We start from the raw sequence: 72089 nt of genomic DNA, 5'->3' as shown, positions 1-72089 counted from the left end.
CCACCACTCCACAATCACATGCCCCCCATGTTATGTTTAACTACTATTTAACTCCCACCCCACTCTGTGAAAAATCATGTTTAGAAGTATTTTTCTCTAATTCAACAACAGTGGATAAAATGGCATTTAGAGGAGGGAATTTACAATTATTAGGCTGTTTTATGGTTAATGTTATGTGTTGCCAAATTTATTCAGGATCCCAGCCTAATCTGTTATCTGTTAACGTTCCAATCTAAATTAGTGAGGGATAATCCACGAACATGCTGTAATGTACAGGCTAATTTGATTCAGATGTGCTGATTTTTATACAATCTGATTCTTTAAATCTCTTACTTTTTAAAAGTTCATCACAAATGGTCTGTTCTGCTGCAGCTCTGCTGGGCAGTTAGTATTTGCTGCTAACTTCCAGGAGCTATTGAGAGATTCCACGATCTGCCACTGCTGTAAAAAAAAAAAGTCCATTGAAGGGAACAGAGATGATGCAACTCTCTCTCTGCATGGCTTTGGTTCAGTCTAATACTCCAGCAGTCACACTTTACTGCCTAGGTTAATCTGCTGAAATCTGATTTGTGCACCAGTGTTTAAGATATCATATAGACCCTGGATTAATATATTAATCCCCCCAGAGTCCAGACCTGAACATCATTAAATGTGTTTGGGATGACTGACTGGGAAATGGAAAATGCAACCAACTTCTAAGACTGAACTTTGGAGGTGTAGATTTCTTTGAAAAATTGAAAGCAAGTCTCCTGAAAAGAATGGAAGTACTCAAAAGATGGACTCACTAAATAGTGTAAAACATACATATTTAGCTGTTAAAGCTTTTGAGTATTTTTCTGTTGAGCATATTGTATCATAACTTATTTACTGACACTGAAAAATGAATAACTTAATGGCTGTTTAGACTGGAACCTAAATGAAAATAGTGTTTTACATTTGCACAGTATATATTTTTACACTGCCAACTGCAGTAATGTATGATGTATACGTTTGCTTGAACAATATGGAAGAATTGTAAATAATTTTGAATATAATCAGGAGAAAACTACACGTGTGAAGATCGCAGATACTCAAAGGTTCCTCTAAGACTTCCTGCCATCACCTGCATCACCACACACCACCACACATCAGAGGCATTTATAGAGTTCACAGCATCATAAAGACTTATTCAATACTCAAACTACAATCAGAGCAGAATGGACACGGAGGAAATATATGTAAACACAGGATATGTTGCAGATGGCTATGAGAATTCATGTGTTAATATTGATAGGGGCAACATAGCTCCTCAAAGGCCCAGACGCTACCAAACAAACTCTGCTGCAGTGAATTCTTCGCATAATGTACAAGTTCAAAATGCAGCTGTTCATCACAGAAATGCTGAGAAAGTGGACAAAACTTGTCATTCACATACGGCAGATCCTCAGTACACAGGTAAGTAGGCTACACCTGTATTGCAGTAGCATAACTTTAACAACAATAACTTCAAAGGGAAACTGCACAGATTTTTCAAAATTTCAAAACATTATGTACACAAAGTCATTCAGTGTGGTTTTATGTGAAATGCTCTGTCTCTAGAGAAACTTACCGAGTTTGAATTGTTCACAGTGGTGGTGATAGGAACCAGACCATGAAGTGCCTGAGACATTGTTTTATGATAGTTTTGTGATAAGCTTTTGACACTATTATACTATTTACTACTGTTTTACCATCTTCAATGTTACATATAAAAACTCAGACACATGTAAGTTCATTGATTGTTTTAGATAGTAAGGAATATGGCTATATTTGTGTTGTAGACATGGGAACGTTGCTATCACCACTATTGTAAGGAAATCCGAAATCCCCTTTGACAGAGGTAGCTTTAACATTACATTGTAAAAATGGTTGTTAAAGGTTTTTCATCAAAAGTTGTGTTATGTGGGAACAAAAATATCTTCTGCATTGCGATTAGAAAAATGAATTTTAAAGTTTTATCATTCTCCTCGTCTTTCTGTTTTGTTTTTTTGTTTTTAATCATGGATGCCCTCATATGCTTTATGGAGGTTTTCTCCATCTCCCTTTAGCTAACCTTCACAGTTTAATTTTCTTGGTTATTATTATATTGTTTTGATGTGGGGGCAACGGCATGTGCATGATTGGACAATGGCCACACACTGAGGTTGCAGTGGGGCACTAACATGTCTAGATATGTGCACTCCTCCCAATCAAGTAAAAATGGTATGGTAAAAGTGGTCAAAGTACTATTTAAGTACCTTAGCTTCGCCTGTGTTGAGAGTCAATGTGTTAAAGACGTCTATACCCTTTTCTCCCATCCACACGAGTAGATTGCTGCATTGTTATTCACTAGTTTTCTTCAGGCCACCAGCAAACATGATCTCAGCATGTTGCTTAAACTTGATGCATCAGGCCAGTTATAGGCATCCCAATCAATACAAGGTGGTGGCACTCCTACAATGTCCATTGTTGTCAGTAATCCCTTTATTCTGACACTATGTCCAGTTCTTTTACACAAGATATGCATAAGGATGACCGCAGAGGCATGCAAAGTAGGTTTTCTAGTGTTTACTGGTGAGCTTAAAGATGAACGTCACATACTGTACTGCAGCTATCGGAAAACTCCACTGCCCCCATTGTGAAGCATAGGTATGTTACCATAGAGATTAACATCCAGTCATTATGCAGCATGAGCATCTAAGCAACCATAGAAGCATTGCTCATTACTGAGATATAGCAGTGCTACACATGCAAACATTAGTTTAGTTTTAAGTAGCACAACAACAAAGTTTAATACAGCTGCAGACAATGTGCAGACTGAAGTGGCTGTGCATATAATGCAGGTAAAAAAATGGGTGGCTGCAGAAAATAGTGCTACAGATGAAAGTGTAGTAGTTGTAAGGCTGAGATAGCAGTTCAATAAGAATGTTGAACATCTTAAGGTAAGAATAATGTTATAACAAAATGACTCGTGTGAAATGAACTGTAGGTGAAAAAAAAACTTGTCAGAAAATAACAAAATAGCAAGGAAAACTGGAAAGCACTGTTTAACATATGAACAATTACTCAGTTTGCTGAAATATGTTTCTATCTATTTTCAGGAACGAGCACTGCAGGAAGCAAAAGCCACAAACACATTGCAGCGTTTCTGGGGCTGCTGTGTGTTCTCCTGCTGGCTGGTATCACCCTGCTGTGGTTCAAGCTCACTGCAGAGAGAGACCAGTCACAGAGGAAACTCTCTTCTATAGGTAAGTAGACACGTCTAAAACTAAAATGAATTAGTTAAAGACTAAGGATTCGTTCAGTTAGACTACTGTAATGCATTTGCTTCGGAGTGAGAGAGACTGTCTTTGGAAATTCTCTGAGGTTTTTTAGTTTTCCCCCCGCTGATGAGTGGAGTTTCTGTACACTTTAATGAATTACTAAGCGGTCCAGCCCAGAAGAGACATTTTCTCTCATTCACTGACAGAATTACTGACTGACTGACTGAGTGATCACTTTGCGGAAATGCATGCGTGAACAGTGTGACCAGACACATTTAAGGTTAATTAGAACTGTGTATTGGGGATGGTTTCACAGAGACTAAGTGCTAATTTACTGACTATGACTGTGACTGACTACTAGATGTAGATGCTTGTACTGTTTGTATAATAGGTGCCATTTGAATGAATGTTATTCAACCTATCTGCTGATCAGAGCACAGAAATGAAGCAATTAAACCAAGTACCAAGTAAAAGAACCTGCATTCTTGCCAATTCTCATACATGTAACTTATCACTTATATTGCCTTTTGAGATGTCTCTGCTGTCTTGGAATATTTTCCTTTCAAAAAAACCATTTGCAAAATGTTTAAATTTAGAAAATGTTGTTGAAAAATGAGCGATCTCTATAAAACAGAAAAACTCTCTCTTTAAGTAAAACTATATCTAAGAAGCATCTCAGAGAACTAACTCACATGCTCACTCACTGATGGTTAAAAGGCTAACAATTGTAACCACAAGGGGGAGCTTGTACCACTCAAGTGGCTTTGGTGTGCATCACTGAAACAGAAGAAAAATTATAGCAGCTGTGTTCGATAGCCTACTACATACTGCTTGTGTACTGAGTCTAACCAAAAGTAATAAATAGTATGCAGCGAATGACCAACAGTTTCTCCAGCATGCCCAAGATTCCCGGATGATGTACTGTTCCGACCAAAAATTCCAGTACATGGGCAGAGCTATTTTCATCCCAAAATGCAACACAGTCAATTCAAGAGGACATAATCACTGATGTAACTGCCTATTTTTAGTCGCCCTGGATTCAGCCTTTCAATACAGTAATAATGGCAAAATGAAAGAAATTTGTTCAAATTGGTTTGCTTACTACATCTATGTAATAGAGTTAACTTGTTACATAGATAATGTGGTTAAAACAGCACCTTACTGAAGTTCCTGTTTTAATCACACTATTGCTGAACAATTCGCTCAATGAGTGCATTTACATGCACTAAATAACCCGATAACTGCGGAAAATCAGATTTTGTCAGTATTCTGTTCAACACATTTACATGCACTTGAGTAATCAGGTAATGTGAAACTCCAGGTCTACACGGGTCAGGCGGTAATCCGATTTATGCTTTGCAACCAGCCAATAAACTCACAGAAGAAGTGACACAAACATTATGTAAAATACATACATCATCTAGAAGATGAAAAATATTTAAATCCTTCATTTCAGCAAGCATTTAGATGGTTTCAGTATTGCTCCAAAAGTGTTTTGCTGCCATTTCGAGGCAACGCTGCTTGCTTATTTCCAGGGCTGTGGTCTGTTTCCACACATGTGCAGACTGAGAAATCCGGAAGGAATACTTCAGTAAATGAGTGTGAGTAAATAAAGCTCACGTTAGTGACCACAGGAAACCACTCTGGAATTACTCTGCTAAGAACAGACAACATGGTTCACATCCATATTGTACAGTTTATTGTTTCATGCCTGTCATGCATTCCTCCAATAACATCTATTGCTATCCACCAGTCCAGCCTTCTCATTAGTGTCAGAGGCAAATTAACCTGCTTGGGGGCCCTGGAGCTACTCAGTATAATGCAATAAAATCCTCCTGACAGATGTGGATAAATTACACAGGTAATCACAAAGCTAACAGTGCCCAAAAACTGAAAGCTGTTGTTTCAAATTATACAGATGTAGATAAGACTATATATCTATAAGATCTATAAGCAACTTCCAGCACTGCTCACTGTCTCTGAGTGCCACTCATCAGCTCTCTATTACTGCATTCTAGGCCTGGGCAACATTTTAAAATAATTTGTATGGTAATTTTAAAAAATGAAATAACAAAACAAAAAAATGGGTTAAGTGATTTAAAATGGCCTATTTAAAATAAATCATATAATATTTAGTAAGTCACCATCTTTTCAGTTCCCTATCAGCTGTTTCCCAACATGGCAGTTAGCACCTTTTGAAGCATCATCCTTGGTTTGCTTTTCAGTCTTCACAAGCATCTGATTTAAATCACCCTATCGCCCATGTCTACTGCATTCAGTTAGACCTGGAAACAATAACACATCATTCCTTTAAAGAACTGAAATATGAAGAGCGAAGAAAATAAAATGGGTAATTTTGCAGTTTAGCATTTTTCTGAAAAGATGTCATCAGGTGAGTAAAGACTATCAAACACTCTTGGGCTGTCATATCAGAGAGGCTTGGTGACTCTGAAGTCTGCAGCAATAGAGCTAAAGCACATGTATTTACAGACACATTAGTCGTCCTTTAAAGCCAAAGCAACAACTAATGGACTCCCTGAATATTTCTTACTGTTTTTCACTATTGAAAGATTTGAAAGAATGAAGCTGAAAATGTGTGTTTGGCTTTAAAATAGACACATTTTTTACTTTAAGGTGGATCATTGACAATGCGCCATGTGATGGCACTGGTGGACAACAGTGGAGATACATTTTGATATAACTTGTTGGAGGTTTGTGTAGACATTTATTTCGCATTTTAATGAAATGTCACTGCAAAAAAGGCTCACTCACCTCAAAACGGATGGGAAGAGATCACTGTGTATATAATTTAACCTCATCAGAGGAGAGACCTGGTTGATGAATTGAGGTAGGACAGTTTTAAAACTTATTAACATGACATTCATATTTATACTTGGATTATCTGTTATACATGACATTCATTATGTTATACATAGCACATGAGTGCTGACTCTCAGTGCAGTGAAAGTTGCCTCAATGCCTATATTAGCCTGTTGGACATTCCATTCCAAAACCATGGACATTAATATGGAGTTCTATCACTGACTCACTTCATAATAGTAGCCATAGGAGCTTTAGTAAAAGTATATCTTTTTATTAGCAGTAAAACAGTATGGTTTAGACTGAATAATGTATTGGTCAGTTTTTTTTGAGGAATAACCTTAATAGGAAAGAGTGTAGCTCCTATAACCTTCCTGATCACTGACCTATATCAGTAATGACATCTTTCTCTGTTACCAACTGTCATGAGTTTACAATGGTTACAAAAGGTTCTTCCATGTGATCTTGTCCCTGTTCCTACTTCACACCTTAAGATTGTATTTGATTGTGTTAACTACTGCTCTCTGTCAACAGGTGCTTTTTTAGATGCTTTTAAACTAGCCTTGGTGAAGCGTCTATTAAAAAAGTAGCATGGATCCTTTCATAATTAATTATATTTAGACACAATCATAATTATATTCAAACATTCCTTTTTATGTAGTTTTAGAAAAACTTGTTTTCAAACAATTAAATCCACATTTAATATCAAACTAATTGTATGAGAAATTTCAATCAGGTTGTTTTCTTAATCACAGTACTAAGATAGCATTGATCCATGTTTTGAATGACCTAAGAGTCTTTCTGCTTTGCTTTTATTAGATCTTTGTGCTGCATTCAACACCACTGATCACAAGATTGTAATTCACATCTTGAAAACTGAGTAGGCCTCTTAGACCTGGTTTTAGAATGTTTTAAATGTAAGGGTCCAGCCCGTGTTGCCGGCCACCCAGCAGAGGGCGACGGCGGTAAGGCGCCACCAGTTCAGGGAACTCCCTCGGGCTGATTTAGGCCCAACCTGGCACACTTGTGGACTCCTCTACTTAAGGCGTGGCAAACAGCAGCCCTTTGTCACACCTTTGTAGAGGGGTGACTGGTACGGTACTTAGCTCAGGTGGCTATTTAGACAAAAAAAAGAAAAGAGGACTGAAAAAAGAGAAATTGCCCCGAAACAACAGAAAGAAGAAAAAGAGAGCTAAAAAAGAATAAATTGCCCCAAAACTACTTAAAAGACAAAAAGAAGGCTTAAACAAAAAAAAACATTTATCAGCTTATTTTAACATCTGTTCTGGAGTTCCACAAGGTTCAGTTTTAGGGCTTTTGCTTTTCTCTTTGCACACGTTACTTCTAGGTGATGTCATTATGAAAACACAATTTCAATTTTCATAGCTGTACTGATGACACACAAGTATAAATTTCCATTCCTCCTGATGATCAAGACCCTGTTGACAGGCTGATCAGCTGAGCATCAGATATTTCTCACAAAACTTTCTACAACTAAATCAAGAAAAAAACATAATACTGATCCTGCTTTATGAGAAGCTAGGCTTTTTTGCTTCGTATATCAAACCTGAAGTACAAAACGTGGGTGTAAACTTGGACTCTGAGCTCTGCTCTGCATGCAAACACAGTCACAAAAGTAGCTTTTTATCATTTGAGAAATATTGATTACTGTAATGTTCTTCTTACTGGGCATCCTAAGAAAACAATACACCCTCTGCAACTTGTACAAACTTCAGCAGCATGAATCCTAACAAAAAAGACAAAAGAACTTGTATAACCCCCATTTAAAACTGCACTGACTGCTTGTATACTGTAGGACAAATGTTAAAGTAAAGACTCAAAAATGACCTTAAAGGACCCACATATCTCAGAATATCTGTCAGTTTATGTTTCAACATGTGATCTGCAGATATCGGCCTTCTGCAAATACTTTCCATAAAATACAGAAAACCTGAGGAACTGTTATAATACCTCTGAACTGTGGAACTCAGTTCCACCTTTTATTTGACAGTCAAGGTCAGTGTGCACTTTAAATAAAAAAAACTTAAACCTTTACTTAATTTAGCATTTAATTAAAATTCTGCATCTCTATTTGGTATTTATCTTTTTTTTTTATATGATCTGTCATTGCTTTATAAGTATATTACTGTTAAGCTATCATTTGTCTGTAAAACACCTTTGAGCTGCCACCAGTATAAAAGTAATTTTATTACTATTTCTGTACTGAACTATACCAACAATGCATGACTTTCTCTTTGAAAAGACCAAAGCACTGCACAAGGATGGAAGTATTTCAGCTCCAGTCTTTACTTCATCTCTACTGAGAAGAAGAGCTGGACTGAGAGCAGACAGGACTGCATAGAGAGAGGAGCAGACCTGCTGATCATAAACAGCAGAGAAGAACAGGTGAGTTTTCCTCACCTGCATCCCTTCACATTATCTTTCATGATAAAAACACCATTAAGAGTCATAATCACTTATACATACAGTGCCAGAGAGACATTGTTACATTGCCAGCACAAACTGTTAGTAACTGAATGAGCACTTGGGTTTGAACCCTGATGTCTCACATGAGAGACAAGTAACTTAGCCATTAGGCCATGGTGTGTCATGTTAGTATGTGTTGTGCTGGTACGAGTAGCTGGGGTCTTTAAACACTGTCCACTCTATTAGACACACCTAACTTGTTGGTCCACCTTACAGATGTGAAGTCAGAGACAGTAGCTCATCTGCTGCTGCACAGTTTGTGTTGGTCATCCTCTAGTCCTTCATCAGTGGTCACAGGACACTGTAGGATTGATATTTTTGGTTGGTGGACTATTCTCAGTCCAGTAGTGACACTGAGGTCTTTAAAAACTCCAGCAGCACTGCTGTGTCTGATCCACTCAGACCAGCACAACACACACTAACACACCACCACCACGTCAGTGTCACTGCAATAATCCATCACGCAAATAATGCCTGCTCTGTGGTGGTCCTGTGGGGGTCCTGACCATTGAAGAACAGATTAGAAACAGATGCACTACAGTCTGTAATTGTAGAACTACAAAGTGCACCTTAACGGTAGATGGAGCTGAAAAAATGGAGATACAAGGAAGTGTACTTAATGAAGTAGCCGGTTAGTGTATATTTATTTGTTTTTGTAACCATTATAAGAAAAGTTGTTGAGGTAATGCTGAGTTTCTCAGCCTTGAAGTGCACAAAAAGGCACTGTACTTACAGTAGCTGTTAGTTTTTAATTTCTTTTTATTTTGAACAATAGTAAATGTCATTATCACTTCTCACATCATTGTGATATGTGACAGCTTTATTAAACATTGCATTTCATGCCAATATTGTACAGCCCTTATTATGCCATATTGTACCATATCAGGAGTTCATCAGTAAAGAATTTGGCAGCAGTGAAGCTTGGATTGGTCTGACGAACAGCTACACAACAGGTATCTGGAAATGGGTGGACGACTCAGCACTGACCACCGAGTAAGAGATCTCTGAAGTGAACTTTGTTCATGATGCGGTTATTCACTCTCTCTAAGAAGGTCTCGAGGTGTAATACTGAAGATGATCTGATTCTCTGTGTTTCAGGTTCTGGTGGAAGGGGGAACCCAATAATCATCAAAATGATGACTGTGCTATAACTGGCTACAGAAGTGCTGGATCTGGTAGTCTATCAACCTGGGCTGATTATTCCTGCAATCTCCCTGTAGTTTGGATCTGTGAGAAAGGTTTAACTAATTTTTAATTTGGTCTATATATGAGCGCAAACAGCAAGAGATTTTTATACATATTTATAGAAAATAGTATGTAATGGTATATTATAATATATAGTAGTATAGATGATATGGGTTGTTGATGTGGCACGGCATTTTCACTGTCACAAAAAATAAAAGCGAATATACATAGTATAAACATTTATTTAAAAAGCTGTACATGGTTAATCATGTCTGTTTTACATGATCGCGTTGTTATAAAAACTGCTTTGTTATTAGTTTTTTTTTTAAAAATGAGCCAAGTCTAAAAATTGTCCTATGGTGTGACTTGTCTCCAGCATGGTTCATTAACTTTTATAAATTAAAAAGAAAAGCATGAAAAATTTGATGAATACAGCTGACGTAATTTTACAAGTATCAATTTTTGTAAATGACATTTTGTCATCCATATATTTCTAAAGTTGTAGGAACATAATGCATTTTGTCACTGTCCAGAGTGACGCCATGTCCTGATTTTAAGTTGGGCAATTCCACAGAAAAATTCATTTAGTTCATGGAACCCATTCAAAGTCATGTTACTGAGGCCCCCTTTGAAGCACACGACAGGTGCACATCATAGGTTTTTGTCTCAGAATTGTTCAAATATTTACCTTTTCAGAACACTGGAAGTGTTAAGTTTTGTTGTCCTTTGGTGTGCCACCCCTAAATTAATTTTTTAATTAAAAACTATGTTAAACTACATAATTGTGGAAAATTATGCAAAAGTGCCTTGCTAACTGCTAATGACAGGCTAGCTAGGAATAGCATGGTCATTAATTGACACAAAAGGCTGACCCGTCATTTGGTATGACAGAAAATGTCCACTGGTGTGACAAAAGATTTCTTTAATCCTTTTTATTCTTATTTTCAGGATTTTTCAATTCAATAATTACAGTAAATAAAAAATGTCTTGTGCTTTTGCACTGTACTGTTGTAAAGTGTCTTTAAAGTAAGTATAAAATATGATACTCACTCATTTTTAGTGACAAAGAAGTGGGGATTAGCTGTTTACCTCAATGCTGACTAAAAGAAAAACATGCATGTGAAACATTTAATTGGTCTTTTTGTTTAGTAGATGATGTTTGCTTGATTAGGTTCATAACTTTTTTAAAAAATGTGCTAAAAGTTGTCAACAATCACTATTACAATTACAAAACATACACAATATGGACAAAAGTATTGAGACACCCCTGCTAATTACTGAGTTCAGGTGTTTCAGTCTGTTAGTAGAATGGGTCGTACTGAAGAACACAGTGACTTTGAACATGGCACGTATTCTGTGGAGTGACGAATCACGCTTCTCTATCTGGCAGTCTGGTGGATGAGTATAGGTTTGACGAATGCCAGGAGGACGTAATCTGCCTGACTGCACTGTGCCAACTGTAAAGTTTGGTGGAGGAGGGATAATGCTATGGGGTGGTTTTTCAGGGGTTGGCCTAGACCCCTTAGTTCCTGTGAAGGAAAATCTTAATGCTTCAGCAGAACAAGACATTTTTAGAGTTGTACAATTGTATAACTTTTGTGTGAACAGTTTGGGCAAGAACCTTTTCTGTTCCAGCATGACTGAGCCCCAGTGCACAAAGCAAGGCCCATAAAGGCATGGCTGGGTGAGTTTGGTGTGGAAAAACACCTTTGGGATGAACTAGAACAGAGATGGCGAGCCAGGCACACAGACACTCTCCAAAATCTTGTATAAAGCTTCCAAAAAGAGTGGAAGCTGTTATAGCTGCAAAGGGGGACCAACTCCATATTAATGCCTATGGATTTAGAATGGAATGTCCTAAAAGCTCTAGTAGGTGTGATGTGCAGGTGTCTCAAAACTTTATCTATATAGTGTATGTGCTGTTCTCAGGAAAGGTAGTTGAGGTGAGAGACAGCTACGCAAACCACACTGCACTTTCAGAAGCCCATTTCAGGGTCTATCTGTGAGTTGCTGTTCTGCTTTTCTGGGTCACAACCTTTAACATCATTCACACTCTCAGTACGGCGCTTATTATTCATGCTGAAGTTTACTCTTGAGCGTCCAGATTAAAAACCACACAGGAAGCTGAAACCTTTAGTTTTAAGTGTGTGTTTATATTTATGCGTGGATGTACCACCACGCCTTCTCTATCTCTTTCACGCACAAACCAGTTTAGTGTCATTTGTTTTCTGTCACCCTTTCTCCTGGTTTTAAAGTAGGGAGATTTTGTAATAATTTTTAATGTTGGTTGTTATTTTGGCATTCACTCATCCCTGAAGCCATCCCTCCATCTTTTGTTTGAGTTTTTGAAGAAAATAAACCTGCCATTTTCTGGTTTCAAGGGTGTCTAGTGTCTGGTCTAGCAGTAGGTCTGGGGAGAGAGCCCACTCTCATTTACATAATCAAATAAACATAATCTTAACATCATCTTAAAAAATCCTGTAGGACTCTGAAAAGATTTACAGTACACATACTTAAAATTTCCAAAAAAGTTGGGATGCTGTGCAAAATGTATATAAAAACAAAATGCAATGATATGCAAATCATTTAACCCCTATATTTCATTGAAAATAGTACAAAGATAACATATTAAATGTTAAAACTGAGAAATTTTATTGTTTATTTTTTTATTTATTTTTTTTTTTAAATATGCCCATTTGGAATTTGATGCCACACACCCAGTTCCAAAAGTTGCCGGGGCAACAAAAGACTGGTAAAGTTGGGTAATGCTAAAAAAAAAACACCAGTGGTTATTAACAACAGGTCAGTAACATGACTGAGTACAAAACAGCATCTCAGGGGGGATGCTGAGTTTGTCAGGAAGAAGTAAAGATGAGGAAGGGGTTTCACCACTCTGTGAAAGACTGCGCCAGCAAATAGTGCAACAATTGAAGAATCACGTTTCTCAACAGCAAAGAACTTTTACTTTTCATCATCTACGGTACATAATAATATTAAAAGATTCAGAGAATCTGGAGAAATCTCTGTATGCAAGGGACAAGGCCAAAAACCAGTATTTGCAGGCACTGCATTAAAAACAGACGATTCCGTAGTGGAAATCACTGCATGGGCTCAAACACTTCTGAAACCACTGTCTGTGAACCCAGTTTATCACTGCACCCACATATGCAAGTTAAAACTCAAAAACGCAAAGAAGAAATCATATATAAACAGAATCCAGAAACACCGCTGCCTTCTCTGGGCCCAAGATCATGTAAAATGGACTGAGGTGAGGTGGAAAAGTGTCCTGTGGTCCAACAAATCAAAATTGTGACATTCTTTTTAGAAATCATGGACACTCTGGGCTAAAGACCACTCAGCTTGTTATCAGTGCACAGTTTAAAAACTCTCTCAAAGGGGAGCATTAGTGCACATGGCATGGGTGATGGTGCACATCTATGAAGGCACCATTAATGCTGAACGATATGTATGCTACCATCCAGATGACGTCTTTTTTTCAGAGAAGGCCTTGATTATTTCAGCAATGCCAAACTGCATTCTGCATGTATTACAGCAGCCTGGCTCCATACTAAAAGAGTCTGGGTGCTAAACTGGCCTGCCTGCAGTCCAGATCTGTCACCACCGCATTATGTGCATTATGAAATGAAAAATACATGGAGTCTCACAGTGAGAGTGAGAGAGACTTTGTTGTTGTTTTTTTGTTATTTATCTGTTAATGTGTTTTAGGGCCTGTTTGAGTGATTTTGAGCGAAAGAGAGAACGTGGAGTGGATTTTTTGCATTACCCCCTCCAGCGCACTCTAAGCTCAGCAGCATGTACACACCACATAGCTAACCTTTAGCCTCAGTTTGATAAGTGTGACTGTATTTTGAGTAATTTTCACATGTATTTAGCTGTAAATGTCTGATTATCAGCACTAAACTCAGAATCTGAGTCAAGCTGAGGTCTGATTGAGAGACAAGGGAAAGTTCTATACTGAATACATTGGATTTAAATGGGGATTCAAATGGAGGTAAATGCAGGATGTGAACGGTGGTTTGCTGAACTGGATTACTGACTGGATCACTCACAGAAATCTCTACAGAATCACTCTGGACACACAGGGTAAGTCCTGATGGTCATTGTGATGTGTGAACTGTGTCACTGTTGTAAATGATTAAGAACTGTTTGTTTATGCTGAACTTAAACCTTTGGAATTCAGATTGTTTAAGGATTGGTTAATGAATGTTTTTTGGTAAACATTTATGAACATTTATGTGGTGTTTTTCTGGATCAGTTGCTTCTGAGTAGAAATGAAGAGTTGCTATCTGATGAAGAGGAGAATCCAAAAAACTGTTGTTATGATCAGAAAACAGTGTTTAGTACAAAATAATCACATTTTTGTTGATTTTCATTATTGTAATAATGGCACAAAATGCATAAGTTTTGATACAGAATCTCCAGTTCAGTTTCCGTCTATGACCCAAATTTGTTTAAGCATCAAAGTTTAAAGAATGGACACAGATATTGATGTTATTTATACATACATACACACACTTTTTTACAACAGATAGGTTTGAAATGCCCCTTAGTATAAAACACCATTTGAAGTAAAACCAAGTTACGCTACTGCTAGAGAAACTTTGAATGTACAGTTCAAATTCTCAGTATGTTCTGCTTGTTTTGTGGCTGAACATTTTCCACCTTTACTAATAAGTTACGAATGTATTACTTAAAACTCATCTCACAGATCCACCCTTCTTTGTGAGAGCATGGCATGTCGTTCCAGATCTTCATGTCCGGGAAACCCTGCATATCAGCACAGTCCTCATTATTCCGATGATTATTTGGTTCTCCTTCCTTCCAGAACCTGAAAGCCAGAGATTCAGAATCAGTCTCTGATCAGTGTTCATTAACCCTCAGCTTAACTCTCTCAGCCTGTGTTCAGTCACATTCATACAGTTTAACCCTAACCCTGCATAATCAGTTACTTCAGAAGGTGAAAAAAAAATCCCAGTTCATCTGTTTCTTACGCAGTGGTCAGTGCTGATCCGTCCACCCATTTCCAGACTCCCTCCATGTCAATGTCAGTCAGACCAATCCAAACTCGACTGCCGCCCAGATTGTTAATGAGGAACACCTGCCATTGAGAGAGCATAATGTGTAAAGAACAGTCTCTCTCTCTCTCTCTCTCTCTCTCTCTCTCTCTCTCTCTCTCTCTCTCTCTCTCTCTCTCACCTGTTCTTCTCTGCTGTTTATGATCACCAGGTCTGCTCCTCTCTCTCTGCAGAACTGTCTGCTCTCACTCCAGCTCTTCTCTCCAGTAGAATTGTAGTAAAGACTGGTGTTGAAAAACACCCAACCCTGCTGCATTGCCTTCACTATGAATTGAACACACACATATGCACAGTCAGACACTCTATAACAGCAAGAATAGGTTGTGGCTCAACACTTTACAAAAAAACATATCAGCATATAATCTAGCATCTTGAGAACAATGGGCCTCATTCTCCAAACGTGCTTAAGAAGAAGGTATTGAACCCTTTATGGTGCGTAATATCATCAAAAGATTAAAATAATCCAGAGAACTCTGTGTGTACAGAGCAAGGCTGCGTCCACACACACAAGTTAAGTGCTTGTCTTCTAATTGAAATATAGTCTTTCTGCTGGTTAAGGTAGGCTCAGAGTTGAGACTTTCTCTATCTTAGACTCTATTAGTTACAAGGCTGTCTTGTAGAACCTAGTGCTTAATTGTAACAACTAGCTTAACTCTGTCCCTTTTCACTAGGTGTCAATGACCTTCTGATTCTAGCAGTATCTAAGCTTAGAACTGTCTTTCTCTCTAACCTATTGGTAGCTAGCAAAGATTCTTTCTCTGGATAGACAAAGCACTTTTTGTAAGTCGCTCTGGATAAGAGCGTCTGCTAAATGATGTAAATGTAAATTAAGACTGTACAATGGACAGTGGAAGCTATATGACAACAACCAAAAACACTGCTAGCTTGTTTGGGTTCAAGCTCATCTGAATGGACTGCTGCACAGTGGAACAAGTCACTATTTTAGATGTTTATAGGGACGTCATGTTCTTCGGGTCAAAGAAGGACACGGTCTATCCAGATTGTTACCAGCATAAAGTTCAAAAGCCAAGGTCTGTCATGGTATTTGGGTTAAAAAAAGCAAGAAGTTCATAAGGTAGAACATCAACTATTGTGCATTTGTACTGTTTTCCAATTAACACAGGTTTTCTGGAACTGGAGGCTTGTAAGTAAACACTAATCAAAGATACGTTTCCAAGTAAACACTTTTGTATGTCATTCTGGAAAATGATCTTAAAATTCAAACACTAAGTACACATGAGTGATAAAGATCAACACTGCATGCTTACACAATGTGATACTGTGATACTATGCCATTGCCACAGCATTGTCCCTTAAGAGCAGTAGGCCTCATTCACCAACCATCCTTAAGAAGAATTTTTTTCTTAAAACAGTTTTTACAAAGATTCTGACTTTCATCAGTGTTTTCTTATGTGGGATTTGTTCCTAGGTAAGAACAGAATCTACACACACTCAAGAGCACAAAGGTACAAACAATTCTGTGGTTTAAGAACACGTCATGAATCAGACATATGCTTGTTCTCAGGACCTTTTTCAAGAACAAATGTAAGAAAAAACTTGGTGAATAAGGCCCGATATCCCTCATCTATGTTTGGCAGCTCCACGCAGCTCCCTGGCTAAGCTAAACCGCCTGGGGACAGCAGGGGGTGATGGATTCTACCACGCATTTAGTCTGACTGCAGGCTGAATAAACAATCAAACTTACTGACTTTGTACTGACTGTACAGAATGGCACAGACAGTTGAATTAGACAAGATAAATGTTAACACAGACTACTTCACACTAATGCAACAGAGTTTAGACCATTACAGAGCTCAGCAAAGGTTTATGGGTATGCAAATAAACTTAATACGTCAACATCCAGCGCAGTTACCTCAATACTTTCAATGCAGATTTGGTCAATAACTAAACATCAAACAGTTCCTCAGCAATTTGTCTGGATTAATAATAATGCTATAAAGTGTATGAGTTTTCATTATTAGGAATGAGGAAATCTCCGTGGGAGAAGATGGTTTTCCCAAACTGAAGCAGACGTATCACAGTGTAAAACTGAGTTTTCATTGAATCCTTTCAGATTTAAACATCTCTGCTTACCTAAATAAGAAAGTTTCAACTGAAGGCCATCCCTGTCCATGACCAAGCGGTCTTTGTTAGCAGACAGTTCTTTGTAACTGGTCAGTAACTGGTTTTTTTCTACAGTCAGGTCGGTGTAACTGGTCAGTAACTGGTCTCTTTCTACAGTCAGGTTGGTGTAACTGGTCTGTAACTGGTCTCTCTCAGCAGTGAACTTAATCCACAGCACTGTGATGGCAGCCAGAAGGAGAACACACAGCAGCCCCAGACACACTGCAGTCAGTCTGTAGCATCTGCTCCCTGCAGTGTTCATTCCTGAAACTACAAATATATACTAAATATCTAAGATTGTATACACTTTAAAATGAATGGTAACGTTGATTTAGAGCCTTCATAAAATGTAATGATAAGAGAAACCATTAGCTATAACCATGAGGGTGTGTGTACCTGATGTCATAGTTCCTTTATGGCTTCTGGTCACGTTAGTTTCCAGGACGTCTTCGTTCACATAGATATCTTCATATGAACAATTGCTTTCGTTCGAATCAGTTGATCTGTTATCTGCTGTATTTCCTGAATTTGCATATATATCCTCAGTCATCTCTGGTTCTGTTTTCTTCTGTTATGATGCTGGAAAAACGAAGCAGATTTGAGCCTTGATTATAATTTTAACCAATTATAACTGATGTGCAGTCTCCACCACAGTCTCCAGCTCTCACAGTGACTCTGTGTCCGTGGTATTGTACCATATATGTGCTGCTCTCAGGACAGGAAGTTGAGGTGAGAGCCAGCTTATACAAACCACACCACACTTTCAGAAGCCCATCTCTACATCTGCTCTCTTTGGTGTCCACACAGATACAATTTGTTGACACCAGAATACATTCTCTACATGTTCTCTATGGAAGAAGTTTGCATATGGCGCCTCTTTAAGACTTCAGGGTCTGTTTGTGATTTTGTGGGTTTCTCTTTGTATTATTTTCCTGCATTTCTGGGTCACAACCATTTGAGACATTTATCACTGAGCTGCTCTGGGTGACTGTGAGTGTCCTCATTAAAAGCCACACTGAACAGGAAGTGGAAACTCATTGAAAGTATCAGAGCGGTGTATGTAGGTTACGTTTGTGTGTTTGTGTGTGTGCGTGTGTGCGTGTGTGTGTGTGTGTGTGTACCCTCTCTCTAGCGCTTACACAAACCAGTCTGTTTTCATTAAGCTGAGATGGAACACCTAAAGTATGTGATCATAAGTAAACAATCTTCATTATTATTGCCTGTTATTGCCTCTCCCAAATGACTGATATGCAGCTCGGCAATTATATAGTTTTTCTGTGAATTGAAATGGTGTGTTCGTATTGTACCTTTAGCATGCATGAATGTCATACAGAATGATGGGTAGGAACAGCACATTGAGTGCAGGATTGTTTTATTTCATGCACAAATGTGTGAGGTGTCCAAAAAACTATTTACGAACAGTATTTACAACATCATACTCTGTATGAGTCGTCATCATGATTATCATTATTAACTTAGTCCAGATAGGGTCACAGTCTGTATGAAACAGAACGGTTTTTATTCATTTTACCCCTTTGTTTACTAAAAGGTAATTCTTAGTAGCCTTTGTGGCAGGATGAAGTATTTGGATGCCTTTTATTATGATGGTGTAATATTCCTTTGGAGGCTTTTATTGTGGTAGTCTTCCCATTTCCTGTAGTTCTTCCCCTATTAGTTGGTCACAGGTGTCTGAGTCCTCAAATTGCATTTCTTTGTTGGCCTTTGGTGCTGTTTGTTGTGGCCTGCTAAGACAGCAGCTGGATCTCTCAGCATTTTTGTTGGTGCTGTGGACAGCCTAAGTCATTGAGTAGTGAGGTGTTACTCCTTCCCTCGTTATTGGTTAGGCCCTAATCTTATCCTACAAGAGGTAAAGCTCCTAATCTTCCCCCACAGGCAGCCACCAACACTTGAGCCCTGCCCTTAGCTAATGTTGGTTAGTGTAGTTTATTTCTTTGTTTTAATAAAGGAATAAAGTTGATTCTACTTTTTTTTATAAGGTTATACCTTTCCATGTTTGATGTTTAAAGCAAGACATTGTGTTGTGAAAAGATTAAGCTTGAAGAAAGACTATCTTATGTCCTTTGGTTTAAATAATAATACTGCTATACAGCATAACCATGCAGGCCTTCACCACAAAGCAGCCAACTAATCTAGGGTCAGGTATAGGCCCACTGGAACTAATAGCTCTCAGGATAAGATTAGGGCCCAACAAAGAGGAAAGGAGTAACACCTTTGTGTTCAGCTGTCAAACCTCTTGTACCACCTTACCAAACCAAAGAATGACTGGACTTTTTCAGCTATCTTAAATGGCCTTTACCTTGTCAACTTGAGGTCTGACCAATCCTCTACCCAATGTTCAATTCATGAGATGTGAGCCCAGGTTCCCTGTCTCCTGGTTGCCTCACTCCCACTTCAGTTCTTTGGAGAACTTTTTCTGCAAATTGCTTTATGCAATCTTTCCAGGTAGTACTCATTACATCATCCAAATAGTACTCCACTGAACCCTGCTAGACTTTGTCCATCAGCTGCTGGAATGTTGAAGGAGCTCCATGTATGGCATGACAGTAAAGCAGCAAAGTCCAGAGGGGATAGCGAAGGTGGTGTAGTCATTGAAACTGCTAATGGCACCTGCAAGTGGCGTTGCATAGTCAAGACCGCTACAGGCGAGTCTGATCCAAGACCAAGCCCTGAACACATCGAGTCTGAGACAAGATTAAGACTTTGTTTTGTGGTGGAGTCCGAGTCAAGCCTGAGCCCAGGAGTGGTGAGACCAAGACAAGATCAAGACCAGCAAAAGATTTGTTCAAAATATAAAAATAAAAATAAGAGAGGGTGAAAAAACCTGGAAGTTCATCATAACTCATCATAATTGTAATTCACTATTGTTACGTGCCTGTGATGCACATATGTGTTTTGTTTTTCTTTCTCTCTTTCTTGCTGGTTCCATTCTACCCCCTATTTGTTTTGGATTTCTCTCTCTCTCTCTCTCTCTCTCTCTCTCTCTCTCTCTCTCTCTCTCTCTCTGTCTCTCTCTTCACCCAACCAGATCACTGTACAGGTGTGCAATAGACCAATGAGGACATTGCTGATGCTTGGCTGCACTCTTCTCTCCACAAATCAGGATGTCTGCTGTCTGTTGAGGGGCGGGTCTTGGCAGATAAAAGGACTCACCTGAAAGCAGTCGTGTATGGGGAGCATTTAGTGTGCTTGTGACTTATGGTGCTGGCAGTATCAAGCTGTGCTACTTTTAGCTGTGAATATGCAGGTTCTCCTGTGCTCCCTCTCTAGTTCTCCCTTTCTCTCTCTTTCTCTCCCCAGTGCGATGTGTGGACAGGCAATTTGGGCGCACCTATACATACACAGTAGTTATTTGATTGTTTAGACACATCAGGTAAGGGGCGAGTGCAACCCGCTGTATTTTGGTGAGGAGTAGACCTGGCTGGGCCGATTAGACTTTGGTTCATTTATTTCATTCCTTTGGCACCGTCCTCCGTCCACCTTCAGTTGGGTTCTACTAGTCAATGTTTTTGCGTAACCAGTGGTTAGTCAACTCTTTTCTTTTAACTCTGTACTCATTCTCAGCTCAGTTTATTGTATCATGGTTTTTGCTCTTACATTGTAAATATTATTCTTGTATCATACACTTTTTTGCAAGTGGGAAGCAAAGTAAAGAAAAAAAAATTGACAAATTACTGTGTCCTTGTGTCCTTCCCTTCCGTCTCCCATCACATGCCATATTATTTCCTTTCTACCCCAAACTACATCTGAGGGGAACGTAACAGCTATACACTGTAAAAAAACAGATGTGTTAAGAAAAACAACACATTCTGTCTAGACTAGACACATCAGTGTGTTCAGCTGGAGACAACACATTTTCTGAAACCACCTAAAGCCAATATAAACCAAATAATACATCCCCTTTTATTATTAATAAAAGTATTAAAATCATTATTATTTTCCCCTTTAGGGGATGTTTGAATTTTGGAACCAGTGAACATTAAGAAACAAATAATACCCAGTTAAGCCATCATGGAAAGGATCAATTAGATCCTCAAACATGGCACTAGGCTGGTCTCAATTACCTTGAGACCAAAACAAGACCAAATGACATTGAGATCTAGATACACTATATAGACAAAAGTATTGGGACACCCCTCCTAATTATTGAGTTTAGGTGTTTCAGTCACATTCATTGCTAATAGGTGGATAAAATTAAGCACATAGCCTTGCAGTCTCAATAGATAAGCACTAGCAGTAGAATGAGTTGTACTGATGAGCTCAGTGACATTAAACATGGCTCTGTCAAAGGATGCCACCTCTTTCACAAGTCAGTTTGTGAAATTTCTCTCCTGCTAGATCTGCCCCTGTTAACTGTGAGTGCTATTACTGTGAAATGGAAGTGTTTAGGAGCAACAACAAGCCATGAAGTGATAGACCACACAAACTCACATGGTGGAGCCACAGAGTGCTGAAGTACACAGTGCCTATCCTTTGTTGAATCACTCACTAAAGAGTTCCAAATTGCCTCTGGAAGCAACATCAGCAAAAGAACTGCACATTAGGAGATTGACACCTGTGATATGGTTCTATATGATTTAGTTTTAAAACATGCAAGGCCTTGGTGTACTTGCACATCAAAATCTTATCCAAAACCTCATAAAGCAGATGTTCAGTATTAGTGTAGAAATACTGTTTTTTTTTAAAGACTGATTTAAACTAAAAAACATTCAGACAGAAAATAAATAAATAAAATTACATTTATCTGACACAATACAACTTGAGTGGAAAAAAACAAAATTGAACTTAGTTTTGCTCATTCATCAGCTGCACTAGTGTGTAGAACTCTTCTGTTTGTCTGGTGTGAAAACAGCTCCTCTGTGGTGCCCGTCTAGGCAAATTTGGAGAATAAAACTGAAATATTTGGTGTTTCACACTGAAATTCTGATAGCGCTGACATCATACAGAAATCTCTCAAGCTGTCCCGAAGGTTAAGTCTCCACTTTATTTCTTTTTGCTGGACTCACCATGCTGCATTTGAGGCTACTTCAGTTTCCTGGCCTTTCCAGTCAGCTACTGAGGGGCTTGTATACTGACGTGCAGTCTTGCGTGTGACTGGACTAGAGGTCTGCACTACTGTGTGTGTGTGTGTGTGTGTGTGTGTGTATATATATATATATATATATACCATATCACAGGTGTCAAGCTACTATTTTTAGTGTTGGAGGAGGCCCTTCAGGCGGTAGCAGGAGGAAGCACGCATATAGAGAAATCCCGCAAATTAATGAATAGCCTAAATGAAGTAGAATCTACATCATATGTAAACAATATAAAATGATAACAGTAAAATAGTTGAATAGTCATTCTCAAACAACCAATGACGTGAACAACACACAAACACTCACAGGTTTGATTCACACATACTGCATCTGCGTGGCGCTAGCGATGCGGAAAAGTCTTGCTTTTCAATTTCGGCGGCAATGTTAAGTGGTCAGCACTTTCAAACAGGCTGTGCATGCGAAGCGGCAGAGTCGCAGATGCCGCACTGAAGTGCACGCTCTTTAGAGAATAGACCCGGGGCAGATTTTTTCCTCACGCTGCACGTGTCACGCGGCTAAGTACACTGAAATAAGCCATGAAAATAAATGAAATATAAACAGAAGACCGTTTAAAAATGTTAAAAGGCGATTTTTATGTAATTCATGACAAAACATTCCGTGCTGCAGACAGATTTCCCGGTTGGTCGACCAGGCTTGAAACTTTTGCCTAATCAGAAGTCAGAATGCTGTCCATGATAAACAGATATACCGTGTACATTTGTAAATAATATTTCTATTGAGCAGAGTGACTGAAATGACCATTTATCCGTCTGGAATGTCTGTATATCTTTCTCGCTGCTCCGCAGCTCAGACACTGTATGTATGAAAAGCCAGCGCGTTCAAGTTGTAGCGCTCGCGCTGCCGCTTCAAGGCCTCAGCAGACTTCTTGCGGAGACGACGTTCGCCTGGCTTCAGCAAACAATATGAAGTAATTGCGGAGAAGACGAACAACCGCAGACGTCACGCGGAGGCTTTGTTCGCCAGGTCGTGGACATGGCAGCTGGGCGAACTCCGTGGACAAAGATGCTACACGACAAAGCCTCTGATTGGTCGGTAAAAAGAGGAGTGCCATTAAACAAAGATGGACAACTTTGAGGAGCTTCGGCTTTGGCGGACACACTAATATTTCACTGCGAAACGCATATTTGTTAAATAAACAATGAATACCTCCAAAATATAAGATGCTAAGTCTGTTATTCAGTATAATACTAACTAGCACTAAACACCAAAACATATACGTTATCCTGTATTTAGGTTCACAAGAGCACGAGGCTGAAGTTGTCTTTCTATTCACCAGTTTCTTGTTCGAATTTTCCTGCTCCACCTTAAATGGTGGCAGTATTCTGAACTTAAACGTCGCCATAGTTAGAACAGTAAAAGAATAATTTTTCAGCAGCCATGAAACTTATCATAATATGTCATAGTGTCATGTGGAGCACCCGCGACAGGCAACACAAAACTGCAGAAAGTATGCAAACTTGTAAGCTCGCGATGGCGCTTTTGGCTTCGCACAACCCTCAAGAATTTAGTTTCGCAGGAAGTACGCTGAGGCCTTCACTCATGCCACACAGAGGCAGCATGTTTGAATCAGGTGTTACAGAAATGGCGGAGCCTTCAGTCTAACGGTCACAGCTGCCAGCAAAACACCGAAAATAGCTGCTCTGTGGTTCAACTCCTGCTTTATGTTTACTGGGAATAAGTGGCATTTGGTGAAGTTACTTCACAGTCAGCCTGATGACCATGATTGTCATGTTATTTCAGCCGAGGATAATGTATTTGTGAATAGATTGTGTCAGATATTGGATGTGCGCGGGTGGGAGCGGGTCAAATCGTTTCGGTTGTGGGCGGAAGCAGGAGAAATGATTCTGATTTTCCGCAGGAGCGGGATAAAATCTCGCGGAAGCGGGCAGGAGCTCAGACCTCTAGACTGGACCACTACACCAGTACCAACAATTAGCAGTCACTGTGCTCACTTCGTCACCTCCGTGTCTGTAGGTTGTATTTTTTTATTTATTTATTTATTTTTTTTATATGAATAAATCATTAGGTTAATCAGGCAAACACCATCAGCAACTAAAACAAATTAGTGTAGAAAACTAGCTGCATTAATTAATGTGTATTCTCAGAGGAATAGCATACACTTTTGGAGAGACTGAGCACTGTACAGGTACAGCGGGACACTACATGTGAACTGAAGATGTCCTTCATATATATATATATATATATATATATATATATATATATATATATATATATATATATATATATATAATATACATACACACACATATTTCACAGACAAGATACACATGATGACATTCATATTGATCCTTCTGTAGCCTACCAAAGGAAATGATGAGCATAATAAGATGGAAATCATATACATAAGATAATAAAATATTGAAAAGATACTTAACATAATTTTGCCATTAAATGTGTTTTGTCGTATTCTCCTGCGTACCACATGTAATCCTGTTTCGGCTCTGGTATTGTTCCACCCCGACAAGTGATCCTGCTTTATCTTGATGTATCATAGATGAGCTCTGATTGGATTGCCTTGTATAGTCATACATTGAGAGTTGAATTTTATGTTTTTAGAAAGACATAGCCAGGGATTGATGAAATCCCTGCTGGAAAAAACTAGCACGCATTCCATGCTGGTCTAAGATGGTTTATGCTGGTTTATGATGATCAGCCTTTTAACTTCCATTACTGCTGATGAGCATGCAATCATCCAAAACAAGACAAGCTGGTGAGGCTGGTGACCAGTCATGCAGGCCTACGCTGTTTTTTTCTAGCAAAGACAATCGTTTTAAGGCTTGCTCCTCAGCCTAAAGCTGGTTTATGCTGGTCTGGTGCTGGTTTAGCAGGTCTTCCAGCACAGACAAACACAACATATACTGATTTTGCTAATGACCAGCTGTACTAATCTATGCTGGTTTTTCTAGCAGGGTAGTTGTCTGTTGAATGTTGTGGTGATGCTCACATCTGTCACATGAGTTGAATCTGTATATTATTGTTAACAACATAATCCATGGTAGTCCTGGTATGAGGCTGAGCTGTGTCTCACCGAGCTGTGGTTTTTGGAAACTGCGCAGCTGCAGGTGCAGCACTGTTCACAGGACCCACGTATGCACTCAGGCACTTATACAGTCCGAGGGCTCCCCCCAGGGGTGTCTGTGCATGTGCCTTCTCATAGTAAAACAGTGATTTTACCACCATTTTTTTGGTACGGCAAAAGGAAAAAAAAAAATTAAATCCATCTGTGTTTCTGGTTTAAATTATGGTTTATAATGAATTATTTTATTAAAGATTGCTGCCTGGAGTTTTGCTCGTCTTAATGTGTTCCTTACTTTCTTCCATGTTGGTGAACTCGTTCATCTGGAGTTCTGGATGCTCAACAAGAGTGATGTCTGATTGAATCACTATTTGCACATACTTTTGGATTGGAATATGTTTTTCAGACACCCCACCCCCACCCCCCTTCTGCTTTGTGAAAAGATATTTCACAAACTTGAATGGGTCTTCAAAGTAACATGTTCTGGTTCTTTCTTCTTCTTCTTCGTCGCCGTCGTAGATTCTCAGCTCACCTCAAACTTGTCAGCTGGGTTTTGACATCTTCTTCATAAAGAAAACTATTTCCTTTTCATACTCTCAGGCTTTCTTCCACTGCTTTTGTAGCTGTTTTTTTCTAGAATTAAACACTCCATGTCCTGCTGTCCTCTGGACTTGCACTCTGCTATTGGCGCCTTCAAATTTCTCTCGTTCTTTTTCACTCCATATCTTCAGGTTCCATAGTCATAGAGAATGTCTCCTATTCTATTAAGCTTCCTCTCTACTGTACTCCTCAGTCCTTCATTCCTTATAAGGAGATAATCAGGTGTGTGTTGATTTATTACCCATTCTGAAAGATGAACACGTTGTTGTTGTTGTTGTTGTTGTTGTTGTTGTTTCATTTTCTATAATTTTCTTATTTTTAATACAGCTTGAGTCAGCTAACATACAGATTTATATTTTAAGATAAATGTGTTTCTGCCATGTTCTACTGTGTTCCACATACTACGTGCTCATGTTTAGGCTCTGGTTTTATACAAGAGGATAGTTCCTCCAGGAACTGATGAAATGATTAACACCCGTTCTGCTGTCTCTGATGCTGCACTTCACCTTGGCCTTGCTCCCAGTTATCTTTTCCCTTGCAGGTATTCTTGGCTGCGCAGGCTCCATACACCCCTCACCTACTGTCTCTGTGCTTGAGTGTACTTCCTCAGATACACAGGGCTGACATCCTGCAAACTTTGCTTTGACTCCAGTTGCTGGACTTGAACTGACTTGAACAGTTTTTAAAAAGTACTGATAGATGTGAGGTCCCTGCAGGTAAAAGTGGCTCAAATCTGATCTTTTTCCTCATATGTGACACCGATGTGTCATCTGTGTGGCAGTGTGAACAGCAAAAAACGCATTGAATCTGACATTTTCAATTCCGATTTGAGACGCTTTCATATGTGGTACTGAAATCTGATACGCATCCGATCTGCGGCAATGCGACTCTGTCTGAACAACCAGATCGGAATTCATGCAACTTTTACGTCAGATGTTTCTGTACCATTTAGTCTGATGTTTCTGTACCAAAAAATTGAAAGAGACTCATCAAACCGCTCCGCGTTCAAACGGAGCTGCAGCCGAGGCTGCAGCGTCAGAGAACAGTTTAAAGAATCCGAGGACTCGAACCAAAGAAGTGGCCAAATAATAGGCCATTTTTCTGCGAACTCGAACACACATCAGATCATAGATTGTGACAGTTGTCACATTTTTTTTGTTTTCTCTTATGGTAATTCCTACCCCATCCACTAAGTGGCAGCATTGTGAGAGAAGATCAATTTACAAGCCAAAAGGGGATCCATGAGGTAGCATGGTAGGCTGGTGGAAACGGTTAGCTCCATGCCTCACTGATGAAGACTCTTGTTTGAGGAACCTGTAGGTTCATACACTCTTTTTCTTTTGTTTGTTTTGATTTGTTTCTTTCTCTTGTTGCTCACCTTTCCAACAACTGGTATTTATCATATGGACCCTGGGGATAAGCTCAAATACAATTTGTTTGGACAATATTTCATCTCTACATTTGGCTCACATCGACTCAGAACGGGGACCACTATAGCTATAATTGTGTATATATTGTGTTATTTTCTCTCCTTGTTTCTGTTTTTTGGTTTTGAAGCACTGGGTACAGGAAACAGGTTAAAACACTCTTCGTGGATGGTAACCCCCTTTTCTTTAAAAAAAAAATCTGGTAACGTGTTTACAAAGCCGTAACCGTTACAAGATATTCTGCCTGGTTCCCATCTGCACTGTACATGCCTGATTCAGCTGATCTGTCTGCATGTCTATAAGAAGAAAATTCTATTGGGAGCTGCTGCACATGGCAGGCAGTAACTCCAGTTTTGTCAAGGACTGTAGGAACAAATAGCTTTCTCTTTATGAGAACATGTGGGACTCTCAAAGCATTTGAATGAGCAGCTAAATATATTTCTTCTGGTACATGTAATGTTTGCTGTTTATTATGTGTAATATGTTACAATTCGTATTATCATTATATTTTTCTCATTTCACAATACTGCATTTTTCCAACACCTACCCCATACTTCCGCTACCTGGCCACTTTATTGGAAACACTTACCTTGTACGTTATAGATTATGTTCAATGTTGATCAAAGATGTTGAACAGCACTGTGAAGTCATTGTGAACACACTAGACAGAGCCATACATTTTGAGGAGAAACCTGAGTTTATTCCAGATGTTGTTCAACAGACACATTAAACGAGAATGATCTACCACCCAAATAGGGTGAGGGTCCATAGGGGTCCTGACCACTGAAGAACAGGGTAAAAGGGGGCTAAAAGTATGCAGAGAAACAGATGGACTACAGTCTGTAACTGTAGAACTACAAAGTGCACCTATATAGGAAGTGGAGCTGATAAAATGGACAATGAGTGTAGAAACAAGGAGGAGGTCATAATGTTATACCTAATAAGTGTATGTATAGACATGACAACACTTTAGCAACACTTTAGCCCTTTCATCAGTGACCCTGGCTCTATTTGGGGTGAGAATCAGGCCTGAATAGTCTCCACTGTTGCAGCTCCACAGCAAAACTAGATTTTTAGGTAAAATAACAATCCTCCTTTACTGTAAAATTGTTCAAACACACAGTTTTAACAATAAATGGTCTTAAACGCTGGAGTTAACACACAACTGCTAATTCACCAGCCTTTAACGCTGAAGACTGACGCGCCGACTGCTCGTCACACAGCAACACAGATAACTAAAAGACAAAGAGAGATTTGAGACGAACATCGATAATATAGAGAGATGAACTGTCAGCAGGAGTCGTCATACGTTTAATCTGCAACAAGTCGCAAAGCTGAAGGTGCTTCTCATTCTCCTGCTTCTTGTTCGAATTTTCCTGTTCCACCTTAAATAGCGCAGCAGTACATTTAAGGTGGAACGGGACAATTCGGATGAGAAGCGACTTCAGCCTCGTTAAAAAGTCGAACACTGAGAGAAAGCCGCTACAGCTGAGCTTAAGGTTAAAGCAGAGCAACGTAAGTCTATTTTTGTTTATACTATATTTTTAGCCTGAACTATCAGCACATACTGAGACTTACAGTCAAGATGGTAAAACGGACATAAAATGTTGTGGCTCCCAAGGTGGTTTCATTTTTGTTAAAAGGACAAAATGGCTCTTCTTAACATTTCGGTTGCGACTCCTGAGCTAAGCCTACCAGTAAGGGGTGATCAGTGCGTGCCCGTTTGCTCGAACTGTTTGCGGCTCAGTCAGGATTGCACAATCGCCACCAGCCCAGTTAACGACCGCGCTCTGTGGTTCATTTCGCTTGGATTGACTTTAGTCTGTAGTGAAGATTTTCGCTATAGCTATAGAGAAATTTGTAGGCGCTACAGCTACATTTCATAAAACTGTTGCGGCTACAGCTATTAGCTACAAATATTCATAGCTAACCACAAAAAGTAACGCGCTACTTAGCTACTCCCCCATCCCTGCTCAATGGTCCTTTCTTTCTACTTTCTTTCTTCGGACTGCCAAAAATCTGTTGCGCTTGGGTTTTGTTCTGGCCACAGGCCACCCCCCTTGGGTTGGAGCTAGTGCACTGATTGGTTCTTCTCACATAAGGGTGATTAGCTATTCACCATCTCCAATTCTGGTGGTATACAGCCTATGAACACCTCCCCCACCTGAATTAAACCCTTCTCTTTGTTCTGGCCAAATCTGATTCGCAGTGACTAAATAAATGAAATACATTTCAAGTACCATAACAGTTTGAATCATTCCCTCAAAACTCAAAGACAGAAATCTGTTTGTTTTGTAACAGATCGTTTGAACCCATGCCATCTGGAACCAACAGATATTAAAAAGACATAAGCAGGCACTGTATATAGTATCTAGGTATTGTTACACAGATGGGGAAAAAAAAATATATAGGATACATACTTATTAAAGCTCTAAGGTTCCCTACATGATATGAGTAAGATTAACAAGGCAATAAACATTCAGAACTCCTAGCACCTACTGACAGAAAAGATACACATTTAGGGAATTAAGTAATATAAAAGTAATATCACTTACAAACAAAAAGTTTTAAACATCAGGCAGGCATGTAAAATAATTTCTTTCAATTCATGATGGAATGGTTTCGTGTCGTTGCATGTCTTACTCCAGCCACTTGATGGAGCTGTGGATCCATGTTTGGAATATCAATTAACTCGCTAAATTGATAGATTCATAATAATATATTGCACAACCTTGTTTTTAGTATGTCCGGTCTTCTGGTGTCGAACCAGGATGGGTGATCAACATTTGGAGTGGATATAAATCCCAGAAATATGATTTTCTGTTACTCAAAGTTTGATTAAGAGACACACTGCTGTCTCCTTATTGTCTTTATTGCTGTCTTTTATTGCCCATTTGTATTAGTGATTGGACCTGTGGAGGTCAGAGCCTGGTTCTTGACACAAGCTGTTTTATGGCGCTAACCCAGACTCCGTGTGCTTAAATTGCCTGTATTCTAATATGTACTGCTGGTGCCATTACTTGTACAGTGTTAAAGCCCCGTCCTGTTTTCACTAAAGTAATCCTTCATCCTACTAAAATACCTCTTTACAGGTGATTCTTTAGCAGCTGCAGTTTCTGCATGTCCTTCAGTTTCTGAATCCACTCTGCAGCTCCAACTTCTTCAACTTGAGGAATCAGGAAGTCAAGGTACTGAATGGTGAAGACAGAGTCTGGTTTTAATGCAATCTCAGACAGTTTTATGATTGACACACAGACGCCTTTCACCAAGGTCTTCCTCTGTTCTTCATTCTCAGTCAGGACTGTTTTCAGGCCGATTTCTAGCTTTGTCATCTCTTCTTTCATTTTCAGAGCTTTTTCATGCTCTGTTTCCACTTCTTTAAAAGAATTTCTGTCATAAATGACTTCTTCATTTGTATTACTATGTTTCTTTTTCAGTTCTTTAAATATGACTTTCTCTTCTCTCTGCTCTGTTACATATTTCCTGCTCTCTCTGACATGTTTACTGTCAGGGCACTTACACACAGTGCAGTGCTTATCTTTCATAACTTGGCACCAAACTGCATTTGTGGAAATCCAGCATCCATACTCATGGCAATTTACCTGACATTCTGTGCAGGAGGTCACCTTTCGGTCCCACCATGAGGCACCTGTAATGTCGACTTTCTCTTTGTAAACTGTCGTGACAGTGAAAGGAAAATTTTCATTCTTCTCAATCTTTTCTTTGTTCAGTTTCAGAGCATCCTGAACTTTAGTCAGTTCTCTCTGCTTCCATTCCCTGAACTTGATGCGTTCCTTCAGACTCTCAACACAGGCCTCAAGCTGCATGTGTTCCTTTAGAACTCTTACAGTCATAGTTAAGCTTTTTCTCTGTCGTGAGTTTAGGAATTCAAAAAAATCCTCCAAACTACTTTCCCCCATTTCCCAAGATGATTTGGAAACATGCTCATATTTTTTTGCCTGTTTCTCAGACTGACGGTTGTTAAAAAGGAAATGAACAGGTTTATTCTCATCATCATAACAGCAGGGGATCTTTTCGTTCTTGATGGCTTCCAGAACATTTGTTGGTCGTCCTCCATCTGAGTGTGTAATAAACAGCATTATATTGTCCTCTATGTCTTTACCGAATAAGGACAGAACTGCTTCAAAAATGTAGCGCTGATTCTCTGAGATTCTGTTCTGAGTCGATTTCAGTACAAGACACACAGCATCAAGATCCTTCACTCCAGTAACATGTAGAAATAATTCATGTAAGTTTCGAGCGATTTCCATGTCCTTCTCTATTCCCCTGGTGTCTCCATAACCTGGAGTGTCAATGATGGTAAGAGAGGAGAGTTTCTCCTCAGAAATGATCTCATAGACAGTGGCAGATGTATGAAATTCTCTTTGATTTCTCTTTTCTTCTTCTGTGATCTCAAACCACACTTTATCCTCAAACTTCACCCCCAGAAAGTAATTGACCATGGTGTTGATCAGAGTGGTCTTGCCTGATCCAGTTTCTCCCACCATCAGGATTGTTTTGTTTTGCAGATTTCCATATTTCTGTCCAAATGTCCACTTTCTGGTCTTGCCATCCTTGTCTAGATCACGTCTTGTTGTTGGAAGACGGTGCAGTGCTGGTTGGCCTGGACTGAGCAACTGACTTATCTTGATTAAATCATTTAAAGATGATGATGCACCACTTAATCTGCAAAATCAAAGTAAAAAGAGGTTTAACACTCTCAAACTGAGCTCACATTAATGATTAAATAAATTACTGTGATAGCTAAAAGCAGAATAAGTCTGAATTAAAAATTTATTATAATTTATTTGCAAATAATGAGGTAACACTAAAGATTAACAGGACATCAAAAAAGTAGTAATGATATAGATAATAGTAATGAGCATAAAAATTAATAAGATAAATATGAGGCAAGCCTACAGAATGCTATTTTTCATTTGTATATATTTTAGCTGATATATCAGTTTGAAATTCTAGCACATTAGAACACTTATGTGATTGTACTGTATGAAAACTAAAGTTTAGTGTCTTTTGTTCAACTCTTACTCACAGCTTATTTTAAATGAATATTAGAACATTATAGAAAACAAAGTGCTTTGACCTTTAGTCAGTATGACTGAAAAATTGGAACAAACATTTAAAAGTTATCTTTAATCAGATAAAAATAAACCACTTAAATCCTCACAATGAGGTTTAACAGTCAATAATAAAAATTGAAGCTCAAAAAGAAACTTTAAATTCAAAACATTTGACAAAAATATCAAATTTATATAGAAAAAATATGTAGTATGAGTCACTGACTTTGTTGAAAGCACGTCAGGTGCCTTCTCAGCATATGAGTGCAAGATAGAAAGCCTAGATACAAACTAAAAAATATTACAGTAAGCATCTGAGTAATCACACACTAAAAGTAATAATTGTTGGTAAAAAGCAAAAATATGGGAATTTGAATGTTAATATGTTTATTTCATTGTGTTGTTCAACAAAAAAATGTAATTTAAGTGATAAGCTGAAGTTGGATGTGTTGAATATATTAGAGGTATTCTGATTCGCTCTTGAGTAGTGGAATCTTTGGAAGTAGAGTTGCAGTTGTCTGTAGTTTTAACGAGCGAAAATACAAATAAAAATGACCAGAAATTTCTTATTTATTAAATGTACAATGATAAGTTATGATTTTAAAAATAATTTACTGCTTATCTGCATATGTTTAGCATTAGCTCTCTTTTCTTACATTTTGAACACGTTCAAACCACTAAAGAAGCAGTGTGGATCAGCACAGTGTGTCCACTCCTACACACACAAACCTCACTCTCACCAAATTAACAGTAGGGGTTGTAGCCGAGATGTTGCTGTGCCGGTACACACAGCAGAACAACAGCTTATGTGCTGGTACACCCAGCAAAACAACAGCTTATGTGCTGGTACACCCAGCAAAACAGCGGCTCATTTGCTAGTATTGGCAAGGAAGCAAATTCTAGAGCAGATTCTGACAATTAGAAAAATGCTGAATATCAGCTCCAATTATTGATCAGGTTGATAATCAGTCAATTCCTAATATTAAGGCATCCTGAGGCTTGCCGCCAACTTTGTTGGGTTTTCTACCTCATCCCTATCAACACCTCTTTCACAAAATAAAAATGTAAGAGACATAAAGCGGTTTATCATTGATGTCCATCAGAATAAAACAACCAAAATGAATAGTTACAATATTGTTTTCTATTTAACGAGTTTTACTGTTAACGATAAGTTATGATTTTACAAATAATTTACTGCTTATCTGCACAGTTCAGCCTTAGCTCTATTGACTCACATTCTAAATGTGTTGAAACCACTAAAGAAGCAGTGTGTCCGCTCCCACACACACAAACCTTACTGTAACCAAACAAACAGTAGGGGAGGTAGCCGGTTGCTGTGCCGGTACACACAACAGAACAGTGGCTTATGTGCCAGTACACACAGCAGGACAGCAGCCCAAGTGCCGGTACACACAGCAGAACAGCAGCCCAAGTGCCGGTACACACAGCAGGACAGCAGACCAAGTGCCGGTACACACAGCAGGACAGCAGACCAAGTGCCGGTACACACAGCAGGACAGCAGACCAAGTGCCGGTACACACAGCAGGACAGCAGCCCAAGTGCCGGTAGACGCAGCAGGACAGCATCTTATGTGCCGGTACACACAGCAGAACAGCTGGTAAGATGGTGTCACATAGATGCAATCAGGGGTTAAATTGCGATTCTATTATGTGTGCCAAAAATGTGGAAGCAATATTGTTCAGATTAGTCTATGTGATAACATACTGAGTTTCATGATACCAGCTTTCTAAATCCAGTAACAAACTTGTTTCTAAAACTAGCTTTCAGTATCTGTGTATGTTTATATCGTCTGTCTTTTGGTCTTATCTTCAATCGAGCAGTCGGGGATTAAGTTTTCAGCACTTTGTGAGTTTTGACAAAGAACAAACAATATCACACTGGCTATCAAATTTATTCAGAAACCATTCGTGTTCATATGGAGTTCAATTTGTGCCAAAAGTTTCAAATAAAATGTATAAAATCCACAAGCAAAATATTGAGTATGAAAATACCAGAAATTTGGTGCAAATACAAAGAATTAGAGCTAAATCAAATTTTCAAAAAGATTTCTACTAATTTTCGCTCATTCGGCTATAAATTTATTACAGATTTTGCTAGATTTTTCTTTACTTTTTTTCTATTTGCTGATTTTGCTGATGCATTTTTTGATTCAGGAATCGCTCTTTTGCTTCTGATTTTTGGCACTTTTTAACAGGTCTTAGAAGAAGGCGTTCACCTGTACTCTCTATTGATCAACTGGTTTGGAGTGACAGGTCTTCTGAACACATAATTACTCAGCATGAACCGCCCCGAGCATGGTGGAACACACTGTACTGAGTGCTGCTTTTTACTGGCATATCTGGCATTATGAGCAATGTTGTCAAATTCTTTTAAATTATAATTGTAACACGTTTATGGGTCCCATGTCGACCTAGGTAAAAAGAACTGTTATTTTGGGCACTGGCGAACCTAAACTTGTTTATGTAGCCTAGCAGTGTCCTCTTGGGCTAACTTGGAGAACCATACTAGTAATGCAACTAACTGTTTAACTATCTGATGGGGTCATGGGCTGGAGGTTAGGGAACCAGCCTTGTGACCAGAAGGTCGCTGGTTCGATCCTCTGAGACGACAGTATGTGACTGAAGTGCCCTTGAGCAAGGCACCTAACCCCCAGCTGCTCCCCGGGTGCCATGGATAGGGCTGCCAACCGCTCTGGGTAAGTGTGTTCACTGCCCCCTAGTGTGCGTGTGCATTCACTAGTGTGTATGTGGTGTTTCACTGCACGGATGGGTCAAAATGCGGAGGTGAAATTTCCCCATCGTGGGAGTAATAAGGGTCACTTTTTTCTTCGTGTAGTTTTGGATTGCATTAGTGCAAAGACAGTGATTTGGGAGCAGCAGCGTTATGTAAATGGGTGTGCTGAGATACAAAGGCTGTTTCAGTGGGTACTCTGTGGGTAGAAACAAGAAGAGACTGACAAAAGCCTTTATAAACACTAGATTGGAACAGCTAAACGTGATGTAAAGTTTATTCCCTTTGTAGTGAAAAGTAAACATTACTACCTATCAGCTTCTCTCAGCAGCAGTAACATAGCTGGCAGTAATAGGTGGTGTTTTTGGTCTTCACTGTGTTTATGCCAGTGCTACCTTACGTTATTTCCCTTGACCCCACAGCACCGTAGATTCAGTGATTTCCAGACACACATGATCAGCTAATGAAAAGCTCAATAATCAGTTGATGAGCTGCATCAGGTGTTTTAAGGTAAGGAATAATTCAACCCGTGTGGAGCTGCAGGTGATCAGAAGGAGGATTAATTAACACTGATTTAAACAGCTTTCTTCAAACTCATCTTTAGCAGACACTAAGACCGAGCCCCTGTTAAAATGTGTGTTACATCCTGTGTGTGTTTTGGTTGACTGACGTTTCCTGGCATGTGATTCGCTGTTCCCGTTGGTGCATGTGGAGTGTTTTTTCCCCCCAGCCTTGCACTACTCCACTCCCCTGGCTGCCTCCCAGTTAACAGACCAGTTTTGTTAGCTCTGGACTGCTGGCCTACAGGTACACGTGGGTCAATGAAAGTACATTTGTAAATTTTATGTTTTTTAATGCAAAAACTGGCAAAATGTTTAATAAATTATATCTTTTTGAAGATTTCAGTTTGATTTAACTGTTTTTTTTTGTATTTGCAACATATTTGACATTTTGATATTTAATGTTTTGCTCATGGATATTCTAATTATATTTGAAACTTTTGACACAAAATTAACTCAAACCTTGTGTATAAATAGACATCAGTAGACCTAGTGTTGCTTTAATGATCTCAGTGGTGACAGTTTTCTGTGACAAACTAGGCTTCTAGACTACTTAAAGGTGGAGGCTTAAACAACTAATTTATGTAGCAAATCAAAATAGCATGGAGGCCCTGAGCTTTAGCCCCTTAAAATCTGTTGGATTAACACGACCCTAACTGTGCCTTCTCTTTTATGTCTGAATATTGTGCATAACCCATGTTTGTCTTTTAAATGAACAAAATTTCTTAAAATATTGAAAAAGTAGTCTCTGGATGGCAAATGAAGTGACCCAGTAGATCCGCCCCTTTAGCTAAAGGCTGAACAGTATGCTTATAGAAACACCACCAGGCCTGAGCACAGTGCAGCGTATCTTGAAATCAACATGTATTTTGGATTTTTCTCCTTTCATTATTGTACATGTAGACCATACTGAATATCTTTAAGGAAGGGAAATGAACAGGAACTTGTAGGGGTTTTTGCTACATAAAACTAATTTACTATGCCCCATTAATAATATTCTCATTAATTAGGTATGTACATAAAACATTAAATATCACAATTTCTAATTTCTAAATAAAGTAATATCAATATTTTCATTTCTGAAGGTTCTAATAAATGTGAATTATTGTATATAGATATTGCCAGCAACCAGTATTTGAATGATGTCAAGACAAATATCTAGGTAAAAATAAATGGAGCATTTTCTAACATATCTATTCTCAGACACAAATGAAAGAATTAACAATAATTACTATATTTGCAGTGGATATGAGCTAAATGACCATTTAGCTAGTGTGCATGTAAGAGAAAGAGAGAGAGAGAGAGGGCAAAAGAGAGCTAGAGAGAGGGTTTGCGCATGTGCTTACACAAGGGAAGGAGTGTTGCTTCTTTGTTCTTTGAACAGAGACAAAAAAACAGTGGCAATTTTATACAGCAAAAAACATCATTCACGGGTGATTCATGTTTATGCTTTATGTTAATGAGATCAGCCGAACCTTTATTCTAGTCCGTGCTAGAACAAAGCCGATGGCTGAATTTAAAATGAGTGTGCCCAAATGTTCAGTCTCACATGATGAATACTTCCTATATATACAACTTTCATCAACCTCATGGAATTCCTTTGTGGAATGTGGAGGCAGTGTTCACATTCTCGTTCCTTGAAGGATGAAAGTCCATGTCAACAGGTTTCTAGGAATATGCAAAATCCTGTGGTTGTTGATTGAGGAAAAGAGCTCTGTCTGCAGTTTTAAGTGGAAAAACTTGAGTGCTTCACAAAGTGCCGACCACCTTTCACAAGCTTGACTTAAAGTATTCTTGAATGGTGATCAGCCGCTCTGGCTACAGTTACTTAAATTAACTTGAAATAGTTAAACTAATTCAAGATAGGCCTACTAGTAGCTGGGTCCTTTGTTTTTTGTTCTACTGTCCATGTGGTGCAGATAATGGAGAAAGGCCAAATATTTCCAATTTCTTAAGAGCAAGATTCATGAAATGATGCTAATCCATGGGGAAAAAGCCTCAAGCCACATCTGATTTACGACTGGATCATTAATGCACCACCACAAGGTCTTGTATCAATTATATATTCTCATCTCATTGAAACATTATGTAATAAGCTCCTTATTCAGTCTATCTGGGAAAAATAACTATCTATTAATACAGTTGATTGGAAAACACTGTGAGAAAATATTTCATGCATCAAAGAACCCCAATCATCAACCGATCCATTTTAAATATTGTCGAAGGTCATAATTGGACACCACGGAAGTGCTTTTGCATTAAATCCTCACTGTAACCATTACCCACAATAACAAATGGGATTTTTTTTGCATATGGTGCAGGAATGTGGGGATGTTCATGACGTCAGGATAAATGTTACTATCATACTGTATAAGACATCCCTGTGGAACCAGCTGTATTATTGCTTAACAATGTCTCTAATTTAAATCTAACAGGAAAACAAAGGAAGATGTGGCTCGCTGGTTTAACATCAGCTAGAAAAATCACTGCACAGTAGGCGGCTTCCACCACACAATCTAAGAGTACGACACAGTTATGTTAGAATTGGCCACAGCTAGAATTAATAAAGTTAAAGATGTGGAGTTTTGATTTGATAAAAAGACTGGAACAAATGTTATGATGTACATTCTACAGGATAACATTCTTTTTTTAAATCTCATTCTTTTCATTAAATTTTATTTATTCAATTGGTAGAAATGTATGTACAGAAAAAGGGGATGGATGGACCACCGAGATGGAGAGGGATGGGGAGAGAAAGGAGGTTGTTTTTGATTTCCTTCAATTCTGTAGTATACTGATAAGGAGCTGCTTGATTAACACAAAATAAAATAAAAAAACCTTACAAAATTAATTAAGCTAATTAGTGATTCAGTTCACAAATCTATAGAATCAGACAGCTCATTTACATTTTCACTCACCTGTGAGCCATAACAGCTGCGAGTTCAGTACCGCAAATCACAAAAGATGTGGTCAGTGATCTGTAAAACAAATAATCAGATTTCAGTGCTTTAATTACAGTTATAGTTTGTGACCATCAATAAACTCTCCAGAACATTTCCAGTGTTTTTTTCATATTGGAAGTGAACTGCAGTAAATTTTGGTAATTAATTAAAAATTGGTTAATAATGGAAAGTTAGATATGTAAATCAAACACAAGTGGTGGCTGATTTGCTAAGAGAGAATTTTGCTGAGGGATCGTTGGAAATGCCCACATGGCATGATATTTAGAAAAGCTGAGGATTAAACTAAAAACAAATAAACTTGGATGGCTAAAAAGGCTAATTCATTGTAGTACATAGTACAAACATCTCTGACTCTACCAAACTTGGGGCCTTATGTCCATGTTAGCTCAGCGGTATAATGCTAGTAGATAGACTCAAGCGCGTGTACTCACTTTTGGCCCATTTGCTATACTGGTGGTCAGAAAGAATATCCCCTGCCACAATGTGTGTGGAGTGGCAAAACAGGGGGTGTGGCATCCAAAATTCAGCAGTAAAACAGTATTTTCAAACTCATTTTGTACCAAAACATTGCCTACACTACTGCCTCTTCAAACCTATTGTTATCATAAATGCAAGTAGAAAACAGCTTTTTCCTGACTGATTTGCTGCCTGTATTGTGCCTCATTCAAAAACCATTCAGAGCTATAACACTCCTTATAACTTCAGCATAATTGGACGGAGCTAAACTGCTGTCAGCTGCATATGTGGATATATAAATTAGTTGGTTCTCATATCATCACAAAAACAATGAATTCAAACCAGGCTGTTTTTGCAGCTTACTGTTTATATGTGGTACACATGGACTGTAGTGGCAAATACATTGTGAAACTTCACCAAAGGTTACATATTGCTTTAAACTCCTTAATTTAAAAAAGTGAGGGAAGTTGAGTTGTCTGTGACGTTGGGGCTTTTAAAGTCCAGATTCTGACAGCACAATATTCTTGAGGAATACTATTTTTATCATTCTACTTAAATGTAAACAAAACTATTAAACTAAAATTAATTAATTATACTTCTCACAAATGGTCATAGTTGCAATTTAGTTGCAGCATGGAGCTCTGGGTGTGCTTCGCTAGTGCATATTTACACATTTCTGTAAACTGTGTAAAGAACAATGTTTACATTAAATTGCATGTATTTCATGGCTAGATGATTACATAAGACTTCCTAGTTTATCTGTTTTCAATAAAGTAGTTTAGAATCCCTGAAAGACTGTGCAGAGTTTGTTACTGTTTAATGAAGTCCTTATTGATATAAAAAAAAAAGATTACTAGTTTAAGAATCATAATAATGGGTAGATAATGCAATTAATGTGATGACAGTTCCTCCTAGCTCCCTGAACATTAGCTTACATTAAAAGGTGAACCTCTACGGATAGCGAACATTACATTAACAGCTTTTAAATTGTGTAAGTTAACTGATACATGTATAGAACATTTTTATCATTAAAATGACTAACAGCAATTTATCCAGCTTTGAATTTTACCACTAGAGAGACTCAGCCTCTCTGCAATGCTCTTTTTATACTCAATCATGTTACTGACCTGTTCCCAATCAACTTACTTAGTTGTGAAATGTTCCACCAGGGGTGTTGAAATGTGTTGTGGGCATGAAATGTGTTGTGGGCATCAAATTAAAAATTATTATTATTGCATGTTAGCATTTTTCTGTAATACAATTGCTTACATTAAAATGCAATTACAAAAAAAATCCACATTTAGATGCTGAACACTTTACTCAATAGATATTTTTGAATTTTAAAGTTGGTTTGGCACCATGAGTTCATTGTCAGACTGTTTATTCGATTATTTGATTATTTACATTCCTCTAAAATAAATGAAATCACTATTTGCAAAAATAAGAATATACATTTGTGTGCATCATGAGGTCAAATGGTGAAAAAATATATTCGAATTATTTGACCACTAAATTTGCTTTAAAAAATAGATCATTCAAAATGAAAATTGTGGAAATAAAATAACATACAATTAATTGCCTGATTCAATAGATGAGTTTCCAGTGCCAATCCTGGAGACTAAAAACGCAATCTGAATAGTACCCAAATAGTACCTGCTCTGTGAGGGTCCATGGGGGTCCTGACCACAGAAGAACAGGGTAAAAGGGGGCTAACAAAGTGTGCAGAGAAACAGATGGACTACAGTCTGTAACTGTAGAACTACAAAGTGCACCTATATAGTAAGTGGAGCTGATAAAATGGACAATGAGTGTAGAAACAAGGAGGTGGTCATAATGTTACGCCTGATCAGTGTATGTTTATTTTTAGCTCTCCATATGTAACAAAACTGTCAAAATAAATAAATCTGCTTTGCACTTTGTTACAATTTTCTGTAACACTCTAATTAAACTCTACTACTGGACTGCAAATAGACGTGGATTACATCTGGTTTACATTTTTATGCCAGTTAGTTTAACATTAATGTTCAGATCTAGATCACAATGTTTCGTGTCATTTGATCTGCTGCCTCTGCTCAAGAGAGATCCCATCAATACTTCTAAGCACCAGATAAATCTAAATCTGAAAAGTTATTCACTCAGACACTTCCTGAGGCTGTATTAGCTTCCTCACTTCAATTTTGAGAGGTTTTACATGTTGGAATCCGAAGTGTATTACAAATATAGCGTCATGTACATTATTTATCTAAATAACCAATAACGCGAAGAGATGTCAACAAATTCGGTGAAAACCGGTTGACTAATATGCGAATTATGGTCAATGTTATCACGAGAACACGTAACTGTTTACATGTAGGACGGCAACTATGTACATCTTATGGTGTAAACCGTTATTTCATGACCTACATAGTGCACTACATTGGGAGCAGAGATCCGTTTGCGATTCAGCCTAAACTTGAGCAGTTTGGTTCAAAAGCGTAATCTTCCACAGTAACTCAGCAGAGTTTAAGATGAGCTTCTTTCGTGAAATCGACACTGAAGAAAATGAGCTTGGCTTACTGCGTTAGCCTGCGTTGTGGGATAACCGCCCCGGTTAAGCAATATTAAACACTGTTTACACACTGACTGCAGGTTTAACCTACCTGTGAGTTTCTCTCCTGCAGGAGTAAAATGTGGGTTTCCGTTATTCTCCAGTAGTGTTTGGCTCCCAACTTAAACTATTTGAAGTCTTAAGCAAATTAAACCAAACAATCAGACGAGGCTTCTGCAGAACAGCAGCGGTAGATACTACAAGATGTCTAAACCAAGGATGCGCTTCATATTGCGCTGCTGAAACCCATCCGTTAAACCTTAAAACTCATATGAAGAGACCGCGTGATTTCTCAGAACCGTAGTCCTCTGATGTCCGGGATCTTTCCTAGCACCTTGATTCTAGCAACACTTGGCCACAACGGCAAACCAAGTGCCAAAAAAAAACTGTAAAAAGTCTGAAAACTGACTTTTAAACTGAACTATAGTTTAGAAACTGGTTAAAGAAAACAGAGCATTCAAGCTACTTTTAAAGCTCATTAAAAGAAATTAAACGTTATGAACTGACGTAAAAAATGACCAATCAACAAGAAGAAATAAGACTTACTGAAAACTTAGCGTTGCTGGGAAATACAGTTTTGTGCTGCCACTTTATTAATATAAACTTGCTCATAAAACATGAATGTTTAATAAACGTTATGTTGGAAAATACCTATGTTTTCTTTCATAAAGCCATTTTAGTTAATCATTCATGTTTGCTGAGTAAGATTAAATCAATAAAGTGCCAGTACAAAACTGGGTAAATATGCATGTCGCTGCTGATGGGAGCAAAACTCAAACACCCACTAAACGAGAGAAAACATACCTCAAAGCCTGCTGCACACCGTTTCACACTGTAATGATGAAACATTCAATCCAGCAATCAGTGCAGGTTTTGAGACATGATCTCAATATGACCATGTAGATGAAGGAAAAAACACCAGTTCTGAGAAATCACGTGGTCTCTCCATATGAGTTTTGAGGTTTAACAAACAGGCTTGACCAACACATACTTGGCTTAGACGTCTTGTAGTAACCACATCTGCTGTTATGCAGAAGCTGTCAACTGAGTATTATGTTTGTTTAAGTTTGGAGCCAAATACTACAGAGAATATCAAGCGTCCCACATTTTCCACTTGCAGAACAGGCATCCAAAAAACAGGTAGGTTAAACCTGAAGTCAATGTAAACAGTGTTTAATATCATATAGCCAGGGGGTATAAACTGATAGTTATACCAATAGTCATATGAAGTTAAATTATATAAATTATATTAAGTTAAAGGTTGTGTGATTACTGTCACCTTGATGTACCATTCACAGTTGATTTTAGTGTTGTATGTAGTTCAGTTGAAAATCTATTGAAATTTCAAACTAGCTGCAACATTCACTGTAAATTGTACTGTTACATTAATTTGGTTGAAAAACTATTGACATAAAAAAAACGTATTGTATTAATTCCAAAATCCAAAGGTTATGTGCCATTGCTGCCACTTACCTACACCATTCACAGTCAATTTTAGTGTTGTATGTGATTTGGTTGGAATATTCCTGATATTTAAAATGGAAACAAAAGAAGTAAGTATTGCATTAATTCCAAATCCAAAGGTTGGGCATCATTGTTGCAACTTACCAGCACCATTCGTAGTTGATTTTAGTATTGTATGCAATTTGTTTGAAATGATATTGAAATTTCAAATGAAAAAAAAAAAAAATGTATTATTTCCAAAATCAAAAATGGTGTGCATCATTGCTGCCATCAAGATGCAACCTATACAGTTTTAGTGTTGAAGGTGATCTGCCTTAAATACTATTGGAATTCAAAATAGAAAAAAAGAATGTAAAATATTGCACTAATTCAAAAAACAAGGGTGGTGCATTGTTGGTGCCACTTAGCTGTAATATTCACAGTTGATTTTGTTGAAATTTAACAGAAAAAAATACTATAAAAATATATTGCATTAATTCCAAAATCCAAAGGCTGTGCATCATTGATGCCACCTAGGTGCATGTTGTATAAATGTTTATAGTGTTGTATGTAATCTATTGTAAATTATATTGACATTTAAGATGTAAAAATATATAAAATATATAAGTTTGTACTAATTCCAAAACCTAAAGTTTGTGCATTGTTCATGCCAGTTAACTGTACCATTTAGTTGATTTGGTCTTGTATGTAATTTGCTTGAAATACTTTTCAACTTGATATTTACTTATTTCTAAAATCCAAAATTTGTGAGTTACTACTGTCACTTAGCTGCACCATTCACAGTTGATCATAGTGTTCTCTGTAATCTATTTTAAATGCTATTGAAATTTAAGATAAAAAAAATGTTGCATATGGTACACTTAATTTTAGTATTGTATGTAATTTTAACTTTTAACAATCGCAGAATTTGTAACTTTAAACAATTGTGGAACAACTGTACCTTTTATTAAGAGACTTATATTTGCAAAATTGTCGGGCTCAGTAGAATACATAAAATTCAGAAACTTTCTGTGCCACAAGATAAATATTGTAAAGCATATAACTGTATGTATGCTTGAAGTCATAATTTGCATTTAATGTTGAAGATGTTAATTAGATGTATAGTTTGAATCCAGAATCTTTTCTTTATTTCAATCATAGAAAGAAATAATGACATTTAAGTCAATTTGCATTAGATTAAGCATTGTAGGGGCTCATGGAGTCCGATTTAATCAACACTTTGCAAGCTTCCTCAGGAGATTGTTTTGTATAATATTTCCAAATTTGGTTATAATCTATTTAAAAATTAATTATGTAATTTAATTTCTTTCATCATAGAAAGCAGAAGATGGTGGGAATTTTAAGAAAGACCTGCATTTCTTAGAATTAAGATTGCAAAGTGATGTGTCCCCTGCGATTTATACAGCTCTGCCCACCACCCATGACCTCCTGTGGGCTGTATTTTTTGAAACAATTAGTTGGTAGGGACCTACAAAGAAACCAAGCACCACTTTTGTAACTTGTTCTCAACTTTCAAATAATATGATTATTGAGCACTATAATTGAAAATTCATAATACACTCAGGAGCTCAATTGTCCAAGTGGTTGCTGAGAAACACATTTTTGGTTGTTATAGCGCCCCCTATTGAGTAATCAGAAAAAATCATGGGCTTCCACAACATCATGTGAGGTATTGGCCTGTTAAGTTTCATGAGAATTGGCCAAAGCAGTTTTAGGGAATAAATAAAATAAGAAGAACTAGAAGAACTAGAAAAATATCTTAGCAACACAGTAGGGTTGTAATAATAAAAAGACAAAATAAAACAATATTAAAAGAAGGTACTGCATTAATTCCAAAACCCGACGGCTGTGCATCATTGCTGCCACCTAGATGCACTTTACATAGTTAATTATAATATTGTATGTTATGATATTGTATGTTACACCTTAAATGCTATTGAAAATCAAATTTGAAAAAAATTTATGTAAAATAGATATTACATTATTCCTAAATTAAAATTTTATCCCCCATTTTAGACACATCCATTTACACCCACTAGTTAGGACCCACTCACACAATACCACCAGTACTAGTAGGGCAAAAGCTAGCAAAGATTTTTTACCTCCGAGACCTGTGAAGCGCCACCACTCAACGTCATTGAAAGAATTATTAAAAGCAGTTATTGCATTATTTTCAAAATCCAAAGGCTGTGCATCATTGCTCCCACCTAGCTGCACCTTATACACTCTCAGAAATAAAGGTAATAAACTGTCACTGGGGCAGCACCCCTCTTGTCACTGGGGTGGGACTCTCAAGGGTACATCTCAGTACCTTTAGTCAGGGAACATAACTGTACCATAATGCATTGAAATGATATTTTCTAAGTTGTATTGACTCTACACACCTCGTCTCATCTCCAGGCTTTTTACTTTATTGTTCTGTTTTAAAATATTAGGTTATGAAAAGTTACAAATATGTACTTTTCACCTGGGAAAAACTTATTTAAGGTACACAATTGGACCTTAGAACCACTGTTGTACCTTTGAGGGAACATTTACATTGTAAATGTATAAAGTAATTAAAAGATATTGCATTAATTCCAAAATTCAAAGGTAATTTGTCATTGCTATCATGTAGCTGTACCGTTTATTTTCATATCATATGTAATTTGGTTGAAAAGCTATTGACATTAAAATAGAAAAAAATAAACGTATGTATTACATTAATTACAAAATTCAAAGGCCGTGCATCATTGCTGTCACCTAACAGTACCTTATATAGTTGATTATGTTTTTTTTGTGCTTTAAATACTATTAAAATTGAAATTTGAAAAAAATCTAAATTATAGATATTGCATACATTTCAAATTCAAAGGTCATCTCTCATTGCTGCCACATAGCTGTGATATTTTTTCATATTCTAAGGAATTTGGCTGAAGTGCTTCTGAAATTTAAGTTGTAAAAATTTAATATAAGCTATATATTGCCTTAATTCCAAAACTAAAGTTTGTGCATTGCTGTTACCCAGCCACATCTTATACACTTGATCTTCATGTTATATGAGATCTGAAATGCTATTGAAATTCAAAATATATTGCATTAATCCAAAATTCAAAGGTTGTGCATCATTGCTGATACATAACTGAATGTAGTGTTTTATATAATGTGAGTGAAACGCAATTCAATTTCAAAGTAAATCAAAAATTGATGTAAAGAAAATATTGCATTAAATCCAGTCTGATATCCAATAACTATATCTGATGGTTGTGTGTAATTTCTGCCCATACAGGTAGCTGCACTCTATACATAATGTTTCAGTGTTGTATGTAGTGTTTCAAATGCTAAGGAAATTTTAAAGGAAATTTGCCATCTAGTTGCACACTTTACAGCTGGTTATTCTCTTTGATGATGATATTTTGACAATTTGCTGTTTACACATCACTGTGTACATACGGAGAGCTTAAAATAAACATAAATAATACATTGGTGGCTCGAATGGCTTGTGGTTGCTTTCATTTCTATTTCAGAACTGTGACAAAAAATTTGCAAATGTAAGAAAAATAATCATTCATAATTTCTGTGATGCAATATACCCCAAAAACTAAAAAAAGACCACACATTTAATTTCAGAAGAAGAGAGTGAGAGGAAAAAATAGAAAAAAATCTGCACATCTGAACATAAAAAAGAAACATGATTAAATGAATGGATGAAAAATAAATCACAACAGGTTAAAATGTTCACACAAACACACATAGCCTTACACATAAATGCTTAACTAAGACAAAAGCTCAACGAAAGAAATCAGCATGCTAAAACTCAAGAAAGGACAGAAAGAGAAAAAGAGAGAGAGGGAGATTGTGGTTTGGGGGTGAAAGCACCTGCAGGTGTCTCACACAGATTTGATCAAACCAGTTATACCCTTATGCCAACTATATGTAAATAAGACTACTATCTTATAAGAGTAAGATAAGAATATATACAATTGCTAATTCATTACAAATCAAAGCTAATGCACGCTTGGATTGGTTCATAAACAAAACTGAACACAGTGTCACTGGTTAGATTCAGTCAACAAACATAAAGATCACATGGGACATTGATTCACTCTCTGGAATTAATGTGCACAGATTTTTTTTTATTTTGAATGTTTATTAAAACAACAAGAAAGGACACTCTTTCAAATTTTGAAGCATTTCACAGTGAACTAAAAAAGACAGTCTAACAAAATTGACTGGACTGCGCTATCAAAGTATTTTATATGACACAGATTAGGCCAAAACACACCAACCATCATGGGGTTCCCAGGATTAGGACTGGAAGCCCCTCTGTTAAACACACCTAATCAATCTTGTGGTACATACTATTAATTGTATGTTTTAATAGTTAAATAAATCTACAATTTGAGCTCATTGTGTATACAAATATAAATATTCTTGTTTTTGCAAATAGATCAAAAATGGAGCCACAGAGAGGCCATATAAAATACATTAATTATACAGGCCGGTCAAAGGGGCACTTGCACTGTCTGAGGACAAAGGGGCAGGGGCTCAAGCTCCCCCCAGGGGTCTATCTGTCCATGTGCCTGCACGATTCTGCATTTGTCTGTCTGCGTGTGTCTGTTTTTCCTTATTTGTCCTGAAAAAAATTAATCAGTATTTAGTTTGCATTTGTTAAAAAGATTGAAGAAAAGAAAGAGTGATCTAAATTGTATTCCTCAACAAAATTGTGCTGTGAAAAACCAGAGTTGTCTTTAAAGGGCCCATTTCATGGAAAACTGAATGTCACTCCCTTTTTTGAATTAAGGCGTTTGAAACAATAAGCAATTGTTGGTAAAGTTTCAAAGTGTACTTTTGACTACCCAGTCCATGCGTTCCATATATTAAAGATAAGCTGCAAAACCAGTCTGTGGTTCAATTCAGGAAAAAGCTGTTTTCTGCTTGCATTTCTGATAACAATAGGTTCGAGGAGGCAGTAGTGTAGGCAATGTTTTGGTACAAAATGAGTTTTACTGCTGAATTTTGAATGCCACATTCAATCCATTAAATACATGCGCTTGAGTAATTAAAGCACTGAAATCAGATTTGAATTTGTTTTACAGATTACCAACCACATCTTTTGTGATTTGCGGTAATCAAACACTCTGCTATCATGGCTCACAGGTGAGTGAAAATATAAATGAGCTGACTGTTTGATGCCATAGATTAGTGAACTGAATCACTAATTAGCTTATTTTCATTAATATTGTTCTAAAGAAATTGTCAGAAATCTTTTTTCACACACGTCCATGCCATTTTTGGCTATATGAATGATTAAATAAAAACTAATATGATCTGTACTGACTGCTATTAAAGACTGCAATACGATTGTTACTGTAATATGCTATGATATATATTAACCATACCACAAATATCGGCACCCCTGGTAATCATGAGCAAAACAGACTCTAAAAAACATTTTTTTTCCTTACCCCTTTGATCTTCTATTCAAAATATTAACAAAAATATAACCTTTATTGAAGCACAATGATTGAAAGAAAAAGCCTAAATCTTATCATGAAATACATATTTTTCTTAAAGCTATGTGTGCCACAATTGTTGGAACCCCTACAAATTCTTATGAGAGAGATCTAACTGACATATATTCCCTTTTATATGTTATGTTTTAAAGTTCACCTGAGCAATTAGCAACACTTAAATGGTCAGCCATTACTTCTTGTTTTACTAGGGAATATATATGAGATGAAATACAGGCCAAATTTCCTCAGTCATCCATCACTATGAGAAAGACCAGAGAATACAGCAGTTATGTACAACAAAAGGTTGTTGAAAATGCCCATTTCCACTATCAGGGCAATACTTAAGAAGTTTAAAGCAACTGAAGATGTTAAGAATCTGGTGGGAAGAGGACGAATGTCTATATTGACAGTGAGGAGGATGGTTCAAGTGGCAAAAGAATGTCCAAGGATCACAGATTGGGAACTGCAGACATTAGTTAGGTCTTGGGGTCAGAACATCTCTCAAACTACAATAAGTGCCACCCACATAACCACAAGTTGTTTGGAAAGTTTGCCAGAAGGACGCCTCTGCTGTCAAGAACCAACAAAATGCCTAGTGCCTACAGTTCGCTAGACATTATTGGAACTTTCAGTGGGATCATGTTCGAATGTCAGATGAGACCAAAACATGGCCACCCTAGTCTACAATATTGAATTTCAATATTGAAATGATATTCAGTATTCGATATATGATATTCAATATGGTCTACAGGTGCAATAATGAAAGGACGAAAATCCAAAATACTCTGCACTGTGCTCAGGCCTTGTGTCATTTCTGGAAACATGATTTTTATCATGTAAGCAGGGACGTATCTACTGGGTCAGTTCAATTGCCTGCTAGAGACTACTTTTTTCAATACTTTGTCATTTTGATCCTTTAAAGACACACATCATGCACAGTATTCATAACAGGCAAGGCACAATCAGGGTCGTATTAACCTAACAGGCACTGGGGCTGTAGCTAAGGGCCTCCAGCCACCAGGGGGCCCTAATAATAGTAAAATCAAGTAGAAAATATATTTTCATGTTATGGTGGGATTTGTCCTTCTACATTATGGTTCTGTTTGGTATCTGTTTTACATTGCATCACAGCAGTTAGAGCACAGCAGCACCATGGCTGCTTCCAAATAGTTTAATAAAGCTTTCTTTTACTTTGGCTATCAGATCAGGCCAAATCAAGAAAAAATAAAAAAAAAAAGTTTCGGGCTGTCTAATCTGTGAGTGTTTGACCAGCAGGGGTGGTTGTTTTTTTCTCCCTTATCCTTCAGGGACCATGCAGGTTTTAAATCCCTCACCACAACCCCAAAACATATGCAGAATTGCAGTGTATGAGTTTGGATCAAGGCCTCCTCGATGAGTCGCCAGGGAACTCTTGAATCTACATTTAACCAAGTGGCCACAGCCCTTAGCTGAAAGGACAAATAATAGAAATTTTGATTTGGCAAGGAAAGACCACCTACTTCCTTCCATCGCTGTAAAATAATCTGCCTTATTCTGGCATGCTTCCCATCCCACATGATTTTAGATAGTAAGGAGTTACTTCCTCAGTATATTCAGGGGGAAGAGAAAGAGGAAGCATAAAAAAATGAAAATTAGTTGGTTAGAAAAAAACTCATTAGTTCACTATTACTTACTGAGTAGTTAACTAGTAGTCCCTCTAGTAGTTAAGAGTAATTACTTAAGCATTAATGCATAACTACTCTTTCATTTCTGCTTAATTCCTGATTAGTTACTTATTAACTACAAAACAGTATTGTGTTACCGATAGTCCCTGATTGAGCCTCAATTGGTAGTCCTCTAATGTCCATTTGCGTTGTGGCATCTGGCACCATTGCAACAGCCCCGTCTGGCTTGCCCAAAGTTGTCAACGACTGAAGAAAATCCTCTGCCTCCCTTAGCATGTGAAGTTGTACCTGCTTGCTATGATAGGCCACTCTCGAAATGGCTGGATACAGCAGGAATGCCTGGAGCTGTAGACCCGTTGCGTCAAAACGTTGCCTGAACAGAGACATCTCCTTCCTGCTGGCCACTGTTTCCCTGCTATAATCCGAGAAAATAGCAGACCGTGTCCATCAAAAGTAGGATGTGCATTCCTGGCCCCATTCATTATTGCTTGTCTGTGGTTGTAGTGGCTGGAAAAAATTTTTGGTTTGAAGCTGCTGTTAGCCTGTCTTATATGGTGAGCTCTCCCAATTGGCATCTCATGTCCTGCCAGAGTAGGAATACGTTTGCGACAAGTGTTTCTGGAGAAAGGATATGGCATCAGTACCTTCTACTGACTCAGATAAGCCTACCAATCTCATGTTGTTTCTGCGGCATCTGTCTTCCCATATTGATTAGCTTGGTCTGTAGTTTTTTAACCTCGCATGCCTGTTTTTGGACATTGCCACGGTCTGCATGAGCTGCTTGCTGGATGTTATCAACCCAGGACTCTAGATGGCTGACAGACTTGCTCTGTCTTTCCAGTATGTCATGCACATACTGAAGACTGATCATTGCTTTTTTTTATCCCAAGTTCCAGCTGTTTAAGTTGAGGTATGAAAATGTTGGTCAGCACATCTGTAACGGCCGCAGAAATAAGAGAGATCAGTCGGCTTTGTTGTTAGAGAAGCATTTGCTTAACGCTTTTCAAGATGGCGGCATCAAATTCTTCCAGCAAGATAGATGTGTCTTTGTTGTTCTTTTTGAATGGTGAAAATTCAGTCTCTAGTTTACGTGATGATTTGGACGGAGTTGTCATATTGCTGCTATCTGAAATCTGGTGAGGAAAAGCTTTCAAAAAGTAGTAAAAAACACAGTTGTCGGCGGAGCTAAACAATTGGTGTGCCGCCATTGATGTGTCACAGGAACTCTCTCTATTTATTTCTCTTTTATTTATGTATATATTATTTATTTTATTATTTAGCTGCTCAAGACAATGCTTTATTTAATCATTAACATCATTTAAACCATTTTTACCTTTTGTCTTTGACTTTGCAGGTTAAGTGGTGCATCATCATCTTTAAATGAATTAATCAAAAAAAGCGTCAAATTGAGTCCAGGCCAACCAGCACTGTACCGACTTTACACAACAAGAAGTGATCTAAACAAGGATGGCAAGATCAGAAAGTGGACATTTGGACAGAAATATGGAAAACCGGAAAACAAAACAGTCCTGATGGTAGGAGAAACTGGAACAGGCAAGACCACTCTGATCAACACCATGGTCAATTACTTTCTGGGGGTGAGTTTTGAGGACAAAGCGTGGTTTGAAATCACAGAAGAAGAAAAGAGAGCTCAAACAGAATCTCAGACATCAGAAGTCACTGTTTATGAGATCATTTCTGAGGAGAAACTCTCCTCTCTTACCATCATTGACACTCCAGGTTATGATCATACCAGGGGAATAGATAAGGACACGGAAATTGCTCGAAACTTACGTGATTTATTTCTGCATGGTACTGGAGTGAAGGATCTTGATGCTGTGTGTCTTGTACTGAAGGCATCTCAGAACAGAATCTCAGAGAATCAGCGCTACATTTTTGAAGCAGTTCTGTCCTTATTCGGTAAAGACATAGAGGACATTATAGTGCTGTTTATTACACACTCAGATGGAGGACGACCAACAAATGCTCTGGAAGTCGTCAAGGAAGAAAAGATCCCCTGCTGCTACGATAATGATGATGAACCTGTTCATTTTCTTTTCAACAACCGTCAGTCTGAGAAACAGACAAAAAAATATGAGCATGTTCTCAAATCATCTTGGGAAATGGGGGAAAGTAGTATGGAAGATTTTTTTGAATTCCTAAAATCACGACAGAGAAAAAGCTTAACTATGACTGTAAGTGTTCTAAATGAGCGCATCCAGCTTGAGGCCTGTGTTGAGAGTCTGAAGGAACACATCAAGTTCAGGGAAGGGAAGCAGAGAGAACTGACTGAAGTTCAGGATGCTCTGAAACTGAACAAAGAAATGATTGAGAAGAATGAAAATTTTCCTTTCACTGTCACGACAGTTCACAAAGAGAAAGTCGACATTACAGATGATTCATGGCGGAACCGAATGGTGACCTCCTGCAAAAAATGTGAAATGAACTGCCATGAATATAATTGCTGGTTTGCCAGACGTGCCCAGTGGTGTGAAGTTATTTTACATAATCACTGCATGGTGTGTAAGTGCCCCTACTCCACACATGTCAGAGAGGGTAAGAAATATGTAACAAAGAAGATGCAAACACAAGTCACATTTGAAGAACTGAAGAAGAAATATAGTAATAAAAATCAAAAAGAAGTCACTTATGATGAAATTGCAGTGAAATATGTGGAAACAGAGGATAAAAAAATCAAAGAAGAGATGACAAACTTACAATGCAAGTTGACAACTCTCCTGGCTGAGAATGAAGAACAGAAGAAGAGCTTGGTGAAAGACGCCTATATGACAGTCATAAAACTGTCTGAGATCGCGTTAAAACCAGACTCTGCCATCACCATTCAGTACCTTGACTTCCTGATTCCTCGAGTTGAAGAAGTTGGAGCTGCAGGGTGGGCTCAGAGACTGAGGGACATGCAGAGAGCAGTTAAAGAATCAACTAACTCTGCAGTGGGGTATTTAAGGAAATTGGGGGATTTCTTTACTAGAAAATAACAGGATTTGGCTTTAACACTGTAGTAATGACACAAGGAGCTCATAATCAGAAATGCAGTATTTGTATTTAGCCCATGATTCATTGAAAAGGCAGTGTTTAGATTACAGTTCCTCTCAGCAGAATATTTTCAGAATGTCCATTCATTAAAAAGTCATGTGCAGCATGAGGCAAACCTGTAAGACTCTTTGGAAACTGTAAAGTTCTTGTTACAGCAGGAATAGACTGATTAACTGATGTCACAAGTCAAATGTTTTGCTCAGCATTACAAAGCTCTTTATTTAATGATACTTTTACTTCAAGTGTATTTGCGAGGAAAGAAATATTTAGCTTTTATTCAGCTTTCATTTAAGTTCCACTTTTTATTCAGTTGCATTTTAGTGATTGACATTTTATTGTCCATTCCAGTTTTGTGTTTATTTTCATTATGAAACTTTGGTGACAGCGTCATTACTGCATTTTCATTGGTCACACCTCTGAATTTGGAGCTTTAGCACTTTATTTTTTGTATTTATTTATTGTTGTTAATTTTCACTTTCACATTTTTCAAGTCTTTTTTTTTTAGAAAGATTTTTTTTTCTTCTACTTGATTCATTATTTCACTGAATGTGTTTACTACTCTGCTGTCCTCTGATGCTGATGTCTAATATCTCGTGACATTTCTGTGTATGTTGCCTGTTGTGGAAAAATAGTTCTTTCTCAAATATTTTCAAAATAATTTAGCAAAAAAAAACAAACAAAAAAAACCAATGTATTTGGTCCTGTTCTCTCCTATATATTCTCTCCTGTTCTTTTCCTGGGTTTTCAGAAATGAGTGTATGTGACTGGGGGTGTGGTAGCTGGTTGGGAAGTTCAGGAAAGAAAGCATAGATTTCAGATCATATCAAACTTACTGCCTTTAGGATAGCAGCCATAGACTCACTGCTCTCTTTTGTCCAATGGCATTACAAAACTGCATCTGTTCTATTTGCTTCTTCTCCGTGTAAGAGCTTAATTTTACTTTCTGAAAGGCTCTGTATTTCTCTCAGAATGTATTAGAAATTCTGTATCTTCCTTTTACTGTCACAAGTTTGTAACCTTTACTAGATTTATTACAGGAGAACCAGTTTGGGCCAGTCCAGAGAAAATGCTGTCTGTAATCTGCATGTTCTCCTGCTTAGAGATAAAGAAAGGGAGAAAAAGGAAGTGGCTGACCTGTTTAATGAGTCTATAAAACAACATCTGGAATAAAGCCAAATTTCTCCAGTGTTTTCACAATTACCTTACAGTGCCGTTCAACATATTTATCAACATAAAACAGAATCTATAAGATAGATGGAATAAATAAAGTGGCCTGTGAGTGGAAGTATAATTAAGATGTTTCTAATAAAGTGGCCAGTGAGTGGACGCATAACTGCAATGCTGGAAAAATTTAGTATTTTGTAAAATGAGAGAAATATGATATCCTGTGAAATGAGAAATATATTACATGTGATTTACAGTAAACATTATATGTACTAGAAGAAATATATTTATATCTGCTCATTCAAATGTGGGTCCCACATGTTCACTGAAGCATGTATGTTCGTCTTGAGTGATGTCTGTGTTGCCAGTGTCTGTACTGCATTACTGGAGTTACTGCCTGCCATGTGCAGCTCCCAGTACAATTTTCTTCAGCTGAGTGATGTAAAAAGTGTGGTGTCCGGAATATCGTCATATCTTTAAGCACTTTACTGGAGCTGGAATATAGAAAATAATCTGCAAGAAAGCATAATTGTTGGCTTGCTCTGTGATAGATACTATGTATATTTCATCAAAACAAGATGTTCGCCCCTTCCAGGTATGCACATTATAAATAAAACTGCAACTGGCATGTATTAAAGTAAATTAAAGGTAAAGTAAAACAAATAAAATTACTAAAACATCAAGTTGGCATTATGGTTTTGTCCAATGATCTTTTTCATCAATATATTATAATGACTGCAACTGATCACCATCATGTCTGCAAAAAACAAGTTTTCTGTATGTGCAATTTCACAACAGATAGTTTTGCTAAATTTAAGATCGAACAAAAAAAAACATTAGTAGGCCTATGTAAGTGCAACATACAAGAAATGAGGCAGTGCAGATAAAGCAAAAGAGTAAAGCAATAAGTCAGACAAAATAATAGCAGGACTCTGTTTACACCGACCAAAATGCAGGCTTAACCCAAAACATCCTATACTATATGAAGCACATATCCACTTATAAGAGGCACAACCTTCATCCCAATGAGACTGAAGTTAACTGAAATGTATACAACAATGATGAGGAAAAACACTACCGGAAACTGAGTAAGGTAAACTGTGAATCATTCTAGACTGAATCAGACTGCTTTGAAACCATTCGAAAATAACAGCCTCTACTCCTTAAGGGTCTGTTAAAGCTTGACAGAGGTAATGCCAGAAAGCAATGGATGTTGAGCAATAATTGGAGAGCTAAGAAATGTAAATAAGGTGCAGAGAGGAAAGAGTACTGAAAGTTCCTACTTAAGTGAAAGTAATATTATAGTACTGATAATTTGCTTGAGTACAAGAATTCATAAAATAAATCACTCCAGTAAGAGTAAATAAATTGCTTACTGGAAAATTACTTGAGTAATCAGGTTCATTGTTTGTATATGTGCAATCACAACTTGAAACTATTTCAATACACTCTGCTAGTGCACAATTACACATCTTTATGGGAACCATGTACCAGGCATTATAATACTATATAAATTTCATGCCTACTTTTTAACTAATATAACATTATAATGACTTTTATATTTCATTATTTTAATAATGTGTAGTAGTCAAAAGCAGACTAAGACTGAGGAAAGTCTGTTTTTTCTGTTTATTTAGTTTAGTTAATATCTGTTGAAGATGCCACAGTGTGTGACTCCTCTGGGGAAACCCCATTTGGACCTGTCCATTCTGGATTGGCTCATTCCAGCTCCTACTCCTTTCTGGCTCCACCCCTCCATCATTACACTCACCTGCAGCTCATTCATGGACGTATATACTGTATTGTGTGGTCTTACTGAGTAAAGTCTCTGTTTCAGTCGTGTTGTATGTGTAAGTGTTCTCCTGTATTTTGAACACTGCCTTGTTATCTAGTTTTTTGATTATGGATTTAGTGCATGTATACTCGTACTCCTATTTCTATCGGATTTCTCAATCTGTTCATGTGCGAGAACAGATGGTGGATGTTGCGAGATGGCAGCGAAACACTGTTGGAGCAGTGCTGAAATCAAACACAAAATTCAGTAATTAAGTAAGTAAGTTTTATTTATAAAGCACTCTTAAAACAACTTGCGTTGACCAAAGTGCTGTACATCAAATCAGCACACACATAAACAACACAAGTAAGAGATTAAAATATAAAAATAATAAGAAGAGTCACATAAAATAGCTAAGAAAAAGTGAATAAAAGAGGTAAATGAGTAAGAGTAAAAGCAAAATAAAAAACAAATAAGTAAAAAAAACTTAAAACACAGACTTTAACATGTATAATTAGCACAGCCACTCACTATTCAAATGCAAGTTTGTATAAATATGTTTTTAGTCTTGATTTAAAAATAGCGATTGAAGGTGCTGGGCATATAGTGGGCAGGAAAATGTTCCATAGTCTCGGAGCAAAGTGAAAGATAACGCCAAGATTTCTCACAGAAGTCTTTACACATGGGGACAAATGACCAAGACACCATTAATGTAATGTAAAATAATAATCTCTGACTTGCCTTCATTCAGCTGGAAGAAACTGACAGCCATCCACCTCTTAATGTCCTCAAGACAACTGCTGAGAGACATTAAAGAGCCATTGTCATTAGGTCTAATGGCAAGGTAAAGTTGTATATCATCAGCATACAGATGAAAGCTGATATCGTGCTTCCTAATAATTTCACCTAATGGCCACATGTATAGTGAAAAAAGGAGGGGCCCTTATATGGACCCTTGTGGAATGCCACAAGAGACAGCAGAGAAGGAGAAATAGCTGGCAATATTTACTGAAAAGGTTCTGTGCTTAAGATGTGAACCAAGTCAGTATCTGTCCCCGTAACCCCACCCACTTTTCTAGGTGACCAATGAGTATGGCATGGTCAACCATATCAAAAGCAGAGCTTAGATCCAATAACATGAGGATGGCACAATTTCCTTCATCAACAGAAAGTAATGTCATTTGTCACCGTGAGGAAGGCAGATACAGTGCTGTGCATCACCTAAAAAATCTCAAAAATACTATTACTATTTAAAAATGGTAAAAGCGGAGAATATACAACCTTCTCCAGCAATTTAGCTAAAAATAGCATCTTGGAAATTGGCCTATAGTTACTAACCACTGTAGCATCAATGTTATGTTTTTTAAGCAGAGGTGTAAACACTGCATCTATAAAACAGCACCAGTGGTTAAAGAGGTATTAATGATGTTCAGGACAGAAGTTAAATATCAATTGTCTCCTTAACCAGATGTGGGGGCATAGCATCAAGTAGAGAAGTTGTCTGCTTTGTGTTCAGCACTAAATCTGTTAATCCAGAGATTGAAACAGCCTCAAACTCTTTAAATACAGCTCGGCATGGTGGGGGAAGTGAAATCTAGACCCAAGGAAGTAATGCTAGACCTAATAGTCTCAGTTTTTCCAACAAAAAAAGTTTAAGAACTCTTCACATCAGCTAGGAGAAGGATCAAGTCCAAACTCCAGTGAAGGTTTAAGTAAAGTATTAATTGTGCTGAGCAAAACTTTAGATCTGTTGCAATGTTTAGCAATAATGTTGAAAGTATGCCTCCCTAGCGGACTTAACATCTAGCTGATAGTCAATCAGGCAACTTTTTAAAATATCAAGACTTGCTTGCTTCTGCGTCTTTGTTCCATTTCCTCTCCGCTCTCCTACAAGCCTGTCTAATTTCCTGAGTGGCTGCATTTAACCAGGGCTGAACTTTTGGTTTGAAGTGTTTAAATCTCATAGGAGCACCAGTATCCAGAACAGTTGAACAGTTATGATGAAAAGAAGTGACTAAATCATCCACATTATGATGAGCCTGACCATGATTGGGCGATTTTAAAATGTCTGAAAAGGCTCTGGAAAAATCATTAGCTGTGGACAAACTAATATATCTTGACCATTGCCATAAAACAGGAGCACGGAACTGTGCAGCTGTTGAGCTGAACACTACTGGCCTATGATCAGAAAAATTAGCCTCTTCAATATCTAATTTGTCAATGTCAAAACCAGTTGAAAGCACCAAATCAAGTGTGTGGGTGGGTGGGCTCATGAATACGCTGAATAAAACTGAAAGAATTAAGTAGCTGCGTAAAATCATTGACCTGATATTTATCAGGGCAGCAGACATGAATATTAAAATCACCAAGAAACAAAACTCTGTCAGACATTGGAATTCAGCAAATTCAGTGATAAAATCTTTGGGTGGTTTAGGAGGTCTGTATACTATTGCACAGAGAAAGGAAAAAATAGAGTGAGCTTTAAAAACCGGTGCTTCAAAACTTTTGAACGTCCTCACATTCTGCATTTGACCTCTCAGACGCTGTTTAAAAACCACCGCAACTCCTCCTCCTCCTCCACCCATATTCCGAGGTAAACTGAAGAAACCACAGTCTATTGGGCAAAGTTCCAAGAAGGGGGTGGAGTCACCAGCAGATTCACCAGCTGTAGCCCATGTCCAGGGTTGGGATAGCTACTGGAAAATTAGTAGTTAGCTACTTTGTAGCTACGTTTCCAAAATTTGTAGCTAGCTACAATTTAGCTACTTTTCCAGAAAAGGTAGTGGCTACTTTCAAAGCGTGATTGTCAGAATGTTTGTGAATCTCCACCTGACACACCAAACAAGCCCAAGTGATACTGTGAACAAGACACTGCATTTAACCATGTGCCAGAAAGAAACATACAATTGAAAAGCTGCAAATATACAAAAAGATCACCAAAAAGTGTAACCAACAATCAAACTTACACAACTAAAGTCGTGTTATCCAACCAAAATTTAGACCAAAGGCAAAGTCAATCATTCCAGGTTTTTCCAAATAAAAATCAACAAAAATAACTGAATACAAACCAAACAACTTTATGCACAGAACTGTCATTTGTTGAAATAAAACTGCTCCAATTTAAACATTTCAGCAAGATGCAGACGTGACATTCAGTCCTTTGTTAAACTTCAGTAACACTTTAGCCTCAAAATCTTCATCAGTGACCCTGGCTCTGTTTTGGGGTGAAAATCAACTCACGAAGCTGAAGTCGCTTCTCTTTCTCCTGCTTCTCGTTCGAATTGTCTCGTTCCACCTTAAATGGCGCAGCTGTACAATCTGGCACCTTGGGCACCATTTAAGGTGGAACGGGACAATTCGAGCGAGAAGCCGGAGGATGAGAAGCGACTTCAGCCTCGTAAAGAGTCGAACATTGAGAGACATTTTACAAGAAACTCGCGGAAAAGTTTCCTGACTGAGGTGCGAGAAAAGCGGCTACAGCTGAGCTAAAGCTTAAAGCAGAACAAAGTAGGTCTGCGTTTTCGCTTGTTATATTTTTAGCCTATACTAGTACATCAGCACACACTGAGACTTACTTACAGCCAAGACGGTAAAACGGACATAAAATGTTGTGGCTCCCAAATTGGTTTAATTTTTGTTGAAAGCACAAAATAGATCTTCTTAACATTTCAGTTGTGACCCCTGAGCTAAGCTTACTATAGTAAGGTGTGGTCACGCGTGACCCTTTGCTTGAACTGTCCGCGGCTCAGTCAGGATTGTCTGCTGAGGCTGAAGGTGTATAGTGGGCTGTTCAGGAAACACCGGTACCAGCCAGTTGTTAAGCAGTTCAAGTTGAAGCAGACATACTGCTCGGGAGACATCGGTGAAGCTGGCCCCCCATGTGGTCAGAAATGGAATAACAATACTACTGTTCATTTGTGCTGCATTTGTGCTGGTTTGTGCCGTAGAAATCATCGTTTGTCACCGTTTTTAAGAAGTTAAACATTACATTTTATTGCCTGTGATGTCACGCATCCCCCCATCAACATCCAAATCACACTAAAAGGGTCTCATTCGTTTGTGCTGCATTTGTGCTGGTTTGTGCCGTTAAAAGAAACATTTGTGCTGTTTTAATTCACCAGCTATAAAGCCATAAAGGTTGGACGAGTGATGTCACGCACACCCCCCCCCACACACACACCAACGTCCAAATCACACCAAAAGGGTCTGATTCGTTTGTGCTGCTTTGTGCTGTTAAAAGAAGCATTTGTGCTTTTATTTATTTTTTCAAGTTATCAAGCAGTTTTCCAGTGAGTGACGTCAAGCAGACCCCTACCAACGTCCACATTGCATCAAAATAGTCATACTGGTTTGTGCAATGACCATGATAGGCACTTGTAGCTTCCAGAGCAGGTGATGTCCATGAGTAGAATGGTGGGGATTCCTTGGTGACTGCCCACAAACCGTTAACGTCACTGGGTAGTGGGTAGTGGGAAGCTTCCACTGAGTAGTACTGAATAGTAACCTGATCTGGGGGGTTACATTATATAACATTTGCCCTTTTGATTTATTCTACAGTTGATCATAGTTGCTAAAAATGTGTCCGGTAAATGAGTCATGACGTTTGATGAATGTTTGTGGATGGTTCCATAACAGTGTTTCTTAATGTTGCTCCTAGGGATACCCTGCCCTGCACAGATGTGCTCTCCGGAATAAACACTGGCAAATCAAATAAGAATTTGTCCTATCAGCACCTGATTGGAAAAATACAGCAATTTATACATGGGATTAATGCTCAGCTCAAGTCAAGATGAGTTGGGTTAGGTGCTTGATAATTAGCAATCAGCAGCTTGGCCAACAGTAAACTCAGACTAAACTGAGCTGATTATTAATCCTTTGTACAAATTGCTATATTTTTTCTGCCAGAATACATATATATATATATATATATATATACATATCTGCTAGAATACATATGAACACCACTGTTGTGTTTTATCAGCCTTGCATACTGTGTCTTTCCCCTTGATAGACACAGAGACATGACCATTTTAAATACTTTTTCATGATGCACCACCTGGGAGGTTTATGGGGATTGGATCACTAAGCATTATTTGTTAAGCCACTGCAGTTCACTACACATGGCAGTTATCTATCCTTCCAGTTTAGAGACCTGCGCTTTTTCATAACTTGATTCCATTTTCCAGGATGAAGACTGTAACTGACATTCCAGATGATGCATTTTAGCACTGATGGTGTACTCACCTCTGGCAGCTTCTTGCTGAAAATGCAATGTGGACTCCTAGTGCTATGCCCAGATAGATCAATTCACCAGTGCATAAATTACCAGCCCTGGTTAAAATGCTCTGTATGTGACTTCTTTATAAAAGGAATCTTTCTTCTAAGCCATGTTTCTATATGGACCAAATAACAATGACACGCTGGAAAGTGGGAGGGGAACTTTTCATTGAAAGCAGGCAAACAGTTTATTTGCAGACAGCGCAACCTCTTACCAAATCGCACACTAATTTCTTCCCAAACCTATCTGTGGATCTGTGGAGAAGGGGTCATGGTTGAATGCAGGACAGAGAAGCTGGACAGGCTGGAGTGTGATTAAGTTTGGTTGGGACCTTCGGCCCAAACTCAGCTCTCTCAGGAGCCACCGTCGCCAGAGAAACAGGGACTGCCTCCCTCCAGGGTTTAAGGAGATTGAGGTGGTATAATTGATGTGCCCCGCCTCTGTCTGTCCATCTGACCTCATAGTCAACTTCTCCCACTTGCCATGTGACCTCAAAGGGTCCTTGCCACTTGCCACGATGTGGGGAGTAAATTGAGTACTTTGTCTCCCAGTGAAAACCTACGCAGCCGAGTACCCCTGTTGTAGGAGCGGCTCTGATGTTCTTGAGCGTGAACGAACTTCCGAATCATATTTTTAAGGGTTTGGTTAAAGCGTTCGTTTGTTAGTGTTCATCAAGAAATCCAGCTTGTTAAATCTTCTGTAAATGATCTAATGTGTGATGAGCTGCTAGTAATGTGTAAATAATTATCACACTTCAACAGGACTTTGGAAATGTTGAGAAGAGGTCAGAAAGCTTAGATTGACCTGATTGACCAAGAATCTGGAAATGGGTGGACGGCTCAGCACTGACCACTGGGTAAGAGACCACACAGTGAAGCTCTGTTAATGAGCAGGGGTGTAAATTTAGTTCTGATAAGTCTGGGGGCAACACTGAGGGGCTGCAGTCAACATGCATTAATTCATACCTAAAACTAGGAGCACTGAGTTACCATACACTCATGATAACTAATGCTTTATGTGCAGGGCTGGTGTTAGCCTTCATAGGGTCCAGAGCAGAACCTGATTAGACACCCTCACCTAAACCTTGTATCACCTCTACAAAAATAATAAACTGTCACCCCTTAATTCCCCCTACAGTCATCTGCTGTTAATCATGTTCACACAGTAGTTCTTCCATTATACTGTTGAAATCATCTAACCCTTAAAATTTTGCTTTTCTTCACAGAAGACGGGACATGGATGATCTGAGGGAGGAGTTTTGACGAGAAACCTTGTTATGCAGATAGCAAAGAAACTAACATTAGAAAACTGATGATAGACTTTGTCCGACTTGCCTCCAACTCCCTATACAGGGCACTGCTTAGGTCACAGAAGTATGACTTCTACACGCTAATAATGCATTATGAATCTATAGGAAGCTGAGTACACTGTAGCTGAAACACAAGTAGGTGTACACAGCTAAAAAAGAGGCTAAGAAAATCATAGGAACTGCAGGTCTGTCTAAAGGAACCAGACATTGAGGAGAAAATCAACAGGAGAGCCTCATTTAAAGCAAACCACCAAAGACCAGCCTGTTTAAAATCGTGTCTGCTGGTGTTCTTCTCAGCAGTGAGTGTGATTTTGCCTCTAAAATACTATAAAATATTAGAATAAATCCATATAAATAAAGAAAATAAGAATAATTTAATAAATTGTTTTTTATATTTTCTTTAGAAGAAAGCAGTTAACATTCAGTCACTGAGTCACTAAAACCCATTAAAACACATTTAATCTCACTGACATGGAGCTTTTAAGAGTTTAACTTCATCAGAGGAAAAAGATCTTAGAAAGAGAAGAAGATTCTGCAGATTTCTGCTAAAATGGTTTGTAAGGTTTGTTAAATCAAGCTTATCGTATCTCATTACGAGGAAGTTCACATTTTTAAGAAGGTCTTTGAATTCCCTGCATAAGTATTTAACTCAAAGTTTAACAGTAAAATACAGAAAAGAAAAAAGGAAAAAGCACCAGTTCTGGTCAATAAGAGCTGATCAAGTTCAGCACCCTGGACAGTTCCAGTGAAGTGACCCTGTTAGAGTCTGGGTTAAACGCATCATCATCCTAAATCACATGAACAGCCGTGATCAATAACCAATAGATCAACAAACACAATGATCAAAAGCTGATTTGGACTCTGTGAAAAAACAACATCTGTACCCAGAGCTGAAGTGTGACTGTTACAGCTAGAGCTTCAGTTCAGGACATAAATGTCAGAACTCGGTCAAAACAGCAGGAAATCATCTACAAGAATGCTCATTTCTGCTAGAGCCCCCATGGGGTGAACATTTATCAGCTGTTCTAGATTAAACACAAACATCTGAAGCTTGTAAAAGACTTTCCTTTTGTTTTATTTGAAGTTTGTAACAGACAGTAACATATACTTTATCTTGTATGTAGCAGTTTTACAGTGAGTCCTTCAGGGAAGAGTCCTGACACTGAGCCGTTGCTGCTGCTGTTCTCCATTTCTAACAACTGACTGAAAACTGGACTCAGAGACTCCAGACTCCACCTGGACATGAAGCCACTTGTGAACATCTCTGGATTCACTGTCACTTCCTAATTATGCTGAATTCAATCTAACGTGTCTAACACTCACAAAATAAAGGCCAAAACCGACAGACAGCAGCGAGCTAATAAACTACAACCAGACTTGCACTTGAAAGTCCTTCTGTCCAACTCCTGAAGACCTGAACAAAGAGAGAGCTCGCTTGGCTGTCTCTACCTAGATGCCATTTTATATTAATACCAGTTTAAAAATAACAAGCATGATCATTCTATTAAATAAATATGAACTAAAAATCACAGACATTTATTGTTTAGTTCTTGGAAATCATTAGATCTTCTCTGAAGGACTAGAAGGTTGTAAGGGTTCCTCACTGTGTAGAACTCATGATTTTGGATGCAGTAACTCATAAACACAGTCATTGGGTGGATCTGCTGTTAAGCTGGTGAGTGGTGCCCTCTTGTGGATCATTATGATGTGACACTCAAACTCAGCCTGTTTAAAATGCTAACTGGAGCTTCCTTAGAGGATTCTACAATACTGACCAGTAACTGTTCAAACTCATGTTTTCTGTAATATTGTGTTGTATTTTGTCCACTGACTGATACATGAGACTCTACAGACTGAACTGAGAGCTGAGTGACAATGAGGAATGATGGGAAAAGCCCTATAGCTGTTACAGAATGACTTCAGGAGGATTTTTATCATTGCTGTAACATCTCATAAAGACAGTGTTCACAGAAAACAACTTCAGTGAAGATTATCTCATTAATTCTCACATGAATATTATTTTGTTTTGTGATAGTCTATTGAGGTAACTGTGTAATTACTATATTTCATGTAAACAAAATCAATATAATTTAACTTTATTATGTCATATAAATTAACTCTGATGACCCTTAATAGTATCATTTAGTAATGTATTAGCCTAGTATATGTTTGTAAATTGGTTTTTATATTTTGATGTTTTTATATTGTATTTATATCTACCATCACAAAACACATTGAAAGATTTATGTGATATGACAGTCACTTTAAACATTATAAAGAGTTGACAGATCTGTGATTTTATCTGTGTGTCTATCTAGAAATGATAGAAATAATAGAATGATAAATTATAGCTTACCTTTTACTTCAATTGTACTTTAATTGTACAGTCCACAATCGAAAATTACATACAACCTTGTTTCCAAAAGTTGGGACAAATAAAAACCAAATGCCAATGATGTGCAAATTATTTAAACTCTACACTCTTAAAAATTATGGTTCTTCAAGGGTTCTTTAGTAAAGAAAATGGTTGTATATAGAACTAAGAGTTCTCTGCATCACCAAATTCTTCTTCAGATTGATGGTGAATGTGCTGTAGATTGTTCTATATAAAACCTCTTTGAAAAGGATTCTTTTATTCTTATGATGTCAAGCCTGTAACAATAGAAGAACAACTTATAATGCTATATAGAACACTTTTCAAAAATGTTCTATATAGAATCATATTAAACACATTCTTCTTCAGTCTGAAGAACCCTTTTTTGATTCAAAGAACCATTTGATCATGCAAATGGTCAAAAAAACAACATAGCAGATATGGGAAAATGTGAGAAAGTGAGAATTGTTTAATTTTTAAAAACGTGCCAATTTTTAATTTGATGACAGCAACATGTATCAAAAAAGTGGGACAGGGGCAACAAAAGACTGGTAAAGTCATGTAATGCAGACATGATTCTGCAGTGGAAATCACAACATGGGCAGAGCAACACTTCCAAAATACACTTTCTATGAACACAGTTCATCACTGCATCCACAGATGCAAGTTAAAACTCTACAGTGTAAAGAGGAAATCATATATAAACAGTATCCAGAATTGCTACCACCTACTCTGGGCCTGAGCTCATTTACAATGGACTGAGGTGAAGTGGAAACATGTCCTGTTGTCCAATGACACATAATTTGAATGATATATACAGGTTTTGGAGTAACACATGCTCCCATCCAGATGACGTCTTTTTCAGGGAAGACCTTGCTTATTTTAGCAATACTATGCCAAACCACATTTTACATGTAGTACGACAACATGGCTCCATAGCAAAAGAGTCCAGTTGCTAAACTGTCACCAGTGAAAACATTTGACGCATTATGAAACAAAAAATACAGCAAAGGCAACCCTGAACTGCTGAGCAGATGAAATCCTGCATGAAACAAGAATGAGAGAACATTTCACTTTCAGAACTACAGCAGTCGGTCTCCTCAGTTCACAAATGCTTAGAGTGATGTCAAAAGAGGAGCTGATGCAGCACAGTGGTAAACATGCGCCTGTCCCAACTTTTTTTAAATGTATTGCTCCCATCAAATTCCAAATGGCATATATTTTTCAAAAAACAACAAAAGTCATCAGTTTCAACATTTGATATGTTGTCTGTGTATGATTCAATCAAATATATATTTTAAATGATTTGCACATTATTGCATTGTTTTTATTTACATTTTGCACAGCATCTTAACCTTTTTTTGAAGACAGGATTGTAAAATTAAATATGAAATATATGAAGAAAAAAATCAGTAAACTGACAAGCCCACAGAGAGAGAAAAAACAGACAACACACAGGGATTGGCAGGGCATCAGAGGGGAATGGCAGCATCTCAGGCTTTTGGCTCTTTAAAAGATGCAAACATTGTCTAAAAACTGTTTCAGCCAGACCTTAAACTAGAAATAAACATAAAAACAAAACACTGTTCATGTAGAGATTTATGGAGACATGTTTTTAGCATGACATGAAAGGTAGTTTTAGTCAGTGGCCTTTCGTCACGCAGCCAGTCGTGTTTTTCGGGGGGGGGTGGACAGTATGTTTTGGCCCACCACTTTCCGAGATGTGGCGCCCCCCCTGCAGAGCTGCGGCACTGCAGATGGACACTGCTGGGAAAAGACCCCAGTTCTGAGAAATCACGTGGTCTCTTCATACCCGTTTGAGGGGGCGACGCCTGGGCATAAAGACCCTGAGCAGCGCATCTTTGACTCAGACTTCGTGTCGGATCCACCGCAGCTGACCTGCAAAATCCTCGCCTGATTCTTTCTCTTTGCTTGAAAGATCGTTTGAGTTCGGAGCTGCTAGAGAAGAACAGTCCTCCACATTTTACACCTGCAGGAGAGTCAGAGTCAGCAAACTCACAGGTGGGTTAAACCTGCGGTCAGTGTGTAAACAGTGTTTAATGTCGTTTACCGGGGGAAACAGGGCGGTTATCCTAAAGCGCGATAAGCCAGACTCATTTTGTTTAGTTTGAGTTCCACCAAAGAAGCTTCAAAAAATTATAGTTTTGAGCCAGCCTAACGTTAGGCTGAATCTCAAACGGACCCCTGCAGTGCACTATGTAGGTCATGAAATAACGGTTTATACGCTGGAATAGCGCTACATGACTAACACAAAGCCATCTATATTCAGCTAAAGTTGCGCACAACTCTTACATCTAGAGCACTATGTGAGGAGTAGGGAGTCATTGAGACTCAGTATGATCTGGATAAGTTCAGATGTGTGACGTGGTGTGATTGCTGGGCTGAATCATCACTTTCATTTTTTCAAAGAAATCTGCAGGGATATTTTTCCACACTTCTAGCATTTAGTCTTAGAAGTCAGTTGAATTTTCTGCTTCTCACAATCAAAGTAATCCCAGACACATTCAGTGATGTTGAGGTCTTTAACCTCTGGATTCATGCTGAGCACTAACCTTTTGTAATCCCTCTTTACCACCAAATAAGGAGGCCTGTATAGTTTTGGCACATTGTGATTAACGATTTGTGTGTGAGCAGATGATTAAAATAGAGTTATTAAAGAGTCGACTGTACATTTCTAGAAAACTGGTAGAAAGGACAAATTCAGTCCACCATCATGCCTACCCTGCCTAACAGCATCCAAATCACAACATTTGCTGGTGACCAGCCTTGATGGTCTATGCTGACTTTTCTAACAGGTAATCCCCCTTCATTTAGAGGATAATGGTTTCAGTATGACTTTACTCCAAAATCCAGGACAGACTGAACTGTCTGACACAATAAAGCTCAATATTTTAAAGCTATTTGAAAGATCCTGACATTATCTTTATATAAACACTATCATACAGTTTAAAAAAAAAAGGAAAAAAAAACAAAAAAACACTTCTACCACGAAAAAATAATAAGCACTCAGTTCACATGTAATTGAAAGAGTGGCCATTATGAATTAAATACAAATAAAAAGTATCAAAAAAATATTTTGATGACCATTCAGCTAAATATTTCCTTACAGATGGAAACAAACTGGTGACATCTCTGGTATTTGCTGCCATTTATCCTAAAACACTCTCAGTTAAAAATACTTTTCTCACAAATTCAAACAAACGTGTAATTACAGGGATAATCAGCCCAGTCCTTTACTGTAACGAATCAGTCCTCATCTCCTAAATTCCTGTTTGGTTGCCCAGAAGCTAAAAGAGAGAATCAGAGAATCCACTGTGTTTATTAGAGCAGTGAGGAGTGAGAGTCATTAACTGCAGTGTTAGAAATGTTTCCTTCCTGGCCCTTTCTGACTTCACCGTCACCTCACTGAACCTGTTTGTTCTCCCTCAAAGCTTCGGGGGGTTGCTTCAGAACAAGGGATTGCAGTGGTGCCAATGTTCAGAGCATCGATTCTAGGATCAGATCAGAGCCCCTGTTTGTTTTTTTGTTTTATTTTTTTCTCAGCATATCTTCTATCATTCTACAACCCATTTTCCAAAAAAAGTTGGGACGCAAAATGTAAATAAAAACAAAATGCAATGATGTGCAAATCATTTAAACCCTATATTTCATTGAAAATAGTACAAAGACAACATACCAAATGTTGAAACTGAGAATTTTATTGTGTTTTTAAAAATATTTGCCCATTTTGAATTTGATGCCAGCAACATGTTCCAAAAAAGTTGGCACAGGGGCAACAAAAGGCTGGTAAAGTTGTGTAATGCTACACCTGGTGGTTGATTGGCAACAGGTCAGTAACATCATTGGGTATAGAAAGAGCATCCCAGAGAGGCTGAGTCTTTCAGAAGCAAAAGGTGAGAGGAGCTTTCACCACTCTGTGAAAGACTGCACTAGCAAATAGTGCAACAATACAAGAATAACCTTTCTCAACATAAAATAGCAAAGAACTTCTTCTACAGTACATAATAATGTTAAAAGATTCAGACAGTCTGGAAGAATTTCTGTAAGCAAGGGATAAGCCCAAAAACCAGTATTTGCTGGCCTTGATTTTTGGGCCCTCAGGCGTTAAAAACAGACATGATTCTGTAGTGGAAATCACTGCATGGGTTTACAAACACTTCTGAAAACCACTGTCTGTGAAAACAGTCTTTTTCAGGGAAGGCCTTGATTATTTCAGCAAGACAATGTTAAACTGACCTGCCTGCAGTCCAGACTTGTCACCATTGAAAACATTTGTTGCATTATGAACAAAAAATACAATAAAGCAGACCTTGAACTGTTAAGCAGCTGAAATACTATATGAGGCAAGAACAGGAAAACATTTCACTTTCTAAACTACAGGAGTCGGTCTCCTCAGTCCCCAAACGCTTATAGAGTGTTGTTAAAAGAAGAGGTGATGAAACACAGCAGCAAACAGGCCTCTGTCCCAACTTTTTTGGAACGTGTTGTTGGCATCAAATTCAAAATGGGCATATATTTTTCAAAAAACAATAAAATTTTAGTTTTGACATTTGACATGTTGTCTTTGTACTACTGTCAATTAAATATAGGGTTTACATGATTACATGATTTGTATGATCTTTTTTGGAAATGGGGTTGTGTATATATATATATATATATATATATATATATATATATATATAGTGTGTGTGTGTGTGTATGTATATATATATTTTAATTATGTAATTTCCAGTAAAACACAAAATAAAAAATGTTCATTGTCATAAAAGAGCAGGAAACATTCAACACCAAAAACTCCAACAGTACAATGTAAAAAATGAGAGGTCTGCTCAACTTAAAATCATAAAGTAACTGATTACATGGCCTTTCTTGAGTTGACTCAACTTGAGGTCACGAGTTCACACAACTCAAACTTCTTAATTGAGTCAAAAGTTCTCCCAGCAACTGTTTCCAGGTCTGCATCTCAGTTAGATCAACAAAATCAAAGTCTTGTTTCTTTACTCTATTTCCCCTTTAACTGGCAGTCCTTCTATCACACGGTCCCATCCTGCACTTTTTTTTCTTGGGTTTCTTGCACCACTTGAGACTACAACATGCTTCAAAGTTAAAACAACAAATATTTTCTACAGTGTATTTATGGACACCAACTCCAAGTTGCTTCAGGTGTTGCTGAATGGTGCAACGGACTAAGCCGTCACCCCAACAGGAGACCCCTGAGATGGAACCCCAGTAATGCAATAACAATCCATAAATGTGTACCCAATGTTTAGTAGGATTTTATGATGGAAAGAGTCCTGGCTAGTGGGGAAATTGAGCTTAAAACCGAATGTATTCTATTTTACCTAACTGAGAAGCAAAACTAAAAAATTGAGAATTTTTGGCTTAAGAAAGAAGTTTGAGTTGTGTGAACTTTGGTGTTGTCAAGCTGAGTCAACTGAGTAGAGCAGATCTCTGTTTTTAACACACACACTTTCTAAGTCACTTTTCCTTCTGGGTTGTGGGATCATTTTTAACAGTCTAATTATAATCTATCAGTACTTAATGTTTATCTAGTGCTGGGCAGTAATAAGGCATATCACAGTACTTAAAATTATGTTATTAATTTTAAAATGATGATCAGAACTATGACAGTGTCAACTGTTACTGGTAGGTGGTGACAGAACCTGATAGAGAGGGGAAAGATCAGGGCCAGGAAATATCTCAGTGACAGCTAACGGCTACACACACCAAAGAGCACTTTCAGTTTCAGCTTTCTGTCACATGACTTTGTTCTTTGAAATGTGAGTTTTTATGATCTACACTGTGTCTGCAGAGCACCAGTTGGTTGGAGTCTAACCTTTACTGCAGTGTGTGACACTTCTTGGCCTGCTAACTAAGCTAGACTCACAGAATAGGTTACATTTAGCTTTTCTGTCTTTTAAACACCAGGTGCTCTGTTTCACTACCTCAGGTTTGAATCATTATTATTAGTGTTGTAGACAAGACCGCTAGATCTGATTCAGAGTCAAGTCAGAGATGGTGATACATTGAGTCGGAGTCAAGACCAAGATTTTTAGTAGTCAAGTCTAAATCAAGGCTGAGACCAGATTAAGATTTTTGCTTTGTGTTCAGGGTAATGTACCGTATCTCACAAAAGTGAGTACACCCCTCACATTTCTGCAAATATTTTATTATATCATTTCATGGGACAACACTATAGAAATGAAACTTGGATATAACTTGAAGTAGTTAGTGTACAGCTTGTATAGCAGTATAGATTTACTGTCCTCTGAAAAGAACTCAACACACAGCCATAAAGAGCTGTCAGTAATCTCTAACTCTGTTGCTTGTCACTTGCTTACTATCTGCAAAGTTTTTTCAAATTCTAAAACTAGCCGGCTTGTCAGCTAACTCGGCTAACGTTAGTGTTGGCTTGACCACTTGACCGAGGAAAAATTCATTTGCCACAAATCCATATTGTACGTAGGTATCTTCAGATTGTATATTATAGATTTTCAAATAAGATGCAATGTTTATTTACTGAGGTCTGATATGATTGGCTGAGCTGGAGGACTCCATTTTTTACAAGATACTTACCATCTATACGCCATCATAAATAACAAAAGTGCTTAATGTAAACATTGGAAATCAATCTCATTCCAGTGACTACAGAGCACCAGTCAGCTGGATTCATTACAGAACACTCTAAAGCTCTACTTGCTTGTGTCACTCAACATTTCTTTTAACTTCTAACCACTTCCCCTTTAACCAACCTACTACTGCTACCACCAATACTTACTACTAAAAAAAAGGATTTGTAGAGTAGAGTGACAGTAATTCATTAAAAACATATAATTTTATGCCGTTTCTTTCTATGCTCTGTCCAGTTTAACAAACCTGAAGTTTGAAAAGTGATAAGAGAGAAAAGCTGCATCTGAGTAGTTGAATGAAACTTCCCTTTTAAGCT

At 37.9% G+C, this 72089-nt stretch overlaps 4 protein-coding genes across 5 annotated transcripts in view; 2 read left to right on the top strand and 2 right to left on the bottom strand.

Annotated features, from left to right (window-relative positions):
- Window positions 1-14232: 14232 nt before the first annotated feature.
- LOC118816945 (CD209 antigen-like) lies at window positions 14233-17040 on the bottom strand. Its single transcript, XM_036583540.1, has 4 exons — window positions 16943-17040; window positions 14970-15112; window positions 14765-14871; window positions 14233-14601 (listed from the first exon to the last, which is right to left on the bottom strand). The coding sequence occupies exons 1-4, from the start codon at window positions 16980-16982 to the stop codon at window positions 14460-14462; spliced, it is 432 nt and encodes a 143-aa protein (XP_036439433.1). The 5' UTR covers window positions 16983-17040; the 3' UTR covers window positions 14233-14459.
- Window positions 17041-29694: 12654 nt separating this feature from the next.
- On the bottom strand, window positions 29695-42392 carry LOC118817100. 2 transcript variants are annotated; one of them, XM_036583800.1, is made up of 3 exons: window positions 42351-42392; window positions 38459-38518; window positions 29695-31839 (listed from the first exon to the last, which is right to left on the bottom strand). In XM_036583800.1, exons 2-3 carry the CDS (start codon window positions 38467-38469, stop codon window positions 30240-30242), a joined length of 1611 nt encoding a protein of 536 aa, XP_036439693.1. In that variant the 5' UTR covers window positions 38470-38518; window positions 42351-42392; the 3' UTR covers window positions 29695-30239. The 2 variants fall into 2 exon arrangements, with proteins under 2 accessions (XP_036439693.1, XP_036439694.1); XM_036583801.1 differs by lacking the exon at window positions 42351-42392 and adding an exon at window positions 41599-41704.
- Window positions 42393-42554: 162 nt separating this feature from the next.
- On the top strand, window positions 42555-53693 carry LOC118816864. Its single transcript, XM_036583463.1, has 3 exons — window positions 42555-42686; window positions 48089-48149; window positions 51524-53693. The coding sequence occupies exons 2-3, from the start codon at window positions 48139-48141 to the stop codon at window positions 53163-53165; spliced, it is 1653 nt and encodes a 550-aa protein (XP_036439356.1). The 5' UTR covers window positions 42555-42686; window positions 48089-48138; the 3' UTR covers window positions 53166-53693.
- A 13280-nt stretch (window positions 53694-66973) lies between these two features.
- LOC118817087 overlaps window positions 66974-72089 on the top strand; it is an 18756-nt gene continuing 13640 nt past the window's right edge. The window contains exon 1 of the mRNA XM_036583780.1: window positions 66974-67144. The gene's annotated coding sequence lies outside the window, so the exon portion shown is untranslated. The remainder of the gene's footprint in view (window positions 67145-72089) is intronic.

Source organism: Colossoma macropomum, unplaced genomic scaffold (assembly GCF_904425465.1).
Source record: "Colossoma macropomum unplaced genomic scaffold, Colossoma_macropomum, whole genome shotgun sequence".
Classification (NCBI taxonomy): domain Eukaryota; kingdom Metazoa; phylum Chordata; class Actinopteri; order Characiformes; family Serrasalmidae; genus Colossoma; species Colossoma macropomum.
This window is presented reverse-complemented; position numbering and strand designations above follow the sequence as displayed.

Excerpts from the sequence above, each read along its gene's own strand:
- LOC118816945 (XM_036583540.1), bottom strand. The coding sequence starts at position 16,982 with ATGGACAGGGATGGCCTTCAGTTGAAACTTTCTTATTTAG. Across the intron at positions 15,113-16,942 it reads GTTGAAACTTTCTTATTTAG|TGAAGGCAATGCAGCAGGGT; the intron begins GTAAGCAGAGAT and ends TTCAATTCATAG. Across the intron at positions 14,872-14,969 it reads TAAACAGCAGAGAAGAACAG|GTGTTCCTCATTAACAATCT; the intron begins GTGAGAGAGAGA and ends TCTCAATGGCAG.